At 39.6% G+C, this 72,089-nt stretch overlaps 2 protein-coding genes across 4 annotated transcripts; one reads left to right on the top strand and one right to left on the bottom strand.

Moving 5' to 3' along the window:
• The first annotated feature begins 20,560 nt into the window (after positions 1-20,560).
• Positions 20,561-30,634, top strand: LOC104240544 (katanin p80 WD40 repeat-containing subunit B1 homolog KTN80.4-like). 3 transcript variants are annotated; one of them, XM_009795404.2, is made up of 19 exons: positions 20,561-20,817; positions 20,913-21,023; positions 21,656-21,786; positions 22,195-22,312; positions 22,396-22,622; positions 23,974-24,076; positions 25,209-25,279; positions 25,423-25,497; positions 25,587-25,730; positions 25,828-26,056; positions 26,246-26,770; positions 27,599-27,658; positions 27,733-27,851; positions 28,763-28,888; positions 29,334-29,408; positions 29,496-29,608; positions 29,705-29,821; positions 29,903-29,971; positions 30,062-30,634. In XM_009795404.2, exons 2-19 carry the CDS (start codon positions 20,993-20,995, stop codon positions 30,123-30,125), a joined length of 2,397 nt encoding a protein of 798 aa, XP_009793706.1. In that variant the 5' UTR covers positions 20,561-20,817; positions 20,913-20,992; the 3' UTR covers positions 30,126-30,634. The 3 variants fall into 3 exon arrangements, with proteins under 3 accessions (XP_009793706.1, XP_009793704.1, XP_009793705.1); XM_009795402.2 differs by having other exon boundaries at positions 20,562-20,817; positions 28,724-28,888; XM_009795403.2 differs by having other exon boundaries at positions 20,562-20,817; positions 28,724-28,888; positions 30,065-30,173.
• Positions 30,635-30,973: 339 nt separating this feature from the next.
• Positions 30,974-36,313, bottom strand: LOC104232642 (alpha-galactosidase 1). The gene is made up of 15 exons (XM_070171844.1): positions 35,927-36,313; positions 34,936-34,994; positions 34,753-34,809; positions 34,462-34,496; positions 34,252-34,355; positions 34,086-34,161; positions 33,943-34,001; positions 33,773-33,838; positions 33,599-33,682; positions 33,458-33,522; positions 33,055-33,137; positions 32,863-32,953; positions 32,682-32,731; positions 32,454-32,594; positions 30,974-31,297 (listed from the first exon to the last, which is right to left on the bottom strand). The coding sequence occupies exons 1-15, from the start codon at positions 36,133-36,135 to the stop codon at positions 31,205-31,207; spliced, it is 1,272 nt and encodes a 423-aa protein (XP_070027945.1). The 5' UTR covers positions 36,136-36,313; the 3' UTR covers positions 30,974-31,204.
• Positions 36,314-72,089: the final 35,776 nt, after the last annotated feature.

Below are 72,089 nucleotides of genomic sequence, written 5' to 3'. Positions count from 1 at the left end.
ACTCCACCTTTGGAAAGAACCGTGGCATTAAGAAAACCAAAGGCTTATTGCTCATTGACTTGAAAAATAAGAAGCTACGAACCGAAAAAGAAGCTATTAAATGAAATAAAAAGCTATACTATTAAGGGAAATTGCAAAAGAAGCTATGAAGTAAAATGTAGAAAGTAAACTAAATATGTACAATATGGGGGTTTAGATGAATATACATAAGAGGGAATGAATATATACATGAGAGAGTAACTTTATATACAGACCAAGATCGAAAAATAACAAAAAGTAAAATAAATGGTAAAGTCATATACATACCAAAAGTAAAAAATAAGCATAAAGAAAGAAAATAGTATCATAATTACAAACCAACTACCAACTCATCAAAATAAGGCCACCCCCTCAAATGAAAGCTAGCATTGTCCTCAATGCTAATTAACCAAAAATAAGCTAAAAATAAAGGTAGAGAGTAAAGAAAACTCCCTATGGCCCCTCTATCTGCATGGGCTCCTATGGCAGCATGGGGTCCTGTGGCTGGATGGGGTCTTGTGGCTGGGTGCCTGGTGTCGTGCCCCCTTTTTCTAAAAGCAAAATCGGGTTCATGACATTTGGGAGGACAACTCGTTCCCTCTTGGGAATTTGGCTTTTTGGGTTGAAGAGTCGCCACCTAATGATTAAAATGCATTAGGACACTAAATAAGAGTTCGAGTTGGAAAACCAGAGTTCGGGTAAGGGCTAGAAATTATCTCGAGGGGAAGGTGTTAGGCACCCCCCAAGATCCCCTAGTGTGGTTCCCGACCATGTTATAATTGTGACTTTAAATAACAAGTAAGCAAATAAAGGTCTCAAATAGAAGGGAATTTACACATAATGTTGCAAGTGAATTGAAAGTTTGAAGAAAGATAAAGAAAACAGAAATCTTAAGTAAATAGTCTGGACAGTTAAAAAAGGGATAACAAGTAAAGGGGAAGGGGTCCTAGGTTTACAAACAATATGGATCACATCAATGCAATACCCAGCAATCACTCCTCAGAAGAGGAGTCGCACGTGGTATTCCGGTCATCATGTCCATATCTACCCTTTCCCACCCCGTTAAAGTATTAAACGCAGAATAGTGTCGTTACTTATTGCATGCTATTACCCGTCCCGATCCTATCAGTTCCGGAGGCATTTGGGACTACTAGTCCTAAAGGGAGGGAGGTTGGGGCTTTTCAGAGTTTTATAAGGACAAAATTCTAATGCGACAAACAAAACACATAAGCAAGTAGCGGGAAACAAATAGCAGTTTAAGGGCTCAAACAGGCCTTCTCAGTTAAAGGAGCAAATTATTTAGCATGACTTCAAATACTGGTTATAGTCTGAATTAAATTTAAAGCATTAGGACATGCTGCTTCATCACATATTTCTCAGATGAGGAGTCCGAATTAGGCCTTGTCTGGTTGTAGTTTATTAAAACTGACACAGTTAAACAATTACCTACTGCTTACCTAGGTGGAAGTATACTGATTTTAAAGAAGGGTTACTGATTTTAGAACCAATTAAATTCTGCAGATATTAAACAAACATTACTACTGATTTTAGACTTATAGATAAAATAGACGAATCAGATTCAGACGGCTGCTCCGATAGGCATGATTTCTAAGCGTTATTGATTTTAAAATGATTATGTAAGTGCAGGAGCACTATAGGCATGGTATCTAGAATGAAGTTGATTACTATTAAACCTATGATTGTTTGCCTAACGACAGATGAATATGCAGAAATGCAGAAACAAAACTATAGTCATGATTTCTATATGCAGAAACTTATAGGCAAGGTTTCTAATGCAATAACGAAACAACTTATAGGCAAGATTTCTACGTGTAATGCATAACTTATAGGCAGGATTTCTAAATGCATAAGTGCAGAAACTTATACATGATTTCTATATGCAGAAACTTATAGGCATGGTTTCTAATGTAATAATGAGACGACTTATAGGCAGGAGTACTATATGATATGCATAAATGCAGAATTTGTAAATAGTAATCCCTATGAGCATGTTGTCTATCCATATGCATACATAAATGACCCTCCCCTTTTTCACTAGAACCCCATAGTTATTACAAATTATTACAGACCTGAATGAATAAAAAAACACATCAGAACTTCCAGCTGCAACCAAATAGCCTAATTCAGACTCAAGGTCTAGCAATATGAGATAAACCAACTTCCAGGATCCGTTTTCCAAAAGCCTTTCTTTTATTTTTGATGTGTCAAAGTTCCCAAGAGTCTCAAAGGGACTCAGGGCAGTGCTTACACCCCAAACACATTGCAGAATTAGATTATAGCGCAGTGTGGAAGAGTCAGCCCTTAAATGCCCAAGTTCAGAGGGAACTCAGGGTCCCAAAGCATGGCTCATAAGAGGGGAACAGAACTTAGAATCTAAGAGTAAGTGTATGTGCATAGAGGGGGATTAGGGAAGGCCATGGCAGGCTGGTGGTCATGCCCAGCAATTTAAGAGTGTTGGCATACCCTTGACCAGCCTGTCAGCCAAATTGGGAGTTAGGATCCATTAAGGATCAGGTTTAGACCTGGGCAGTAATTTGGATACTGCCAGGCCATGAACCTTAACTCAAACACATAGAAGGGAATATGGGTAGGAATTCATAACAGAAAATAGATGCAAGGAAAGAACACACATAGTTAACATTAATCGTGAACAACAAAGTAAACAGGATTGTAGAAAACTGTAAATAAACACATAGGGGTGAGGCAGGAAAGCTAAATTAGAACATACCAGTTTCAGGGAAAACAAACAAGTAAAAGTAGTCTTGAAAAAGCCAAGTTGCAAGCAAAAGTTTCAAAAGATCCCAGAAAAGAGCAGAACGTTGTAAGAGTATTGAACTCAAAGCAATAAAGTGTGTAAGTAAGTTGAAAGTATTGATCTAAAAGTTCGAGGTATTGAACTTGAAGTGGTCTCAAAAGTGCAGATGGGTAGTCCCTTTTATAGTGCAGAGAAACAAGTAAGAAAGGCAAGGAAATATCATTGAAATCAATCTCCCTTTGGTTAAGGGATTTTGATTCCAACGGGTAAAATCCAGTTAAGGAAATAAATTTTAATTAAAACCTTTCAAAGTAGCACAAAAGGGGTAAATACATAGAAGTTATTTAAGGAAAACCATCAATGGTACACGGTTTGTGCCAAATATGGCAAGGGAATCAATCAAACAGCCATGAAACCAAAATTACAGGTTCAATTCGAATGAACCAAGTCAAGAAAGGTAAAGGAGGTTCAATCGAAGAAAAATCAGTGACAATTCATCAGCCTTATTAAAAGGATTTCATAATCAATCAATCAGTTGGTAAAAACCTTTTGAAAGAGAAATTTCACATATATAAGCATACCAATCAAACGAAAGGAATTGTCAGGTTCCTCAGAAAAAAGAGTCTAACATTGAAAGCCTTAGAGTCACAAACAAAAGGGAATCGAGTTCAGTTACAGACTCATAGTGAGTTTGAAAGCCTAGGGTCCCAAAGTGGAACCCTAATATTACTTGCCAAAGAAACCCCCAAATCCTAGGGTTTCGAATTGAGTCAGACATAGAGGTGAGAGAGCAGGTCATTGAAAGAGGCTCAGAAGTCTCTTCCAAAGACTTCATGAGAAACAAACATACATGATAGAAAGAACTGATTCAAGGTCATGGGAACATGTTTGAGAAAACTCGGAGAGTTCAGAAGAAAGAGATGATACGAGCTTAAACAAAAGCAAGTGAAATATGCTTATCAAGAACACAAATAGAGCTAAATAAAGTGAACAAAATCAAAGAACTCACAGTAAACACATATAGTAGAAGAGTAAGGAAACATAACACGGATTAACATGTGAGTATAGAAGTAATGTGTATAGTAGAAAAAGGAAGCAGAAGAATAGTACATGTGTAGTAAAGGAAGTCATACGAGCATAACACAGAAAAACACACATAAAGAAAGAACAAAAAGAATCAGAAAGATGCTTTTGAAAAACCTTTTAGAAACCCTAAATCGAAATTAAACGATTTTCAAAAGAGAATTTGGGGAAAACCTTTAAAAAGTTCAATAGAACACAGACATTTTCCAGATCTAAGAAAATAAGCAAGTAAAGAACCTCAGACAGCTTAGGGTTTTAGAGAAAAACCTATAAATGAGAAAGGTCTTGAGGAAAGTCAGATCTTGAGTCGAAAAGGCTCATAGTGCTTGAATATGCCAGAGTAATGGCCGGAGAAGCCATAAATCTACAGATCTGATAAGGATCTGAAGGAGAACCATCGAGGTCAGGTCTCGAAGCTTCGAACAACCATGGTTTACTAATGGAGGGGAGTGAGTACCAACCATCCATGGCCTGAGAAGCCATGGATTCCGGTGGAGTGGTGGTTGAAGAGGGGTAGAAGGAGGCTAGGGTTTCGGAGAGTTTGAGAGATGAGAGGTTTCAAAGGCAGCTGAGAGATGGGAAATGAGGGATCAGGGTAGTCGTTTGGGGTTAAAAAAGGTAAGGGTGGTTTATGGTCGTTGATCAAAATAATCAACGACCTGGATCAATAGTAGGAACTGGGTGGGTCATTTGGAATTGGGTCGTGGGTTGGGTCCAAATGGAATTGGGCTGGTTTAATTGAGTCAAATTAAGGGCTACAACTGAAATGTAATGGGGATGTTATTGAAATAAAACTGGGGCTAAATATTAAATAGCCAATTTCACTTTTTATTTTATAAAAAAAGTGAAAATGATTTTAAAAAGCAAATACTGAAACAATTCATAGTATATAAATATTGATTTAAAAATACTGGACCCAATTTTACAATTATAAAATGCTATTAATCTTAAAGTAGGCTATAATTGCAATTATATGCAATTTAGTCTTTTAAATACCAAATAAATTTGTAAAAATATACAAAAATTACCTTAACTATATTTTAGTATAAATATGGGAATAAAATAAATTATTCACCAAAATTGATGATTTTGGAAGTAATTATTGGTCTTTATACTGCTAAAATAGATAATAAATTGATTTTAAAATCTAAAAAATTAGGGAAAAATACCAAAACTCTTGGGCATGCTTATATATGTATGTACATGCTATTTTGAAAGTATTTTGTATATAAAAATACATAGGGAAAAATTGGGTATCAACACCTGGATCACCTGTCTTGGGGGCCTGTGGTTGGCCAGAAGCAACTCCCTCAGTCTCCGCCAGCTCAATCTCGACATCATCAACCCGGGGCATCCTCCTCTTGGGCTCTATTTCAATCTCCTGCTCCTGAACCTGCGCTGTCTGAGCTGTTGGAGGTTGGTCATGCAATAGTAGCTCTAATGGTAGGTGATCAGTTGCCTTCATCTTCTCCACCTCCCCCCTCAATTCCTTCACAGACTCCTTCGAGGCCCGAGTCTTCTTCAGCTTCTTTGTGTACTTGCTCAGCTCCTAAAGTGTTTTCCCTTGATCCGCAAGAGCATCCATGATAATCCTTTGATTCTCTAGGAGCTTCTTCTGGTTGTCCAGAATCTCCTTGAGAGATTCCTCTACCGAAGCTGGCATTTGTGGATGTGGGGGAATTGATTGGGCTGCCACCGAACTGGATAACATAGACATTTTAGAAGTTGCTACCTCCATCCAGTTGTTGATACTAGATAGTGTTTGGCTCAATCTGTGGGAAGTCAATGGGTATGCTGAGGAGGATGGAATTTCTGAAGGCACGGAAGTAGATGATCTGGAGGCAGGATCTGGTATGGCAGTGGGAGGCTGTGAAAGAGTGACTACCACTACTGGCTCTTCAAACTGGCCAGTAGAAGTAGTAGCTTTGCCCTTGGATCCCTTGGATTTGGGGTTGTCTAGACTCTTGAGGCTGTACCATGAAAAGGGCATCTTGGGTTTTACCTTGACATCAAAGTTTCTTTTCTCCACCTCCTGATCTTCGAAGTACATGGTGAGGAAGTTTGGGAAGGGGTACAATCTATCACCCTCATTGACCACTCTGGTGATCATCCTAGACATGATATTCCCAATATTGATCGGGAATCCCGCCATAATAGCCGCCACTATAATAGCCCGAGAGACCAGTAAAGTGTTTTCATGAGTAGTGGGGTCTAGCCTGTTGTATACAAAAGTCTTCCAACCCTTCGCCTCAAAGTTTAAGATGTTCCTCAAGATAGGAACCCCTGTTGTCAACCATGCTGGGGTAGTGTCCGGGAGATCCAGGTATGATGCCAACCACAGGTGGGATGCCTCATCCATCGCCACCTTCTCCAAGTATAATGTCTCATCTTCATCATTGAAACCCAGATATTCATTGATTGTTTTCCTGTCAAACTTAAATTTCAAGTTCCGCACCTTAGTTACTTTTGTATCCTTCTTGATATAGGAGGCATTGGCGTAGAATTCCTTGACTAGGTGCTCATTGGCCTCTGACACCCTACTAGTGAAGTAATTCTATCCCACTCGCTCATTGAAGTGTTGCTTCATGTTGGGGTTGTGAGGCAGAAGATCTCGCTCTATGAAATAGCACTCATGAATAAGTGACCTTAGAGGACACCACTCCCAGAACTTGTGATATGTCAGCTCATTGACAAACCTCCTTTGCCACACTTCAGGGTTTCTAGTTCTTTCCACTCCCCCGGCTTGGGTCTCACCCCCTCCCTCTTCATTCGGTACCCTAGCATCTACATCCTGTCCAGGTGACGAAGGTGTAGGTAAGGTTGAAGCTGAACCATCACTACTCTCTGTTGAGCCCTTAGATGACTCAGAAGAAATATGAATAGAAGCACATGCAATAAGAGAGACTAGAGGTGTGGGCTCATCTCTCAACCGAAGTCTCCCCGGGAAGTCTGGAACATAAGTGGGTATTGAGTCAGTCTCTGATGCCTCCTGGGAGGGCAAATACTCACTCCTCTCAGAATGGGAAGTAGCTCTAATACTCTTCCTCATTTCCCCAATTGATTTCCGAACTGCTGGGGTCAATTTAATCTGTCCTCGTCCCCTACCCCGGGAGGACTCTGCTTTCCCTTTTTGTTTGTCACCACCTCCTCTAGATTTAACCATTGTCTGCAAGTGAAATTAGTTGAACATTGTTATTTGCTAGAATAAGCAGTGAAGAAAACGGTAGAACAATTTACAGTGCATGGGAAAAAAATTTGCAAACCACAAACCACGGAAAAAGGAGCGCGGCTGCGAAGGCTGCACCGCAGACTGCAGAAAATGCATCGCAGACGCAGAGGTGTGGGGATCAAACTACCCACCCTCTAATTCTAAATCACCACGGATCGCAAAAAGTTGAGTGCGGCCGCGGTGGTTGCACCGCTGTCCGCAAAAAATCAACTACGGTCGCGGACCCTTGTTTAGACCTCTCTGAACTTGAGCACTGCAGACCGCGAAAAGAGCATTGTGGTCGTGGAGAGGCACCACTATCAGCGGAAATTGTCACCAGTGACCGCGGTTAGTAGGACTTACAATCTCAGATAACACAACTGACCACAGACCGTGGTAAATCAACCTCGGCCGCGGAAGTCAAATTAGGGCTCACCAAACCTAGGGTTTCATTTAATCATGCATTTAGCAATCTTTCTACATTTTAAAACTCCACTAGGTAGTCATTAACCAATTCTAACTATTTTAAACCTAATCTAGTTACTACTACGGAACCCTAAGTCAAAATTAAAATAAAAAGGAAGAAGAAGAAGTAAGAACTATCAATTAAAAGTGAATAATTACAAAATTAAAGACTAATGAGGGAAATGGATTACCAGATATGAAATGTGCTAAGGAAATGGACTCTAAATCTTGTGTGTGTGCAGCTTAGGGCGTGGAGTGAACAGGGAAATTGAGTTTGAGAGTGAAATGGGTGAAAAGGGTAAAAGGGACCCTGAGGTTCTATTTATAGGCAAACCTTGGGACCCACACAATCTTACCTACCGCGACCGCGGTAAATCACTGCGGTCCGCAATGGTGTAGAACTGAAGGGCTTCAAGAAACTACCGCTGAGAGCGGAAAAAGCTCCACGACAGCGGTAAGCCACCGCTGACCGCAAAAAATGCACCGCGACGACGGTTGAAACTTAAGAGAACCCCCCATTTTGGACCTTTTAGTACCGCTAACCGCCATCAAATTCCGCCTCTACGGTAAGGCTACCGCAGAACGTGAAAAATGGAGCGCGGTCGCGGTCCAAACTTCAGAGAGTGACAAATGTTTCCAGCTTACCCCTGCACTGCATCAAACATCCCTACACACATCTCACAACCAGTTAGTTCAAAAACAAATCCTACACTAAGAATAAAAATAACAAAAAAGAAGAAAAACACATGGGTTGCCTCCCAAGAAGCGCCTGATTTAACGTTGCGGCACAACGAAGGTTACCATCAATCACTTGAGATGGATCATTGCCACCACGTGGCTATCATCAAATTTGCCAAGATAGTGCTTGAATCTATTTCCATTAACTCTGAAAATTTTACCATTTTTTCTTTTCAAGTCAAGAGCACCAAACGGAGTCACAAGCACCACTTCAAAAGGTCCACTCCATTTTGACTTAAGCTTTCCCGGAAACAGTTATAACCGGGAGTTGAACAAGAGAACCAAATCACCTTCCTTGAATTCCTTGCTACAGGCATATTTGTCATGTAAGTACTTCATCCTGTCTTTATACAAGGATGAGCTGGAATAGGCATGAAACCGGAACTCATCAAGCTCATTAAGTTTCTCCACCCAAAGATTTGCTGCAACATCCCATTCAAGATTTAACTTCCTCAAAGCCCACATGGCCTTGTGCTCTAACTCAACCGGTAGATGGCAAGCTTTCCTAAACACCAACCGGTACGGAGACATACCAGTCAGAGTCTTATAAGCAGTCATGTAAGCCCACAAAGCATCATCCAATTTTTTTGACCAGTCGGTCCTATTTGCATTGATGATCTTCGACAATATGCTCTTAATCTCCCTGTTGGAGACGTCAACTTGACCACTCGCCTAAGGATGGTAAGGCATTGAAACCTTATGATTGACACCATACCTTGCAAGCAAAGTATCAAATGCCTTATTGTAGAAATGAGAACCCTCATCACTGATGATTGTTCTAGGACTGTCAAACCGAGTAAAGATATTCTTCTTGAGAAAAGCCACCACACTCCGTGCCTTGTTGTTGGGTAAAGCCATAGCCTCAACCCACTTGGAAACATAATCAACAATCACTAGAATGTATGTGTTACCACATGAACTTACAAAAGGTCCCATGAAGTCGATGCCCCACATATCAAATATGTCAACCTCAAGAATAGTAGTGAGAGGCATTTCATCCTTCTTTGAAATTCCGCCAGCTCTCTGACACTCATCACATTTCTTCACAACATCACCTACATCCTTGTACAATGTAGGCCAATAAAATCCACAGCTAAGCACCTTTGAAGCTGTCCTCGCCCCACCATGGTGACCACCGTAGGGGGAGGAATGACAAGCATAAAGAATACTCAGTTGCTCCTCTTCCAGAACACATCTTCGGATCACACTATCATTGTAAATTTTGAACAAGTAAGGCTCATCCTAGTAGTAGTCCAAGATATCCCGTTTGAGCTTCTTCCTTTGGTTAGAAGAGAGCTCACACGGAACAATACCAGTCACCAGAAAGTTGGCAACATCTTCAAACCAAGGCATGATATTCACAGATACAGAGAGGAGTTGCTCATCAGGGAATGAATCATTAATTTCGAGGCCATCACAAGGCCTCCCCTCCTCCTCCAAGTTGGACAAGTGGTCCGCCACTTGGTTTTCACTCCCTTTCCGATCAACAATCACAAGGTCAAACTCTTTAAGCAATAAAACCCATCTCATCAACCTCGCTTTGGAATCCTTCTTTGTCATCAAGTAGCGGAGTGCAGCATGGTCTGTATGAACTATCACCTTGGACCCCATGAGATAAGGCCTAAATTTCTCCATTGCAAACACAATTGCTAGCAACTTTTTTTCCGTCACCGTGTAATTCACTTGAGCATCATTCATTGTTTTGCTTGCATAATACACTGGGTAAAACATTTTGTTGACTCTTTGACCCAACCGCTCCTACCGTAACGTCACTTGCATCACACATGAGCTCAAAAGGTAAGCTCTAATTGGGTGCGGTAATAATGGGAGTGGTGGTCAATTTGTACTTGAGAAGATCAAAAGCCTTCATGCATTAATCATTAATCATGACCTTGGCATCCTTTTCCAATAACTTGCACAAAGGATTCACTATCTTAGAAAAGTCTTTGATGAATCTTCGGTAGAACCCTGATGCCCAAGAAAACTTCTAACCCCCTTGACTGAAGTCGGAGGAGGAAGCTTTGAGATCACTTCAATTTTAGCTTTGTCCACCTCTATGCCATGCTTTGAGATCTTATGGTCGGGACAATGCCCTCCTCGACCATAAAGTGGCATTTCTCCCAATTAAGCACTAGATTTGTCTCCTCATATTGGGCCAACACTTTGTCAAGATTCTTCAAACACTCATCAAAGGAGTCACCCACAACACTGAAATCATCAATGAATACCTCCAAAAAGTCCTCCACCATGTCAGTAAATATAGCCATCATACACCGCTGGAAGGTAGCCGGTGCATTACACAAACCAAATGGCATCCTAGAAAATGCAAAGGTGCCATACGAACACGTGAAAGTTATTTTCTCTTGATCTTCTAGAGCAATCAAAATCTAGTTGTAACTTGAGTACCCATCCAAAAAGTAATAGAAGGCACGCCCAACAAGTCTATCCAGCATCTGGTCAAGAAAAGGTAATGGAAAGTGATCCTTGCGGGTCACTTTATTCATCTTGCGATAGTCCATGTACACCCCCCATCCAGTGATAGTCCTGGTGGGAATCAACTCATTTTGCTCATTGGTAACCACAGTCATACCACCCTTCTTCAACACACATTGCACCGGCGAAGTCCAAGAACTATCTGAGATGGGGTACACAACCCTTGCATCTAGCCACTTGATCACCTCTTTTTTGACAACCTCTTGCATAGCCTCGTTCAACCTCCTTTGATGTTCCACAGAGGGCTTGGCATCATCCTCAAGTATAATCTTGTGCATGCAAAAGGCGAGGCTTATTCCCCAAATATCAGCTAGAGTCCATCCTGTTACACCCCACAATATTACGATGATGTTACATCCTGTAGTATTATATTACGATGATGTTACGCCTTGCAGTATTACATTACGATGATGTTACGCTTCACAGTATTAAGTTACGACACTGTTGCACCCTGCAGTATTACATTACGGTGATGTTACACATCGTAGTAGAAAGTTACGATGATGTTGAACCTTGTAGTATTGTGTTGAATTTGTTGTAAGGTAATTGACATCAGTCCAAATAAAAGATTATATAGAGATTATAAGAATTATGCTATTTCATAATGATGAGTAAATTCGTGAAGGTGAAAGGGGAAGCAAGTCAAAGAAAAATGAATTTCCGTCAAAGTTTGGCATTTTGGGATAAAATACGGCCCGAGCTAAAATACCCGGTATTTATGAACTAGTGTTATACAAGGTACTACATGACCATAAGGTGTACAAGGTATGTTAAAAAAGAACAGTATTTTAAGTAAGTTGAGACAATTCTTAATTATGCGGGTAATTGATTGATTACCGGGTACCGAGACATTACCTAATTAATCTAAATATTTGGATAAGTATTAAATCAAAACTTGACAGCAAAAAGAATCATGATATTGTGACACAAAAGTGACTATATTATGTGGCATTCTCAAAAGAAAGTGAGTCATTTCCATTTAATAATGGATAGATACCTAAAGAGTCTTATCCTTTATTAAGGAATATAAGTCACAATCCCATCTATGTGCATTCAAAAGGATCAGAACGTCCATTAGTCTTTGGTAACATTCATATATCATTCTTTCTTAGTTCAAAATATGTTAGGAGCAGAAGCTAAATTCAATTCACAAAAGCTTCCAACGAGAATTTGTTGGAATCGTAGCAACATAAAATTTTGCGGTTCTAAAGGAGTACGGTACAATCTTCTCCATGAATATTATACGGAGTTTTCCCTACTCCAGGTATGTTAAGACTATCCGTTCTTTCTTTTTGGCATGATCTATATGACATGAACGAAACGAGAAAATGCACAACTTCCATAAATGACTCTATTCATAGAAATACTAGAGGTGTCTATATTCTTGATTCCCCATGTGAATTATTATTATATCTTCTATTCATGGGTCTCAGAAAAATACGTATTTGATAAGGTTTATCCGAAAGGCATATGGATTTTTATGGCATTTCGAGAAAATCTTATTAACGTATTTCTTATGCATTTCATGCATTTATACATGTACATTGACCCATGAACAGATGTGTTATATACGCGTATATATGTATATTATATTTATATGGGATATGGGAAAAGGTTACGGCATTATATACGCACCACACCTGATACGTTGATGATTTTGCCCACAATGGCCGACATGATATGATGGGATGCCCTCGGATGCCTGATGATGTTATGAAACATGTACCTATGCACGACATGATATTCATACGCATATGCATTACACTATAATTATTTCACAAATTTCAGAGTTATCCAGATTTACAGGTTGAGTCATTTATTCTATATCTCGTCCATGTCTGTTATGTACTTATTTATGTGCCTTACTCGGTACATTATTCGTACTAACGTCCCTTTTTCCTAGGGACGCTACGTTTCATGCCCGCAGGTCCTGATAGACAGATCGAGAGCCCTCCAAGTAGGCTATTAGCTCAGCGGAAGATGTTAGTGCGCTCCATTTGCTTCGGAGTTGCTCGTTTGGTTAGTATGATTTAGACATGTACTATTTTATGGCGTGACTCTATCCTGACCTTTATGAAAATTATGTATTCTTAGAATTATGTATTCTTAGAGGCTTGTAGACATATGTCATGTACATAAAAAATTGTATGGCCTTGTCGGCCTATGTTTAGTATACAAGTAGATATTTGGTTTTATAAGCCCGTATATCTTACGTATAAATAGGTATTACATGTTGTATTCTACCTATTTTACGGCAGCCTCTCCAACTTAGTTATCTATGATAGTATGATACGAAAAGATACGTTATGTTGGTACTCAGTTGGGTAAGGTACCGGGTGCCTGTCGCGACCCATCAGTTTAGGTCGTGACACATCAAGTTACCTTCTTTATTCTTTGGAGCACCTCCAATGTGGCATCTACCTACACGTTAATAAGACAAGAGGAAAGAATAACAGGTAAAGTTAAGCTAGGGCCTAAGAATTCATACCTGAGGTATGAAGGCAAAGGCTTCAACTCCAAAATGGGAGGTTCCTCAATTGAGGGCTTTGTTGGGGGAGTTTCTCTATTCTCAAGATCCAAGGAGAGCTTTCGAGGCTCATACGAGTAAGAGCCCATTCCATGTAAAGCATTGACACACTCCACCTGACCTTCATCCTCATTTACATCAAGGTTCAACAACATCGCTTCTAGAGGATCCGCCACATTGATCATTGCACTAGTATCATCAACTATCACCTTCGTAACAAGATCCACAAAAGAGCAAACTTCAGTACTGTTCAGCTGCCTCATTGATTTGCACACATGAAAACCACTTTTTCATCACCCACCCGAAAGGTGAGCTCCTCTGCTTCCACATCAACCAAGGTCTTCCCAATATTATCGGAACCTCATAATCAACCTTGCAGTCCAAAATCACAAAGTCAGCAGGTAGAATAAACTTGTCCACACAAACAAGAACATCACCGATAATACCAAGTGGCCTCTTCATTGATCTATCCGCCATTTGCAACCTCATTGAAGTAGCCCTCGGTTGACCAATACCCAAAGTTTTGAATATGGAGTAAGGCATCAAATTGATACTTGCTCCCAAATCGCACAATGCCTTAGCAAAATCCGCACTCCCAATGGTACATGGGATGGTGAAAGTGCCGGGATCTTTAAGCTTTGGAGCCATCGAGTGCACAATTGCACTTACTTGGTGAGTCATTTTGATGGTCTCACAATCCATGGATCTCTTTTTAGTCACCAAGTCTTTCATGAACTTGGTGTAACCCGGCATTTGCTCAAGATCTTCCACCAAAGGAACATTGATTGATAAGCTCTTCATCATGTCAATAAATTTCCTAAATTGGTTCTCATTCTTTTGCTTCGCAAGCCTTTGAGGGTAAGGTGGAGGAGGCCTTGGCAAGGGATTCTTAGCCTTGGGCACTACCATTTCTGGTATGTCTATTACGTGTTCCCTAGACGGGTTCACATCATTTTGAGTCTCCACCTCATTATCATGAATATCAATCCTCACTTCGGCATTCAAATTCTCTTCACTCACTTGCTCATCAACTATAGGAACATCATCATCTTGTACTTCAACCTCATCACTCACAATTTCCTTTTACTTGGAAGTGTTCACTTCACCACCTCGATGACTTCTAGTAATCACCGCCATTGCATGCCCAATATTGTGTTCCCTCCCTTTGGGTTTACTACTGTATCACTAGGTAGAGCCCCCTTAGGGCGAGTATTCAAAGATTGTGAAATCTGTCCAAGTTGAACCTCCAAGTATGGGATGCTAACTGAGCATCAGAGTCGGCATTCTTTTTCATCATTTGTTCAAACATCATCTCGATCCTTCCCATCTCATTATTTGACGAGCTAGGACCTTGGGGCGGAAATGGAGGCGGGTTGTTTAGTTGTTGATACATCAAAGGTCTTTGAAGGCCTTTCCCCCGATTTCCTTGATTGTCATTATTCCAACCCCCTTGGTTGTTGTTTCCTCCCTAATTGTTGTTGTTGCCACTCCAGTTGCCCTGGTTGTTCTAATTGCCCTAATTCTGATTGTTATTCCCCCAGTTGCTATTTCCTTGTTGGTTTTGATTCCCCCAATTGCCTTGGGATCTCCACTGTTATTGTTGGTTAGGAGCATTTCCCCTTTATCCTTGGTAATTTTTCACGTACTTGACTTCTTCACTTTGCTCATCATACCCATCATCTTGATTGAAACCACCACTACCTTGCTCATATTGATCCGGACTACCTTGACCTTGTTGACCTCTTTGTCTCCTCTTGTTGACCAACATGTTGACACCTTCCATAGTATTTACTTGTCTCGGCTCTTGAACTTGTTGCAATTGAGCTTTAGCCAACTGGTTCATTGTTGTGGTCAACTCTGCTATTGCCTGGCCATGGTCATGGAGCTCTTTGTGCAAATGAATGACAGTGGGGTCACCCTGTAGCACATTAGCTCGACTTTGCCAAGCTGAAGAAGTATCAGCCATCTCATCAAGAATATCACAGGCCTCAACATAAGGCAACTTCATGAAATTACCCCCTACTAACTGGTTCACCACACATTGATTGGTCATGTTTATACCCCGATAAAATGTCTGTTGAATCATTGCTTCAGTTATATCATTGTTGGGGCATTCCTTGACCATAGTTCTATATCGATCCCAGATTTCATGAAGGGGCTCATTTGGTTCCTGTTAGGGGTGTTCATAAAAATTCGAAAACCCGAACCAAACCAAAAACCAAACCAAACCGACCAAAAAAATCGATACTTTTTGGTTTGGTTTTGAAATTTAAAAACAAATCAAATTTGGTTTGATTTTGGTTTTAATTAAAAAAAATGAACCAAACCGAATATAGGAGTAGCTATTTTAAATTTATTATTACACCTATATATATGTATACTTTTATACAAAGTTTTAAATTTTTTATAATAAATATTAATTGTTTGCACTTTTAGTACAGTTCTTTACCTTTACATTCTAGTTTAGTTGGTAGTTTTCTTTTGTTAAGTGTAAGAATCTATTTCATGTTAAAAATAATATATTTTTAATTGAGTCCTTAAATTATTCATCACTATTTAATTCAATTATCATCAATATATCTTGGTAAATAATAGATTTCTCAAAGGGCAATTGATTTGATAGTGTTACGTTGAAAATGTGGTCGCCGAAATGTGTGTTTAGTAGTGTATGTCTTATATTTAAGAAAAATCTGACAAATAACCGAAAAAACCAAAAAACCGACATAAACCGAATCGAGAAAAAACCAACTTAATTGGTTTGGTTTGGTTCTAATATTTGAAAAACCGATTTACTTGGTTTGGTTTCTTTTTAGGGAAAAATCGATCCAAACTGAACCATGAACACCCCTAGTTCCTGTTTGAATGCTAAGATTTCATCCCTAAATACCTCCATATGTCCCGGTGAGAAAAACTTGGCTATGAACTTATCGGCCAACTCATCCCAAGTAGTGATAGAATGGTTGGGGAGTCTCTCGAGCCAGTCCAAAGCTTTCCCTTTAAGTGAGAAAGAGAATAATCTCAATCTCAATACATCATCTGACACATTAGTTTGTTTGCTTCCCCAGCAGGTTTCCACAAAGCCCTTGAGATGTTTATATGAATTCTGATGGGGAGCACCTGTGAAGTACCATCGCTACTCCAATAAAGTCAGCATTACATTTGTAATTTGAAAATTGCCCGCCCGGATCCGGGGTGGGACAATTGCACTTGCATATCCTTCGTTTGGAAGCACCCGAGGAGCGACTCTTGGAGGAGGCGGGGGAGGGTCTGGAACATTATCATTGGTCTGTCGGCCTCTCCTTTGAGCTTGAGGCACTATAGGTACCTCATCATCAATATTATCATCTACCTCCTCCCCTAGAATAACATTTCCAATATTATCGTTGTTCGCCATTTTGTACCTGGATTGATGATTCACACAAGCTAGTAACACAGAAGGAAAGAAAAACAAAACACAAAACTAGTCAGATAGATAGCCAAAACCGTTTAGCTCCCCGGCAACGGTGCCAAAAAGTGATCGGATCCAACCCTACACCACTGTATAGTGGCAAGAGTGGTCGATGCAGCTTTTACCCGAGAAGGTCGGGATCGAATCCACAGGGAGCTAAGATATATTTGGAGTTGGATTCCTATCTAATCTAGCAGTGTGTAGTGCTCTTGATTGCACTTCCAATCATTCTTTTGTTTGTTTGCTACTTCTAATTCTATACTAATGATGCACGAAATTAAACTAAGTAGATATTTTTGTAGAGTTTTCTAAATTGGTAAAGAGACACTAGGGAAGTAACTTACTCATAGGTGAGTATCTAACGGGATCTAGAACTTAGGGCAATAATGTTATAGTTGGGATCATGATATAGCCAATGCACGAAGCTACTCACTCTATACCTCTCGGTAGTTTGAGTGACTTTGCCCTAATTGGCTTTCTCGAGCCCAATTGGGTGTTCAATTTGTGCAAGAAAAATTGGCTCAAGTCGGGTATTACTATATCTAAGTTTAACCCTTTAATTGGGGCTATCAATCTCTTGAATACACCTCAGTTCCTTGTTGACCTGATTTTCCTAGACTTAAGCTCTCTTTCTCAAGAAGAGCCTAAGTCAAAAAGGCACAAATTAGTGTTTGCAACCACTAATTCAACATAAAAAGCACAATCAGGCCAAATATCAATCATCCATATACATCCAAGCCCTAAAATGGAAGATCTATTAAATACCCACACTAGGGTTGAGCCACAACCCTAGCTAATCGGTCTAGCTACTCATAATAACTGAAAAAATCAAAGATTGAGATGAAGAATAACCCATAAAATTAATTACAAGATAAAAGTCTAAGATTAATTGTTAAACAAGCTCTAAAATTACTCAAAAAGGGAAAATCGGCTGGTTCACGTGCTCAGCTGAGATAAGATGACCTAAAAATCTGAAAAAGAAGTATTTATACACAGCTAAATTTTCCGAACAAAAATGCCCCTGGCGGAGCTACCGCTGACAGCAGAAAATGGACCGCTGCAGCGGTGAGTCTACCGCGGATGCATAAAATCAAGTGCGAACCGCGGTCTTCAACATTCAGCTCAACTGTAGACTCTTTGAACCTCTCCTTCGCTGACCGCGATAAAACGAACGCTATCGCGGTAGAGGCACCGCTGCCGCATAAAATCACCGCGGTCAGCGGTGACTTGAAATCCCAAAAATGACAAATCTCTCAACCTTGCCACCGCGGACCGCGATAAAAGGACCGCCTCAGCGGTAAGGCCACCGCGTCCGCGGTTGATTTTCCGTTGTAGCTCTTAGTTGACTCAGCTTTTGACTTGTGCAGGTTTCACTCCTTTTTTGAGCTGGTTTTGACTTTTTTGTTTCTTTTTGACCAAACATTGCAAACAAACACAATGAGTTAGCTTATGGGAATACTTGTACACACTTTTAATCAAAACTCAAGCAAAAGGGAGCAAAAAATAGACTAGAATCCCTAGTTATCAATACTCGATCAAATTTTGCTTCAGCTACTTCGAAGCTATCGAACTTTGTTCATTTAGCCCCTGAGTAAAGGCTTGTACGGCCCAGTCATCGAAGACCGGTGGTAACTCCAAAAACGGGATACAAACTCCCTCAGCATCTCGTTCTCCCTTTGCTTTATTTTGAATACACCGGACTTCCTTATTGCAACTTTTATGACACCGACATGTGCCTTTACAAATGAGTCTGCCAACATGGCAAACGAATCGATAGAGTTCGGGGGTAAGTTATGGTACAAAATCATGGCACCTTTAGACAGAGTTTCCCCAAACGTTTTTAGCAAAACAGACTCAATCTCATCGTCTTCCAAATCATTTCCTTTTATGCCACAAGTATATGTGGTGATGTGTTCATTGGGATAAGTGGTTCCGTTGTATTTTGGGATATCTGACATCCGAAACTTCTTCGGGATGGGCTTCGGAGCCGCACATTGTGGGAATAGTTTTTGCACGAACTTCTTCGAGTCCAGTCCTTTCAAAATCGGAGGTGCTCCCTGTATCTGGTCGACCCTTGAGTTGTATGTCTCTACCTTTTTGTAATTTTCTTCAATCTTCTTTTCTCTGATCTCGATCCTTTTGGCGAGCTCTTCGAGCATTCTCATAATCGTGGGGTCAGTCCCTAAGCCACTTTCAACGGGCCTTTCAAGCGCTCGTTTAGCACGCCGAGTGTTCACTAGTTCGGTTGTGTTTGGAGTTCTATTCTGACTCTGAAGTTGAGCGATGGCGACTTGCTGGGCTTGCAGCATTTTGAATATCACCTAGAGGCTAACTCCTCCTTCTTCCATTCCTCGTGTTCTTTGGCCATCGGGGCGGGCTTCCCTGTGCGCATTCCCTACGGGGTCTGCACCCGAATCCGCGTTTAGAGCGTTATGCAAGCTGATATCAACAGGCTCCATATTTGGCACTTCCTCAGGGTTTATGAGTGGTGCACCGACCCATATACCGCTGTTTTCTCCAAGACCTTCGTCGTCGTGAATAGGTGCATTTTGTGTGCTAGACATGTTTTAGCCTGAAATCAAATAATCTTTGACAAGAAGAAGTGTGAAGAATAGCGTGTGTTATCAGAAAACTAGCACTAAAATAATCACTATTATCTTTAGCCCCACGGTGGGCGCCAAACTGTTTACTTCGAAAAATGTGATTAACAATTAAAGATAATTTGTGGTTTTAAAGATATGTGATTTATTCCAATACTAGTAAATATACGAGCAATATTAGGTTTAAGTAAGAAAAATTGAGTGTTGCTGGAGCAGCGGAGACCTCGAGCTCCATAATCTCGGGGGCCTCGAGGTGAGCTAAGAACCAATAAAGTATGAACAATAAAGTAAAAATGATAAAGCTGAAGAACAATTGTTGAGCACGGTAAACGAGAAAAGCAGAATAGAATATTCTATTGCAGTGAATGAGATATCTTTAAAAATGATTGGGATCCCCCTTATATAGGGGGAGAAAACCCCAATACAGTACATTCCTAATTGTGGCAAAGAATGTACGGACCTGTACCAACTCGTACAAATCTTATCTTTTAATTCATGCCTTGATCCACGTGTCCTTGAGAAATTCCCGCTCTTTCTTGAGTGTCCTCGAAATTGTATTGCCCTCGATGTAGGTCGTGTCAGGCCTTCGATTTGCTCCCTCGAGGTGTGTCTACTTCAGCTGGGTCTGACCCCCACTTCGAGTCGCCCGGACTCGGACTTATAGCCCAATTTAAGATTTCGAAATCGGGCTCCTTGATCTTGACCGTATACATAGATTTTAGCTAATATTAGGATAAATTTTATAGCAAAGTTTCAGTATTGACTATTTCATATTGGATATGAGATTACAATTGCAGAATTATAATATTCTAAATCAAACGGCCCCTTATAGAATGCTCTTAAATAGCTATTTTTTGAAAATATTCTCAAGATTTTTCTTTTGAGTTGTCTTCCCTCCAAATTGCTTTTACTCTTTCTTTATTCCTTTGTCTTCCCTCTCTAACTTCAAATTATAAAGTGTTGATAAACCACAAATTTTAATTTGGAACAAAATAACCATACGAGTTAAATATAAGATAATTACACTTTAATCATTACTACACACAACTCCCTTTCTAAATATGAGAAAGAAAGAAAGTAGAAGCCTTAAATAATTAAACTTCACCTTTTCCTTTCTATAAAGTAAAATAAAAAAAATGATTACATAAAACCCCTACTTTGTTCAAAATTTTAAAAAGTCATTTTACAAAAATAGTTCAGATCTCAGCCGTTGGATGAGGTCTCGTCCAGTGATTAACGGCTGAGATAGGCTGCACTTCCATTTTTTCTGAATCATTTTGAAATTAAAAATTGATTTACTAATTTTGTCATCTCGAAAGCGCCATTTCTCCTTCTTCTTTTCACCTTCTCAAATTTTCTTTTTCTCCTTCTGCATTTCGCCATTGTTAACATTTCTATGCCATTTTAGTTTTCAATTTATCCTCCATAAAATAATCCCCAAATTCTCAGCCTTTATACATTGTAAGCTTTCTACCGAACCTACTCATTTCTCCTATAATATATAAAATATATTTAATGCATTTTACTTCGAATCCACTGACTCTAAATTCTATCAGAAAGGACAAAAATCAAGGGGTTTATTGAATGCGGTATGCTCTGTGAATCGACAAGTTGATGCCTTGTTTTGAATTTCTCAATGACAACCACTAAACGTGCTTATAAGCTACGTATCCTTGTTTTTATTTTAAAATTTCAATTTATTTGCTTAATTTTGCTATTTGGCTTGCAATTGAGCATATAGGGACACAATTTCTTCATAATTATTGAAAAATGTAGACGAATATAGAAGATTGATATGGGTGGTAGGTAGACCAATAGGTTTGATTAGGCTCTTAATGATTTTTGTTTATTGTATAGTAAAGGGGGAGTATTAGTATAAGATTTTAAGTTATATATAGTGTAGAGTTTTTTTCATCATGAGTGCAATTTAATGTGTTAAAGCATTACTTACCCTTTATTACATGTTACTAATTAGTGCTTATTAAATGAAATTAGCTACTATTACCTTTTAATGACCTTATGGTGTGAAAAAAAAAAGTACATAGCAATGCATAAATCTTAAACTCTTTGCATAATCTTGGCATGGGATGAGTTTAAATGGAGTAACGTGTTCAGTGAGGATTCGTATAGTCAACCTTTATTCTCAAAAAAAAAAAAGGATTAGTATAGTCGACCCTGGCTTGTTTGGTACTGAGGCTTAGTTGTTGTTATTGTGGAAACAGGGGGGTGGAGGGGAATGAATGGTACATTTGAGAACTGAAGCTATAATTTGCAGACCTTGACAATGCTTTGTAATTAGAGGAATTTGTAGCACATTCTTTAAGCGTGAATAGCTTAAAGATAGGGAGGAAATCATCCAGGGTTCTTGTAACCGGGGGAGAAGATCACAAGGTTAACCTCTGGTCCATTGGCAAGCCTGATGCCATATTGGTTAGTACCTACTGGAGTATTTTTTTCTCTCTTTTAGCTGTACTTTCAATTCCTTTGTTATGTATATAATTGCATTGAGATCAAAATGTGTTTTATCTTTAACTAAAAAGGAAGCTATATGAGTACAAGTGGTGAATACTTAATCATAAAATATAATTTACACTCTGAAGCAGCAAAATCTGTTATGTTTAAATCTTTTTCTGGCAACTAAAAGAGGGAAAATGACTTTTTGAGTGAGTATTGGAGAGCAGGAGAAAATTTCTTTCTGGAAAATGTTTTCCTTGATTGAGGCTGTTGTTTGGGGCTTAACCTTTACGTTATAACTTTCTTTGTTTGTTAAGATGCAAAACTTTTAGCGGCAATATCCTTTGTTTTTACACATGGTCCTGTATCTGTATTCTTGTGTAGAGTTTGTCAGGTCATTCAAGCGGAATTGATTCAGTTAGCTTTGATTCTTCAGAAGTTCTGGTAGCTGCAGGAGCAGCAAGTGGTACTATCAAGCTTTGGGATTTAGAGGAGGCCAAGAGTATGCTTGTTATAATCTTTTTTCTTTTCATTTTGTTTGTTGTTTACTGTGAAATTTATAAATTCACTCTCTGTCTATCTCAGTTCTTCGGACTCTCACTGGACATAGATCCAATTGTATATCATTGGACTTCCATCCCTTTGGTGAGTTCTTTGCATCTGGGTCTCTGGACACAAATCTAAAGATATGGGATATTAGACGCAAAGGGTGCACTCACACATACAAAGGGCACAGTAGAGGTGTCAACACCATCAGGTTCACGCCAGATGGCCGCTGGGTTGTATCTGGTGGAGAAGACAGTACCGTAAAGGTCAGACTTCTCCCTTTCATGTTTTTCCTTGTTCAGTAATATATTTGCGAACTTACACATTGATGTGCCTTCTTATGGTTGGGTGGAGCCATTTCATATGTTCTTAGTACTGTTTTGGATGATGTCTAAACCACAAAACTCAAAAAGGTAAAAAAGAAAAAAAGGACATATGATTATTGCCATTCACCAACTTATGAAACATTCACTTATGTTGATGACTTCAAACTTGCTGCATCTTACAGAAGCTACTTGTTTTGGATTTACTTCGTTATAGGTTAGTCCATTGCTAGCTTAAACATGGTCATGGGATGATTGAATGATGGATGTACTTAACACATTTTTATGACCATGATGAAAACCACTGTTACTAAAAAGTGGCGCTTCACGACTTAAAGTGACAGTGATGCAAAGCGAGGGGTTATCAGTTCTTATGGGTGAAGTGATGCAACTTGCAAGAAGTGTGTGGTTGCAGCGATGAAGTGCATAGCATTCTAAGTGAGAAGGAATTTCTTTGAATCTGTCTTTAAAGGATTATAAAATGATAGTTCGACACTCATTCTTCTAATCGTTGCCATCATCTTCTTCTTTTCCAGTTTGGGTCGACTCTTTGCCACTAATCTTATTTCTCCGCTTCTCTTGATTTGCTCTTTATTCCCTTCTTCTTTCTTCATGAAGATCCTTTCTTCTTCTTTTGGTGTGCGGTTCCTTTTCTTTGCTACTTCGTATATGGGCTTCCTACCTGCATCTTTCTTCTAGTCTCTTGTTATCAAAGTTCTTATTTTGTTCTCTTATCTGTTCTCTTATTTGTTTTGTATTGTTTCAATTCTTGATTTATAGGCTGATTGTTAGAAAACAAAAAACATGCAATCAGAGTAACAATTAATACAGTTTACTTAGGCAATTAAATATGAAATTAAATTATGCAAACTTATATTTTTGTCAGATCAATTGAAGAACAAAAGAGATCATATTTTGATTGAAGTGGCTTGTCTGAGATTACATCTTGACATATTGAATTTGAATTCAGATTCATACTGTTATTATTGTATATTGGACGTTAAAATTAGTAATGTTAAGTGCAAATTTGATGTTGCAACTACTAAGTTCATTTATATGAAGTAATTTTTGTTATTTTTTAAGCGCGCGATTCAGTTTTCGCAAAAATCCCCAGGAGCCTTGTCGAATTTTTGTTGCACTTTTTGTGTTTAAAATCTATTCTTTCAAGTGGTCTCCTTGTTCCGCGTGGCTCTCTTTCTAGGACATTATTGGTTTGCTTGATATCAAGTAGGTGTAACAGCTTTTAAGCTCCTTAAGTATGATTATCCTGATAATAGATTTGGTGTTGTGGCAGATATGGGATTTAACTGCAGGAAAGCTTTTACATGATTTCAAATGTCATGAAGGACAAATTCGGTCAATAGACTTTCATCCTCATGAATTTTTACTGGCAACAGGTTAGACAAAGCTTTGACATTGTGCTACATTGTTCTTTTCCCAGAAACCTGGAGTTTAAGTGAAGGTTATACTTCTTGTTGTCTTGTACATCCTCCTGCAACTTTTGTTATATTCCTGAAATGAGTTCGCTGATGTATGCCATGATCTATGTAGAATTTGATTCTAGTGGCAACCTAAACTTTTCCTGTGGTGATATTCTGAGGAAAAAATAACCAGACATTTTGAAAAGGAAATGACAAATTGAGAAGAGTATACTCATTTATCTGGACTTATGACCAGATTTGATAAGTTCTGCGTACTGATTCTTCATGCTCTAAATAAGTTTATCCACTGTGATTAGTTTCATTCTTGTTTCTTATTTTTTTGTTCTTCCAGTATCCAATATCTCCAGTTTAGTCCTTTCCTCTCCAATCAGATCTGTTGGTTTCCACCTTGGGGTACTATCTATAGAACTGATTTGTCTACTTATATATAAGAAATCTGTTTTCTTATGTAAGTATTTACGTAAGAAGTATATAGAAATGCTTTGTCTCATTTTGGTGCATATATGTAGGGGAGTTGATACCCAGCAATATATTTTTCATATAAACGTTGCTTGCCCCATGAAACAATACTCTCTTCTTTCCTCGTTGTTGAGTTTTCCTTCTTCAACCAAAATAAAAGGAAATCTGAACAATAGCGCTCTTTTCCCCAGTAGTGATTAGTTTCAATTTAGCTTTGAGGTTCTCCTGAGGCATTTCTGCTGAAAATATACCAGGAACCCCATTTTAAAAGTGATGTCTATATTTTTGTGTCGAATTATTGGAGATTAAGTTTTACCAGTTGGTTCTTTTTTCGTGATTAAATTGGCAGTTGAGAAAGAGGGAGGGGGAACCGAGACATGAAAATACTGTATTAAGTTTTGAGAAATTTTAAGGTGTTCACTTAATTGAAGCGTGCATCTTCAGTTGCAGGCTATTAGTGCTGTTAACCTAACCAAATTCAGGACGGGGTAGGGGTAGGTGTGTGTGAGGATTGGAGAAAGGGCTCAAATTAATTAAAAAAGGTCACCTTGAGAGTTGTGCTGCATCATCTCTTATCATCAAAGTTGTCGGATGCCTTGTAATTTGTTCTTGGTTTTTGGCTTACCAGGTTCTGCTGACAAAACAGTTAAATTCTGGGACCTTGAAACTTTTGAACTCATAGGTTCTGCTGGACCTGAGGTTTGTTGTAGTCATCTTTGTTTGGGTCTTCTCTTTGATCTCCTTTTGTCATTACAGTATAACTGCTAAATGTTTCTCATGTGTCTTGGCGACTGCTTGAATTTTCATTATAATAAACATTACTGTTTTTATCTCAAATCTAGACAACAGGAGTGCGTTGCATGGCCTTTAATACCGATGGAAGAACCCTTCTTTGTGGTTTACATGAGAATTTGAAGGTAGGCATGCATTTGCTGTTCTTTGAGAAACAGCTCGTTAATACAATGTGGCATTTAGTCCCCCTAAAGAAAGTAGTCTTTTTTTGTAGGTTTTCTCGTGGGAACCAATTAGGTATCATGATACAGTAGATGTTGGCTGGTCTACATTGTCTGATCTTAGTATTCATGAAGGAAAACTTCTTGGATGTTCTTACAATCAAAGTTGTGTTGGAGTGTGGGTTGTCGATATTTCAGTAAGTGTTACCTTTTTCCATTGGAATTGTTTTTGATGTTTTGCTTCTTCTGAGAAATTGAAGTAATGTCTAACTTTGTCATGTTTGTCTTTTGCAGTGTCTTGAACCATATACAGTGGATAGTACTACACGATTAAATGGTCACTCAGTAGTGAAATCCAATTTGAGAGCGAATTTATCCACTCCGGCTGAGGATGCCACAGATGCAAGTTTCGGGAGACTATTAAGTTCACAAAACTCTGATCCTGTGAAAGAATCCAAGTATTTTGGAAGACTTTCTTTGTCACACAACAAGGATCTTCAGAAGGATTCTACTACTCTTACTAGTATGCTACTCTTCCTTTTTAATATGTTTGCCTAACAGTATTAGCTTGACACCTTATCTTAAGTTTTTACTCTGCATCTTTAATTCCCCGTTTGTGACTTATTTTCGAGCTACTAGCCTTTGATTATCTTCTTTTATCTAAGTTTGGCTGCCACAATATATTTGACTCTCACTTATCTTTTGAATGAAGCTATCACGGATACTCCTGACACTTCACAAAAAATCAATCTCAGTACTGGTCCAAGAGCACCTCCAATCAGCTCAAGAACAGTTCCTAATACGACTGGTGTAAAGAGGAATTCGTCAAAAGGCCAGTCAACAGAAAATGCTTCTATTGTCAATAAATCAGAGATAATACCTGTTCTTGTCCCAAGAAATAATGAAAGAATGGAGCTGGCATCCGAACGCAGGAAAGGAGGAGTTGCAGGAAGGGAAATGCCACAAAGATTGCAGCCAAAAGTATCTGATTGGAAGTCTCCTACCCCCAACGAAAACCTTGGGAGGCCGACTGCTGCAGCACAGTCTGAAGTTGAAGTACCTAAGGCTATTGAAAGTAGCAGTCCTGCAGATAGGAACATTTTCCCTTTTGTTAAATGCTCAATATTTGGAAATGCTGCTACTGACAGAAACGTGAATGATGACAAGAATTTAGTTTCCACAAAACATGAAATGGATACAGCATCGGAATCGCTTTCCAGACACCAAATTGAAGATTGTGCGTTTTCTTGACCTTTTTCGTCTGCTATGTTTTTGTGTGCTGTGATTTTTTTTGAAATGTTGTTAGGTATGGTTTCCCATTCAGTATAACTTTTGTACGCGCCCTCTATTAGATCTAGAAATTTAGCACCATTCTTTAGTGGTAAGTTGCGTAGATATACTACTAACTGGATGCTATTTTTATCAACAGAAAAAAAGGAAAAGAAAAAGAAAAAGAAAAAAGAAAGCTGGATGCTTTATGAGGAATGTTTGGGTGTAGAAAGCCCAGTGTTTGTCCTCCTGTTTGGTTCTCAGCGGTTAAGTGAATGTATACCAGTAAAATTCTTTTACTTGTGGAACCAAAGGGATGTCATAATGGACACAGAGGAAATTAAATATCTTTAATATGTGTGTATGTATCCGTATCTACTTCATATATGTAAGCGTGTGCGTCTTGCCTTTCATGTCACATTTTTCTTATCTTGATTTTATTCATATTTTAATTAGTTATATTTTGATAAAATACTTAATTAATTGTGTTTCCCTTGCCAACATTTCAGTAATCTTCTTTGAGCAAACAAGGTTCCTTGTTTGTGTTTCTTATTTTCTGACTATTTCAACTGACCATCACCATAATTTCTATGGAAGGGAAAAGGCTTTTTTGTTTAATCCTTTGCTTTATTCATTTCTGTAGTTTTTCCCCATAATTTTTTACTTTCTTCTACTCAGTACAATTTCTTAAAAGATGTGTTCAGTTTTGTGTTTGCCAACAAATGTATTTTTCTTTTTCCTTTTCTTTGGAATAATTTGAACTAACTATACTGGTTAAACTTACCATTTGTTGCAGATGAAGCCCGTGGAAATATTCTAAATAGGAATCCTTATTCCATGCAAGGTCAACTAAGAGGTAGACCATTCTTTATTGCCATTAGTGCACTTCTCAGTTAAGGTCGTCTCACTGTGTTGAATTTGGAAAATTAGGAAGGACACAGTCTACTGTTGCAAATTTGGAAAAGAGAGACAGAGTTCCTAATTATGAGGGTCTTGCTTCCTGCATTGCCCGGGCGGTACCTGATCCGGATGTGGTTCCAACCAATATGGTATGAGTCAAATCTGAGATGTTCTGAATTTTTATTATTCCAAATGTTTTTTCATCTTGAGATTTTGCTCTTCTATTAATATTAACCATTTGTTGCTTAATTTAATGATGATTATACAAAGGATGTGGGAGCATTTCAGTGATTTGCTTCCACGTACACCTTGTGGAATTATTTTTTGTTATATTAGGTCCTTCACAATCATGGAAAAGGATAGTACAGGAACATGGAGACTGGTGTTTCAGTTGATAGTTAGGAGTGAACTTAAGCCGAGCTGAGTCAAAACTCTGCCAGGCTTGGGAAGATAATGCTTGGCCCAACATAAAACTTGAAGGCTCTCAGTGTTAAAATAACAAAATCAGCAAGGGTGCAAAATCACCAACCTAACAACAATCATCAGAAACCCGATTCCTGATTTATCCAACCGAAAGAAAAAGGTAGAACCCAAGACATGTTAATTCAAACAGGAATCACAAGGGCGGTGCTCGCAGTGGGGCAGTTAGCATGCCACTATTGAGGGAAAAGGAAAACTAAATTCATCATTGGAACTTCCTTTTCCCAAATTTTGTTTGATCTCTATCATTTTGGTTGGTAGCTCTACTGCTGACAAAGTTCCTTATTATTAGAGAAGAATATTGGACGGCAACTGCAATTTCATTTAGTAGTGTAGTAGTTGTGGAGATCTCATAGATAGACAAGCATTTCTATGGCTACATAGACAATACGTTAGGACACGTGATCGCTGGAACATACAACTGTTAATACCTGAAAAAGTTTTCCACGTAATGTTCATGATTTAGTTGTTTCTTCCATGAATGTCATAGGATTAAAGTCATTTATGTGAAAATAGTAAATTTCTGTCTTTCCTGACACAGAATTTAACTCATCGTAATTCAATAATCATACATGAAAAGAGAGAAGACCCCCTTTCAGCTGTAAGTGAGGTGGTTGTTGCTGCCGATGAGGATACCATTGCGGTGTTGATGGAACAGCACAACCAATTTGTTGGCTCGCTGCAATCTCGTTTGGCTAAATTACAGGTAGCAATTTGGAAAACTCACTAGTGGTTATTTGATGCTGAAATTTGTGTCTGGCTATTATAAAGCTTTTTCAGTCCCTTGTAACTAATTTATGTGTTCAAGTCCCTTATAAGCGATTTGCATTATCATGAGATGATGACCTGCATGCAATGTTTAGCCTACTCATTTGCAGGTTCTCTTGCTAATCGCCCTCGGTAAGACGTGCAGATGGGGGGGGGGGGTTCATTTTTTTTTTAAACCCCTCCCAAATTAGGAGGATCTATAGTGTTTCCACACTTCCCCTCCATGGTGACTCGAACCCAAGACCTAACGGTCGTAGGTGGAGGTGCTTTTACCAACTGAGCAAGCCTCACTTGTCGGGGGGGGTTCATTCAGTTGATCTCTACCATGTTATATTGGTCTTCAAGAGTCTGCTTAATCAGATATAGATTTTGACCTTTTGTAGGTTGTGTACCAGTACTGGCAAAGACATGATATTAAAGGGGCAGTAAGTGCACTGGAGAAGATGGCAGATAATGCTGTAAGTCTATTGCTTTTGTGCCCTACTTTTTTCTTAATACTTACCTTTTTAACACCATAGGGTTACCATTTACTGACGCTTATACAGGTGCTTGCTGATTTGGTGAGCTTCTTGACTGAGAAAATTGACATTATCACATTAGAGATTTGCACATGCCTATTACCACTTCTCACGGGGCTGCTTCAGAGCAAGTTGGATAGGTAGAACTAATTGAGCTTTATTTTCGTTTTCTTCGGCTAACATTGTTCGAAAGCTTCCATGATTGACATGTTTACTTCTTGGTGGACTTCCTTTAGGCATCAAGATATTTCATTAAACATGCTGCTCAAACTTGTTAGAGTATTTGGTCCACTGATTTATACTTCGTTGTCTACTCCAACATCAGTTGGTGTTGATATTGAGGCGGAGAAAAGGTATTATTACATGTTTTGTTATACTTATCATGTTCTTTCTAGATCTAATTTGAACTGTTTTATTGCTTATTGACAACAAAGGATGGAGCGCTGCAATCTCTGCTTTATTGAGCTTGAAAAAGTCAAGAATCATCTGCCTGCTCTTTCTAGGTATGTCAAAGCATCTTAACCAACCTTGTGTGGTCCGTGGAAAGGTTACATCGCTTACATATCTCTATTTCTGTACCTTTTTTCATCTAGAAGAGGAGGATCCATTGCCAAATCTGCTCAGGAGCTGAGTCTTGCACTTCAAGAAGTTTCATGAGTTTACTGTTATCTCAAGGAATAGCGATCCAATATTTTGGTAAAGTAATGATGATGGTGCTGAACTTGAGCTACCATTGTAGATCCGAAGCTACCTGCACTGCATGCTTTTGTATCTTGCCGTGCTAGAGTCCTGTGTATTACATTCCTGCCAGGATTGAACACTGACTCTACTAATTCCTTACATTTTCACTGATCATTGAAAAACCTGTTCTACACTGCTGCTGATTTAATGTTGCTGCTAATGAACCTGCTTGTTGGAGAAGGATCCATCGTACTTGCTCTCATCTAACCCGACTACATATTATTCTTTGTAATTGTAGGTTTCTTGAGTGAAATCATGTATCAGTTGTGATAATTAGTATATTATGCAAGGGTGTCTAAACAATAGCCCACTCAACTTTTTTGAGATTGAGGCAGAGTTGATTGATATATGTAACGGTATCTAAACCTTGTGGTATCTTGACATTCTTGTACCTATCTTATCATATAGCTTTACTAACCACTAAACTGCACCATGGCGGAATTTGATATATATAACAAAAATAAACTGCACCATGGTACACTGTCAATTCTACGTTTCCACTGCCTTATGGTTAGGGAGGTCATACAGAATGCAAATTTGGTTTCATACAATAATTTTATTCAAGGAAAAAAAAGGCCTAAATCACTCGAACAATTCATATACCTAAAAGAAATGAAGGTAACTGGCTTCATATAAAAGAAATACAGGTTACTAGTGCTTTGCTTTGACATATACTAACATTAGGCTTATGTCTTCCTGCTTGAAAATATATTTTACGCAAAATGCATTGCAGGCAGAATCATCTACTGAAATACAGGTCAAACTCAAGAAAAGATTCTGGTCAAATATATCCATTAATAGGATGTGGTACTGAAGTTGACAACCAAAATGAGAAAGGTAACTCATACATTATGACAGGATTTTGCATCCCTTCATATTAGTGATGTTTAATCCTTTGTATATGTTCGACGAATGACTAGTTTAATTTTGTAATAAAACATAACAAATTGAGACGAAGAGACTGAGAAGTCTGGTGCCAACCATTCTCTGAGTCCTCAAGCAATAGGCTTTAATACATACATCTTGCATGCATGAGAGTTCACTGTAGCTGTCAAATTCCCTTCAAATCTTGTATTCAATGTCTTGTGCTGCATATCAAAATTGTGCCCATGTTATTTTTTTTGATTTGCACCGGGTGTCCGATTCTCTTCGAGCCCCGACTATTTCCGGGGGTGCACAGGCCCTCGGCAAGGAGTTTCCCGCAAGTGCACCACGGTTAATTCAGGTTTTACCCAAGTCCGATGGCCCTCAGAAATTGTTTGCACCCAGTGGGTTTCGAACTTGAGACCTTGAAAGGGAGCAAACCTCAAGGCTCAAGTCAATTGCCACCAGGCCAACCCCCGAGGGTTAAATTGTGCCCATGTTATTTGCAGCAAGAATATGCCACATTAAATCCATAATGCGTAAAAGGGCTAGCAATCAGCGAGTGAATAATTGTAAACATTTTTTCCCCCTTAACTTCCGAAAATGGTGAACGATAGACATTGGCGGAGTAAGGATCTTCACTAAGGGGAGTGAAATATAAATAAATACACACACAAATAAGCTAAGGGGTTCAACAACAACAACAACAACAACCGCGCAGTATAATCTCACAAGTGGGGCTTGGGGAGGGTAGTGTGTACACAGACCTTACCCCTACCCTGGGGTAGAGAGGTTGTTTCCGATAGACCCTCGGCACAAGAAGATGAAATGCGACAATATAATAGTAATAACAACAAAACCAGAAAGAAAGTACCAGCGAGCTAAGAATCAGAAAATATGCCTGGAAAAGCAATATCAATAATCAGTGCAGTGACAAGGTCCATATATATATGTATATATATATATATATATATATATATATATATATATATATATATATAAGGACCTTGTCAATATAATTTCTGACGAAGGGGTGTCAATTGACTCTCCTAACATAAGGGTAGCTCCGCCCCTGATGATAGACTACTTTATTGATCTGGCTGAGAAAATAGATTATTCTATGGATCCGGCTAAGTATTATGTAGAGGTATGTAAAATTCACAAGTATGTTCAAGTTATTTAATGTTTTTCCAGAGCATTCTAAAGGATCACTATGGTCTATGAAGTACTTGTATCCATGTCATATTTACCCTTTTTACATTGGTGAGTCTAATCTAGGCATACAGAGTATTTGGTCACATAGTTGATCAAATAAACAAGATCAACAAGAAAGTATCAATTTATAGCAAAGACAGATTAGGAAATGTAACAAAGACATACCTCCCAAAGATCTCTTGCCTCTACGACGCTGTTAGGAGGGATTCCAATGTCATCCCAGTGTGCTGTTATTTCATATTTCTGAGGACCACGGTTGAGAAGCACTAAAGCTACTCTATAGCCTGATAAAGGCCCTGCCCAGACCTGGTCGTAATAGAATGTGAAAAGATTAGTGTCTGCAATATGCGAAATCGCCATGGAAAAAAGTTAAATTATATATAGATTATTTACCTCAATATCGCCTTCCATTCTGACCTTTTTGCCCTGGACGCCTAATTCATCTGTTTAAAGCAAATGATTGAGTTGCTAATACCTTTGAAAACAACGGAACGGATCTAGCTCCTATCTTTGTTATCGTGTGTGAATTATAACAAATGACTAGTTGCAGTTAACATATTATGCAGTTTAGTACCTTGGTTTACAGCAATGACCTCCTTGTTGTCAAGTATTTCTTTGGTATCATTTGATAAGTTTCTCACATCACAACCGATGATAAGGGGAGCCTGGAATTAGCAAGGATGTACAAAATGGTTCATACATTCTGTCCTGAGAAGCACAAATAGTCCTAATAAAAAGTGAAATATAAATTTGCCTGTTCTTTTACCTTTGAAATCACCCAGAGACTAAAGTGGACAATGTATTCATCCTTTGTCATACCTCCATTTCCCACCTCAAGCATGTCGGGATCTGATTGGAAACAATTGCAAGTGCGGAACATAATATAATTAAGTAATTAAAAATGTGTTCGCTTGAACAGCTAAACTTTTAAAATGTAATGATCACACATTAACATGGTATCGGAGTATGCAAAAAGTCATAGGTTTAAGTCTCATGGCCACTCAAACGCAGAAAGAATATTTCCACATGTTTGGTCAATGAAAAAGAATCGACCCACCCGAGAGAGGGCGTGTTGAGACATAATATAATTAAGTAATTAACAGTATGCTCTCTCTAACAGCTAAACTATAGAGATTTAAGAAAAAACTAAAAAGTATCCAAAAACTAACCATTCCAGCCACCAGGCCTTGCAAGTTCTGCATAAACTTCATTCTGGTCTGCTCTAGAAATCATGCTGTCAAAGAAATAAAGATGAATACTAGATCAAGTCATGAAATCTGCCGATTCAAAGACCTATTTTTAACCATTACCTTTCCCATGTATCAGTGATATCGTTTGTGTTTCTCCAGCTATTACCTACTTTGCCACCCCACAATGCCGGATGCAAGTCGCCCCTATTTGAAATAAATAGGCACATAAGTTCACTACAATAATGTCAAAATGAGAGCAGGAAACCATGGGCTCATTTAGGAAGAAGTTGTCACCATTCACAAAGACTAAAGAAGATAGGTCGTCCAGCACTCATTAGAGCTCTTGTCATTACAGGATATCTACACAAGACAGGATCCCCGGTTAAGAAAAGAACACACGGTAGACGACTAGTGGAATCTGTCACACATGATTTCGCGAGTTGAACAGAAAACCAAATATTTACCGCACAGTTGGCTTTGTTCCATCATGGTTGCAATTATCATACTTCAAATAATCAATACCCTGAATGAAGATGTTGTTATTCACAACTATGTTCGAATTGTTTTATGGTTAATTGTCAAGATTAATCAGGAACGTTGTACTTACCCATGCTGCAAAAGTTTTTGCATCTTGTTCCTCATGACCAAGTGAACCAGGCATTTTCTTGCTGCAAGTAAAATACCTGCAGAATATAATAAAATCTCCTTAAATGGTGAATATCGAGATCAAGTATATCTTTTTAAGATGAATTTCATGTGCAACTTCAAGTTACCCTGCGTCTGAGTAGATTCCTAGCTTAAGACCTTTACTGTGAACATAGTCAGCTAGAGCTTTCATTCCAGAAGGAAATGTGGACTTTTTAGGTGCAAAATTTCCCTGGAATTTTAGATTTTATAAGCAAAGAAAATTAGTAAGGAAGATAGTACATAAAATAAGCTGAATTGCAGTACTAAACACAGTTTTCAGTTGAAACAAAGAATACCTGATCATCACGTTGAGATTCCGCCCAGCAGTCATCTATAAGGAAAGGGGTTCATACACAAGTTTTTAGGCTTTTATCAATGTCGATAACTAAGGGAAGGTAGCTGTAGACAGCAGAATCAAATACAAAGATGGATCTAGCATATAACCTGTGGGTGCTCGTGTACGTACTGTCTTATATACATATTTAAAAGATTTAACATAAAATCTTGAAAAATTTATATACTAGTATATGTTAAGAGATTCAAACACTGCCTCTAAATTCTAGATCAACGTTTAGTCAGAGACATACCGATATTGACATATTTATATCCCAGCTTATCAAGACCAGTTGAAACCAAGGCATCAGCTGTCAACCAAAAACAAGTGCAACATTATAGATGAATATGAATTTGTTTGATTATAACATCAGGGACTAAATTAGGTAATGCAGACAAAAACAGATAAACCACTTAGTGCAGTACTTAAAACTTACCAGTTTCTCTTATGACTTTCTCATCAATGTTGCAGCCAAAATGATTCCAACTACTCCACCTAAAATTAATTTTTTGTTTTTGTTAGTTAAAATTGCTAAAGCCTAAAGAGATTATTTGACTGTGCTTAACTGATTGCAAGAAAAAGTCAAGATCCATGATTTTACAGAAAATGGTGTAGAGGATCATGCAACCACTACTTTTTTGTGGCAATATGTACAAACATAGCATAAACTCAAACACACACACACGCACATATATATACACATAATGTGTACAAATCAATTGGAGGAACACATAACAAACACAGAGACGGAGTCAAGGATTTTCTGCAAATATATGCAGAGCTCTACCATGCCAACTACTACTTTGTGCAAGAGGCGGATAAATAGAGCCGGAGCCACGATTTGAAGCTTATGAGTTCGGAATCTACATTAATAATTTGTACATATTCGATGAATTTTTATAAGACAAATACATAGTTTGGACCAAAGCTACTGGGTTCGGCCTGTAAGGCGTATGCTAGCTCCACCTCTGGCTGCAAACGTAGTATATATAAATAACGAGTTCAACAAAACCAAATATTTTAGACACAGAGCATAGACACGTGAAAAAAAAATTAAAATTTCAAAAAAATTAAACTTTGATCCATAATTTCAAAAGTGTTATTCATTCAATGGTGAACTAAAAATTTAACTTTTGAATCTGTCTCTGAGTATACACAGAGGCGAAATCCAGTAGCTTTGGCTGAGACTCTATATTTGTGTTAAGAAATCTATTAAATATGTACAAATATTTAATTTCAGAACCGATAAAGTTCAAATCTATGAGTATACATATTTAAACTAAGAACAGTAATGCTACAAGATCATACATGGAAAAAGATGAAAATCAAACAGTAAAACATAAGAAAGAACATTCTGAATAATCAAATTGAATTTAGTAATGGAATTTTTAGTAGCGATATTATTGGAAGAGATCAATAGGATTTACCCCATAGGAGGAGTCAAGCCGAGTCCATTGGAGAGCAAATTACGTCGAGTACTGTCAACTGAATCCACTTTCTCATTTTGCTGCTGCCTTCGGTTCAAAACTTGCCACCGCATATCCGCCGTCAGACGGTGGCAGTAACCACCAATCACGGCGGATATCAATAAGCATAATGCAAGTAATAGTAACTTTGTCCCTACTCTTATCTCCATCACTTTATTACTTTACTTTTTCACAAATTAAACTTCACTACACTATTTTCTCGTTTATGGGATTCTTACAGCGTACGAGGTTATATAAGAGCTGTTGAATGCTGACGCAGTACTAACGTTATCCGTTGAATAAGAGATAATGATTGACAAGATTAACGTTTCTCGAACACTCCTCTCATTATTATGCTAGAACTAGAAAGTTACTATATTTAATTAAGGAAGTACTTTAATTAGATTCATTCGTGTGGTCGTATTCAGGTTTGTGGTAGGACCTACGTATGATTTGATCATATTGCTCTTAGATTGGATGATCTAATTTTTTTTTATATGAGTATCTTTTTCTTACCTATTTAAAGCCTTGTCAAACTCAACTTATTTCAAATTACGAAAAAAATAAATTATCACCTATTAATTAGTTAGCAAGGAAACTCCATACAGAGTTTTAATGTGAACTGATTGCAGTTTAAATTTGTATGGGTCAAAATCCGATCGAGGAAATTCGACACGAAGAGGTGACCAAGCGTGAGAATTGTAACTCGTCATGGGCAGTTTGACCTAGGTCGATAAGTGGTTAACGAGAATGAGCTGTCGAGTGACTCATTAAGGCCGAGGTCGAGTAGCAGGGACAGAAATAACGACTAGCATAACTTTGAAACTTTCAAAGGGAATATTCCATTGGATATTCCTTCTGTTGTACTTTTTAGGGTTCTTTGGGAATATCCCATATAAATAGTAGGAGAGATAAGACAAAATGCATGTAATATTTTATTTGATAAGAACATTTTTGAAAAGTTTGCTCTCTAGAGAAATACAAAGAACAACTTTCTGAGAGAGATTCGATTCTTACATTAAATCCATTGTCATTTCCACCAGATCCGAGAAAGTGTATAATATTCTCTCATATTTTTGTCATTCATCATTGTCAAAGAAGGAATCATTCACCTCTTCTATTATTGGGTGAATATTCTTTCTTATTTACATTTAGTGTCATTTATTGTTACTTATTACTCGCCCTCATCACATTAAAAGCAGCAACATTTATTATGTATCGCATTAAATTTACTTCCATGTGGTCACACATTATCCATATGAACTAATTTTAGATCTAGGGATATTATCTTTAACTAGGATTAATCCCTTATCCCATTACTTAGTTTAACAAAGAGTTTCATACTTTTTGGTCAAATAATTTGACGCCGTCTGTGGAGATTTTCTTGTTAAAATTTTAGTTTCTTCTAGATCTAAAAAAAAGGAGACGCAAAAACCCTATACTTCCTTATGTGCACGAATCTAACATGGCAGGCCACAGAGAGGAAAAGAGGAAAGCAATAACCGACCTCACCACTAATCTTCTCCACACCATCAATGAAGCCGATGAAACGGAGGGTGAAGATGTAACACCAAATACCTCTCTCAGGCGAAACAACTCGCCCCTCCACACGACAGCGTCACAGCCTCAAGCGGTAAAGAGGCCTCTATGTCCGCAACGGAAGAGGCGCCACCGATAATGAAAAAGCTTCTCGAGGCGTGGTTGATGAACACGCTGACCAACATTCTTGACAAGCCCACCTAAAGGTCGAACAGAGAAGGTACAAAAGTCTGCATTGCGCCAGAAACAGACGAACAACATGCCCCTCCCGTAACAAATATTACTCATAATGTTAGTGATGCAGGTAACGACACCCTCATAACCATTCTGAAGAAAATGGAGGACATGGAGAACGAGAACAAAATCCTCTGCGACCAAATGAAACAGCATCAAGAAAGGGTGTACAAAATACCAGGCGCCCCAAAACTCCTACCAAAAAGGGATGCCGGTCGGTTTGTCGAGCAGCCATATAGCAACGAAGCTACACCATATGCAATACCCAAGACCTTCATAATGCCTCCATACCCAAAAATATACGGCGGCACAACGGATCCTGAAGATCATGTGACTCACTACGTCACTGCAATGAAGGGAAATGACCTCGCCAAAGAGCAAGTATCCTCCATCTTGTTGAAGAAGTTCAGAGAAACCTTCACCGGGGGTGCGTTGACTTGGTATTCGCAGCTGCCCGCATGCTCGATTGAAACATTCGAGGAGATAGCCTACAAGTTCGTAACAACCCATGCCATAGCAAAAAAGGTTGTGATGACCCGGCCGATCGTCTCATGAGTTACCACTCTATTTCCTCCGTTTCTGCTTCTTATTGCTGTGTTTATCGGTATTATGTATTATCGGGTTGGTTGGCTCGGGTTCGGAAAGGTTTTGGTGAGGTTTGAGACACTTAGTCTCTTTTGACTGAGCTTAAGTTGGAAAAGTTAACCGGATGTTGACTTATGTGAAATAGGGTTCGGATGTGAATTCCGATGGTTTGGATAGTTTTGAGATATGATTTGGGACTTAGGAACGTGATCGGAATGTGTTTTGGATGTCTGGAGTAGATTTAGGCTTGAATTGGTGAAAATGGAATTTTGGCATTTTCTGGTTGGTAGGTGAGATTTTGATATAGGGGTCAGAATGGAATTCCGAGAGTTGCAATAGGTCCGTAGTGTCAGTTGAGATGTCTGTGTAAAATTTCAGGTCATTCGAACGTGGTTTGGTAGACGTTTGATCAAAAGCGGAATTTGGAAGATTTTGGAACCTTAAGCTTGAATTTGATGTGATTTGGTTGATTCGATGTTGTTTGAGGTGTTTTAAAGATTTGTATAAGTTTGGATATTGGTATGTGGCTTGTTTGTGCTTTTGATTGAGGTACCGGGGGCCTCGGGGTGATTTCGGATGGTTGGCGGAAAGTTTGGAATTTGGAAATTGCAGCTGAAGCTAAGTCTGCTATCATAACCGCACCTACGGCTAGGGGACCGTAGGTGGAGGCTCGTAGAAGCGGAGATGGAGCCGCAGATGCGGCCAAAGAGGGGATCAACTAGAACCACAGAAGCGGCTAAAGGAGCGCACCTGCGGTAACGCAAGTGCGAGAATGTGATCGCAGATGCAGAAATGGACCTTTAAGTGGAAACCGCAGATGTGGTTGGTTGGACCGTAGAAGAGGAAGTAGGATCGCAGGTACGGAATCCCTGGGTCAGATGGTATATATTTCATCCTTCGCAATTTTTGAGCTATTTTTCACCATTTTCATGCGGGTTTGAGCTTGAGGGAGCTATTTGAAGAGGGATTTCAAGGAGATTTCATAGAGGTAAGGTTTTTGGACCCTAAACTAGTTCCTATGGTGTTATTCCACTGATTTGACTTGAAATTAATGGAAATTAAGGGTTAAAAATTGGGAATTAGGGCTTGGTGTTGGAGACCTTTGAGTGAGGGTTTGAGGGGCCATTTGTTGCCGGATTTTGGTACTTTTGATATGAATGAACTCGTAGAGTGATAAGGATTTCATTGATGTAAATTTTATCGTATTCCGAGACGTGGGTCCGGGGGTCGGGTTTGGTCAATTTCGGGATTTTTGGTATAATTTGATTATTTTTGCATGGGCTTCGTTCCCTTAGCATATTCTAATGTTATGATTCTGATTTTGGGAAGATTCGATGCGAGTTGAGACCGAGGTGAGAGGCAAAGGCGTCACGGAGTAGTATTTCATCCGGTTTAAGGTATGTAACCATTGTAAATCTGGAACTGAGGGTACAAACCCCGGTATTTCGTATTGTTTTTGATAAATGAGGTGACGTACATGCTAGGTGACGAGCTTGTGGGCATGCACCGATAGGGATTGTGACTTGGTCCGTCCCGTAATGACTATTAAGCCGCATATTTGATTTTCAAATCTTATGATATCACTTATTTTAGAGATTGATACTATATTATGGGTTGTATGCCATGTTTGGGGCGTTGTGCCGACCCGTTGAGACCCTTAGGGGAATTTTTACTGTATTCTCACTCTATTTGTTTGAAAGCATATCCTCAGTCATGTTTTACATGTTTACTATTTAAACCTGGTTTTTATCACTCTATTTCTTAAAATGTGAAACCTGTTTGGGCTGAATTTCCCTGATTTCCACTGTTATGCCCGAGTGGCTGTGAGGTTAATGACCGCTCGCCACAGTGATACTTATATGGATCGGGCTGTACGCCACAACGATATATATATATATTGGATCGGGCTACGCGCTGCAGCGATATGACGCTTAGGCTGTAGGAGCCCCTCTGGAGTCTGTACACCCCCACTGAGCATAGTCGACTATAAACTATGGATCGGGCTACACGCTGCAACAGTATTATGATTATTACTATTATGAGATATTATCGAGCCTGAGTGCTGAGTGTGAGTACTGAGTGACGAGAGCTAAGTCACGAGTGACTGAGAAGCTTGCCCGAGAGGCTATATTTTTGAGTGATATCTTTCCCAAGGAGCCCATTTATGATATCTTTGCTGTTTTCACTCTTCTTTTATAGTGAGCCTCTGTTGAAAGCTAAGTAAATGATTTCAAGGTATTTCAATTGAAACTGAAGTTTTTACGAAGTAACTGACTTTTAAACTATTGAGTTTGATTTGATACCCTGTTGTGTACTCTTATATATGATTTTTAACTGCTCGTCACTACACTCAGACCTTATTTACTTTAGTTACTTACTGAGTTGGCGTACTCACGTTACTCCCTGCACCTTGTGTACAGATCCAGGTGCCCGAGCGGCAGAGTGAGGGTCCTCAGCATTATCGGAGTTTGCTGGAGACTGCAAGGTAGCTGTATGACGTCCGCAACCCTGCTTTCCTCCTCCCTATCCTTGTTTTTTTTTTTGCATTTTTAGACTTGTTGTGTAATAGACAGTCAGACTAGTTGTATTTGGAGGCTCTAGAATCGTGACACCAGATTGTTGGGATGTGTTGGTTTAATGTTATACTATTTTCCGCACATTTCAATGGTTTAAATATTTCTTATGAAAAATTGAGACTTAATTAATGTTAGAAAAATGTTTTTATTAAAAGAAATTTATTAAGGATACTTGATTGGGTTGGCTTGCCTAGTATTGTGATAGGCACCATCACGACCGGGTATTTGGGGTCATGACAAAGGCGTGAGGTGAGAGTAAATGACATATTTGCCATCAAACAATCACCTGGAAAGGGACTAAGGGACTTCCTCGCTCGATTTAACTGAGTAAGGATGACCTTACCAAACATATCAGAAGGAATGGCTGTGGTAGCCTTCCAAAACGGGCTGAACAGAGCGGTTCGACGGCGACCAAAAAGCTACTGAGCCGCCTCATGAAATATCCCCTGACCACTTGGGATGAGATACACAATGCTTATTGCGCCGAGGTTCGAGCCGACGAAGATGATCTAAATGGGCCGACCTAATGGTTAACTTCGGTACAAGCCGAGTCCAGGAAAGACTAGAGAAATGACAACAAGAGAGATCTAACGAGACCCCAACCTAATCGGGAAAGACATTAGCCTTACGTCAGAGGCACCCTCATGCTGCCTTCACGTCACAACGAGGGCCCATCGAGGCCACGAATAGGAACTCACCGAAGTGAGAGAGGTATGCCCCTTTTATTATCTGCTCAATATTTCTATGTTTCCCCTTAGAAATAGTTTATGCATTAGAGAAGCTCGGTTCAAAAGTGAAGTGGCCATAGAAGATGAGGTCCGACCAGAGCACCAAAAAGTCAAATGCCCTCTACGAATTCCACCAGGAACGAGGTCAAAAAATTGAGGACTGTATCGCCCTAAGACAAGAGGTTGTGAACATGCTTCACCAAGGGCACTTGAAAGAGCTCATGAGTGACCGAGGGAGAGCCAACTTCGCCCGAGGACGTGAACAACATCAGGGACCGTCCAAACCACATTCCCCAACTCGAACCATTCATATGATCATCGGAGGGGGCGACAACGGCTCAATCAACAGCGTGAAGTTCACCACCACCCACAAACTCAAACGGTCAATCACTCATGAATGGTATGATGAACTCGAAGAAAATATCATCTTCGATAAGTCTGATACCCACAATTTGGTTTTTCCTCACTATGACGTCCTTGTCATTACTTTACACATCTTAAATACTGATATAAAACGTATTATGGTTGATGATGGGAGTGGCACGTGTATCATCCACCCTCGAGTTCTCGCACAAATGAAGCTCGAGGATTGGATAGTGTCACGCTGCATCACACTAATAGGTTTTAACAATACAGTTGAGCAAACATCTAGAGAAATCACGCTGTCCGTCCTAGACGGCAGTGTCTGTTGATACCCAATTTTTCCTCATATGTTTTAACATATATATATATATATATATATATATATATATATATATATATATATATACATACATACATACATACATACATACATATAAGGCAATATATATTACATAACAGTTATAAGCATGCATAAGTTTTTTTTTTTATAATTTTTCTATAATTTTTAAAAGCTCCAAATTGATTTATTTCTTCCCTTTTTATTTATAAAATTTTCAATAATTATCCTTCAAATGATTTTTGTGGTGATTTAGTCATCTAAATTCTTTATTTATTCCAAATTATTGTTTAAATATTTTAGTCCATTTTTAATTGCATTTACATTTTTAGGCTAAATTGCATATCTTTGCAATAATAGCCCTACTAATGTATAATTACATTATTGATGCATAAAATGATCTTTTATATTTTTAAAATTTTAAACAACTATTTTAAATCATTTTAGTACACGAAAATATTTTTGGAAATCATTTATTATTTTTTATAAATTATATAACTATTAAAAGTGGCTATTTAAAATCTAGCCTATTTTTATTTTCAATTCATCCCCAACCTAACCCAATTACCAGCCCAATTTCAATTAAATTACCCAGCCCAAACCCCAGCTACCCGATCCGGGCCCCAGAACCTTTTAATCTCAGCCGTTGATCATAAAGATCAACGTCCACAAATGACCATTCCTAAAATAAACCCAAAAGGCCCCCCAAACCCTATCATTTCATTCTACCCGCCGCCCTGAAACCCATCTCTGCTCTCAAACGCTCTCAAAATCTAACCCTAATAATCTCACTGACCCTCGTCTATGGCCATCTCCGATGATTTCTCACCACCTCTCAGGCCTCCAATGGCCTCCCTCACGTTAAGCTTGCCATCTCCAAGGCCCTCAAGGGACTAGGGCTAGTTGTCTTGCATCTATGGTTCCTCTCTCACCTGTTTCAGGCCATTCCAGTGTGATTTTGAGTAAGATCGTTCTATATTGACTACGATCTATGGTTTTCTAAGTAGGTTTCGTCACCTCTGTATGGTTCTCTTCGAAACCCTAATTTCTTTTCTAAACCTCTTAGATCTGTACAGATCTAAGATGATTTGGGTTTGTTTCATGTGAGTTTTACAATAACTTTAAAATTCTTTACAAGAATCGTATGATTTTCAAGCGATCTTCATTTTTTCCTAATCTAGGGTTTTCGGAATTTCTTTTTACAAATTGTTTGATGACCTTTTGTGTTTAATATTCTGCTTCTCATATATTTTGACCGATTTTGTAAGTCTGCTACAACCTTAGCATGTTTGTACTGAAAGCCTTAATTTTTTTTTGATGTTCTTCGTCTGGTTTCTGAGTACTAGTATATCGACTGGTTCTTACTTGGGGTTCTTGTAATTTCTCATGACTTTATTAACCTAATAAGCTTCAACTGAATTTCTTAGTTTGACCTTTCACTGATTCTATATGCTTGTGTTTGTCCTGACTATTCATGTTAAGACCTGTAACATTCTCCTTGAATCAGTGCCGTTCTAACTATTTGTTTTGTTAAAGTTATATGGAATCCTGACTATTCATGTTCTACCTTATTTTATATGTTAAACATGCAGACTCTTTCATGACTTTCTCCTTGATTATTCTGAATTCCTTATTTCTTGGTTTGATTTGAATACTTTCCCTTAAACTTTCGATTCTTACCTCTCTACTCGATTTGATTGAATTGCTTGCCTTAATTAATTTTCCTTTGCCTTGTTTGTATTTTGCTGATTCTTACTAATTTGTTTCCTTAATTAAAACTTCTGTTCATTTACCCCTAATTACCTACTCTATACTAAACCTTACTTGATTCTTTTCCTTAAATACTTAGCATGCTTTTACGGTTGATTTAAATTGTCCCTTGATTAAGGGAAAGACTTGCTGATTTACATGTGACTTCCCTAATTTTGTACTTAATTGATCTCTTACCTTATTTGTTAAGCTTTGTTTACTATATAAACCCCCTTTTATTTTAATTTCTGAACAACGAACACTAGTTCATCTACACTATTATACTCTCAAAAGCTCTCTACTCTCTCCTATTCCTTGCAATTCTTATTAGTCCAGGCGGCTTTAAGCCAAGGCTGGCTACTGACATCATCTTTACTTTGTATTCTCTATACTCTCCTTAACTGGTATGTTCTGATTCATTTCACATTCCAAACTATGTGTTTCCTTTGTTGCAGCAGTTCATCAATTTGTGGTTTCCAGTTTTATGTGCTATTCTACTTAATATGTAATCAGTATGCCTAGATTACTGTATCACAAAACATGTTTAAGCTCATAACTATTATACTGTTTGGCATGCCAATCCTGCTTTAAATAATTGGTTCACTAGCATGTCCCAAGCTGCATTGTGTGCTTACGATTTCACCCAGCATGACCAAATCCTGCCTGTTCTGTATATGATTAGTATTTCTAAAACCTTGAATGTTTCATGAAGTGTTTGTCTAGTTCAGTTTGTTCTATTTCACTAATGAGATCCTATTTGTGTCTTAAAACTATGTCTAAAATCTCAACTTAACTTTGCAACTACAATCTATGTATTTGATTGCCATCACTAAGGTACATTGTAGGTGTCCCCCCTACATCTTTCCCTTGTGTGAGGTCTGTTCTGAAACAGTGTGTTCTCTGACTTTCTTTTTGATTGTTGTAAAAATGCTCTTCATGTTTTCTCAAACTATTTCTACCCTAACTATGTTCTGATTTTCATAAAATTCTTTCTATTACTAAGACCTTCTTTCTCTATTTACCAAACTTTTTCAAAGTCATTATGCACTCTCACATTACTCTTAGAATACTAGGTTCTTCCTCTCTGATATGTGTACTGCCTTGAGACCCTTTTGAGGTCTCTCTGAACTCTGGCATGTCAGAGCTGGCCTTTTCACACTGCACCTAAATCAGTTATTGTTTGAAAAAAGGTCTAGGTGTGAGCACTGCCCGAGATCCTTGAGGTCCTTAGGGAACTTTGACACACCTAGACATGATATTGTCTATGGAACTTTGGCATTTGAGGCTATTGGAGGCTTGGAAGTCATTTGGGCCTACTACAGGCTCCCTATAGACTAACTACTGTTTATTTATGTATTTTTATTTATTGGTTTGTAATAATTATTGTAAACAACATTGGGGTGATTAGTGAAAAAAGGGTGGGTAGTCATATATATGTTGGGTAGCTTGGGTAGATACCATGCCTATAGGGTTGTGTTAATTCAAATGTGTTTAAAATGTTTGCTTTACTCCCACAATATTAGAAACCATGCCTATAGGATCTAAATGGCTTTAATAATAGAGATCATGCCTATAAGTTCAAGAGTCAGCTTTAATAACTAGATACCATGCCTATAGGGATTAAAATCAGCTCTAATAGAAATCATGCCTATAGAACTTAAAACAAGTTTAGTTAAATAAATCAGCTTAATTCATGTTTGGTCATTCTGAATTGGTTCAATTAATCTGTCCGCTTCTCCAAATAAGTTTCCAAATAATTCCTTAAATTAGTACCACTAGAAAGCATGTCTATAGGATCTCAAGTTGTCCGTTTAAAATTGATCACTATTTTACTGCATTCCTAATAGATATCATGCTTTTAGAACGTCACTGTTATGCGCTTAGGCAAGCCTATAGGGCGATTAAAATTCTGCAACTATAAAATTGTGCTTTGTTAGTTGAGACTGCTCTTTAACAGGTGTAAAATCAATAGGCAAACTAATAGGTCTTTGCAACTTTGTCCTAATTCAATACTATATAATCCCTGCTCACCTAGATATTATGTTATAGGATTTTCTTTTAAATACCTGACTATTGTTTGAAGACGTGCATTTACTTGTTATATTTATGGAGGTGACTGTGAGCCTGTAATTTGTTCTCTTTAAATGCAGTCCTAATTGTTCTTGATTGACGCCTAGACTTTTATCCTTTAAAACCTTAGGAAGTTCTAGAAATACCCTAATTAGAGGTCCTAAATACCTCCAGGGCCACAAGGAAGGGACGAGTAGTGCACGCATAGGACATTTTCAAGGTTACTAGAACACTTTAGGCTACGACCGATGGGAGGAAATTGGGTAGTAAGGATATGATGACTACGCGGTAATGTCACGTGTAGCCCCTCATTGAGGAGTATTTACCGGGCATTGTGTGGGGTGATCCTATAAGTTAATCAACCTAGGACCCCTCTTTCCCAATTCCCGATGTCTAAGCTTTACTTTTTTTCTATATATGCAATTTGTTTTCTCCTTTTATCTCATTACTTGAGTCATATAATGTCCAAAACATGCCTTTATTTTCAAGTATGTGTTTAAATTATTTATTTGTTAAAAGGACTAATTCATATAAGTTCGGCTGGGACCCACCGTTGTGGACTGCGAGGGATGCCTAACACCTTCCCCTCAAAGTTATATCGAGCGCTTACCCTAAATCTCTGGTCATGCAAACTAGTCTAAGAGTTAATCGCTCTAGGGGGTCTAACGCACCATAATCCGTTAGGTGACGAATCTTTAAACTCCAAATTCCCAAAAGGAAATGAGTTATTACCCCTATGAATGTCGGAACCCGAACTTCTCTCTTTCCGCGGAGGGAAAAAAGGGGGCGTGACAGCATGGCGGCTCTGCTGGGGATATTTTAGGCACTTACCATAACGAACTTATCTTTTGTGAATTAGTCCAAGCATGCCTTATCCCGTACCCTTTCCCCTTATTTGAATTTAACTGTCTATTTTCAAGCATTTATGATTTCTTTATTCCTGAAACTGACTTGTCTCCTTGTTTTCTTTTTCTGTAACTATCTTTCAATTATTTAAATACTGCATTTATTATTTTTCTTACGTGAAAATACTTGACTACATGCTATTTATTGCTGCATAAATCATGCTCCACATCATATTCCACTCATGCTTATTAAATCCTATAGCAACGCTTGATGAGTGGTTGCACTATTCTTATTTATTACCGTTAAATTCGGAAAGGCTTATTTGCGGTAAAATTAGTCGATCAACGGTGCAGTCGATGGTTCCGTGTCTTTCCCCTCAAGTTGTCCGCTTGAGGGTACCAGTCTAAACCCCCATAGTAACCTTACTCTGATTGAAATTATGCATGCATCATGGTCAAACCTTGTCGGATTAATATGTTGTATACATAATAATCCTTTAAGACGAGCCTTATCCAAAAAAAGTCCACCGGGGTTTCCATAATCCCAACGGACACAACCACGTGCTATGCATTAATTTGAAGAACTAAATACCAATATGCTAATCATGAATGTATAAATAGTCGATTCTGGTAGGGAGAAGGGCCTAACCCTTTTGTTTTATAGAAAATGAGGCACGAGGTCCCCAAATTCGGTATGGTTAGCAACATCCCACCATTGCTGCTAGATTGGTGGGAGGACCTTTCCTCAAGTGACAAGAAACACGTAAGAAAGAACCTGGGTAATTTGCCTTCTCTACTAGACATTGAGCCAAACAAAAATTGATCGAGGCTGCCACTTTATTCTGGGATAGTGAAAGGGTTGTGTTCCATTTCAGCAACATAGAAATAATACCACTTCTAGAAGAAATTGGAGGGCTTGCTGGATTTACTTGGGATAGACCCAGGTTATTGGTGCCGGAGAACCGTACTGGTAAAGGGTTTTAAAGATGATGGGGTTGAAGAAAAATACTGACTTGGTATGACTGAAGGAATCTTACATACCCTTCGAATATCTATATGAGAGGTATAGCCATAGCAATTCTTACCATACCTACCATGATGAGCTATCTCTCACTTCTTTGGGCCACATCCACTGCAGAGTGTTTGTGTTCATTGTATGCTTCTTGGGCTTGATAGTGTTCCCAATGAAAAAGAAAAGAATCCACACTAGGTTGGCCATGGTCGCCAAGACTTTGATGGAAGGGATTAATAGACAGACATACACCATAGTCCCCATGATCATAGCCGACATCTACAGGGCTCTGGAGCGCTGTCAAAGAGGGGTCCAACATTTCAAGGGTTGTAACCTGTTGCTGCAGTTGTGGTTATTAGAACATCTTCAAAAGGGCCAGTATCGCCAAGAATTTCCGCGAAGGGCTTGGAATGATCATATTGCCTTCCATAACCCGAAGCGAATGACCTACATTCCGGACATGTTTGCTCAGCCGGAAAGTGCCAAAGAGTGGGTGGAGTTCTTCGACAATCTGACCGAGGAGCAAGTGCAATGGATGTTTGAATGGTTCCCAACAGACGAATTCATCATCAGATCCAGAGATGCCCCACACCTGGTGCTGATCAGGTTGAGAGGGATATACCTTTATGTCCCTATCCGAGTTATGAGGCAAGCAGGCAGGAAATAGGTTATACCAAGGGTTTCCAAGATGAGTCATTTCAGAGCAGACTTTAAAGATGACGACGTCCCTTACAAGTGCTAAGCTCAGCACATGTGGCACTGCAAGATCATTGTTGAAAAGAACACCATCGAGCCCGACAGGTATCATGCAGGGTGCGCACCCCTCTACCCGGCATGGTTAGAAGACAATTTGAAGGGAATGGTGATGACAAGAGCCGGTCGAGGGAATAGAATCATAGACGAAGAGGCTGAAGATCAAGTCAAATACAATAGGCTAGCAAAATGGTCCAAGACTCTGAGAATGACCACCAGGAAATACATGAGAGGAATGTGAGGTTGATCGAAGAATGGAAGGAAATGGCAGTCACTTCCAACTGGAAGTTGGAATATCTGGAGCGAGGAATAGTGGAGCTGGAAGGTAAAGTCATAAAGAGGATTGAGGATTGCCAAAACACTGAAGGAGCTGAAGGAGGATATCTGGCCAGAGCCTACTTGCTGCTGGGTCTGGGCGAGCTGGGGGACCTGTATGATGGAGTTAGGAAGATTGAATCTGGGGAAGGTCCTTCTGGGATCAAAAAGGCTAGATTTATTTGCTTTCTTGAAATGTAATAAGGCCAAGTGCCAGTAGTGACTTATTTTTCTATTATCTTAGTGTCGTTTGGGATTCGTCTATTTTTCATGTTATGAAATGAAGCATTTATTGTCATCTAAAGTTCTCCAAATCTATTTGTCACTAGGCCTACCTCGGGCACAACGAGGCTCCCAAATTAAGACACAAATTTACATTTCCGCAATATGTGTTTAAATACTGCAAATATTTCAAAATTCTCACTGACTTGTTACCTTTTGTTTTTCCTTATTTTGATTATTCCCATCCCCTTAGGTTGGTTCACTCATACTGGCATCATCAGCGTATCATACCAGATCTAGAGGCCCTCTACCACCTCCTCCTCCAAGCAATACAAAAGGCATAGGAAAAGCAAAAATGGATGATTTAAGTGGTATCTGAAAGTAGAATGTTGAGAACGCAGAAACTTCAGATGGACAGAGTACTTCGGCACCAAATGACCTAGTCTTGAGATTGGAACAAAAGATACTGGAACTGCAAGGAGAACTTGAGCAGGTTCGCAACTTGACAAATTTGTCACTCACCCTGAATGTCCCTGACATCAACCAACAGAACACAAAGAACCCATCACCTCCCCAAAACACACAAAACCAACATCCACAAAATCCTCCCGCACCAAATCAATATGCAACTCCACCCCAAAATCTCAATCCATTACCAATACCAACTCCACCACAACATCACCACCAACAAATTCAATACCCACCAACCACCACTTACCACACTCCCCAAAACACACCACAACCCATTCCGATCCTCAAAACTCCACCAATAACCATCATTACAACCAAGTCCCTAGCACCCATCAAAGTAATCCTATATATGTAGAAATTGTGCCTCACTCTATCCAACCAATCTCCTATACACCGAAATCCTCCGAGAAGGTTCTTCTCATTAAGAACATGGCTGAAGAACTCAAGAAGTTGACGAGCCGAGTTCAGGGTGTTGAAGGCAACAAAGGAATAAAAGGTTTGAACTATGAAGACCTATGTATATAGCCAGATGTAGAACTGCTAGATGGGTACAAACCGCCCAAGTTCGAGATGTTCGATAGTACAAGTGATCCTAGGGTTCATCTGAGGACCTACTGTGAAAAGCTTGTCGGGGTCGGGAAAGACAAAAAGATTCGAATGAAACTCTTTATGAGGAGTCTTACCGGGGATGCCTTGTCTTGGTACATCAACCAAGATCCCAAGAAATGGTCCAATTAGGTGAGTATGCCGTCGGATTTCATGGACCTATACATGTTCAATACAGAGAACGCAACAGATGTTTTCTACATTCAGAATCTTAAGAAGAAACCTACTGAGACTTTTTGCTAGTATGCTACTCGTTGGAGGTCGGAAGCGGCCAAGGTCAGGCCATCTTTGGACGAGGAACAAATAAACAAGTTCTTCGTCAGAGCACAGAATCGACAATATTATGAAAGGTTATGGTTATCAAAAATCATAAATTCTCTGATATCATCAAACTTGGAGAAAGAATCGAAGAAGGAATCAAGAGCGGTATGGTAACAAATTTTGAGGCACTACAGGCCATAAATAAGGCATTACAATCTGGTGGCATATCGAGGAAGAGATATGTTGGGGTAGTAATGGTGGCTCAGGGCCTGAAATCTCCACTTACATATCAACAACCTCCACCCACGTATCAAACACCTCCACCCATATATCAAACACCTCAACCCACATACCAAGCACCGCCACCCACATATCAACCCTCATCTCCCAGATATTCTCAACCAGCCGCTATCTATCACGCCTATAACTCTCAACAGTCTCATTTCCAATCACCCCTAACTTGTCAAAATCATCCAAGACCATGACCAAACTTCGACCTCAAGCCACCCAGACAATATACTGCCATTGATGAGCCCATTGACCAGTTGTATGAAAGGCTGAAAGCCATGAGTTACGTCACTCCTATTCTCGTTGTGGCATTAGAAAATCCATCCCAATGGGTCAGTCCAAACAAAACTTGTGCGTACCATTCCGGTATGAAGGGGCACACCACTGATGAGTGCCGAACATTGAAGGATAAGATCCAGATGCTAATCTCTAACAAGGTCATAAGGCCAAGGAAGCTACACCTAATGTCCGCAACAACCCCCTCCCTGATCATAGAGGTGGTGGAGTACATGTGATATAGACGAACGAAGAATAGGATCCTGAGGGGTTGATTGGGTTTATTCGAGAAGGTGATGACTTTAAAGTTACAGTCACACTTACTCCTATTGTGGTACAGACTCAGTCACCAATCGAGGTTTAAGTAGCTGCACCAGTTCCATTTGAGGTAGAGGTGGCTCCACCTGCAGCCATCCCTGCTCCATTTGAAGTAGAAGTGGTCACACTTTTCACTATGACAGTATCAACCACACCTCCATTCGACTCAAAAGCAATACCCTGGGATTACGTTGCCGAGGCTCGGCGAAAAGGGAAGGCCAAGGTAGAAGAATCTGATGCTACACAAGGAATGACTAGGACTGGAAGAGTCTATACACCTAAACACTCGGGAGGATCGAGTAAGGATGACACTACCAGGCAGCCTGTCATTGAGACAGGGCCAGATGACCTATGGAGGAAAGTACAAGCAAAAGAGTATTCTGTCATTGATCATTTGAACAAAACCCCTCCTCAAATATCTATTCGATCACTGTTGCAAAACTTAGAGGCACATAAGAACACTTTAATGAAGGTCTTGAGCGAGGCTTATGTACCTAATAACATCACTGGTGGAGAAATGACCAATATGGTGGGACAAGTACTGGAAAGTTATAAGATCATCTTCCATGAATATGAGCTGCCACCTGAGGAGTTGAATCACAATCGAGCATTACATATTACAGTGCAATTTGAAGATAAATTCATTGATAGGGTCTTGGTTGACGGAGGTTCAAGACTCAATATTTGTCCGTTGGACGCTCTGAAAAGGTTGGACAAAGGTTTTCATGAAATATAGGTAGGAAGCATGAAAGTGAAAGCTTTCGATGGGTCCCAAAGGGCCATAATCGGGGAAATCAACCTTTGCTTGCAGATGGGGCCAACTTGGTTCGACGTTGAGTTTCAGGTGCTTGACATACCAGCCTCATATAATCTTCTGTTGGGCCGACCATGGATCCATGCTGTTGGAGCCGTGCCTTCCACACTACATCAAGCCGTGAAATTCGAATGGAATTATTAGGAGGTGATCATTCATGGAGATAGGAGTAACCCCATTTACACTAGTCAAACCATCCCGGATATTGGACATAGAAAAAGGCTAGGAGGGGAAACCTATCATCACATTGAATGAGTCAATGCTGTTGAGAAGGATAAATGGTGGAGTAGTAAAATATAAAAGATATTGGCCTGGTCTGGATATGAACCTGGCAAAGGGTTGGGAAGAATCTCTAAGGTATCACTAAACCGATACGACCGAAAGGTCATGGTACCACCTTTAGGCTCGAATATCAGTACACATGGCAAGAAAACAATGATTGGTCTCCTCCATGGTGCGGACCGTATTACCCTCTCGAGAAGCCAGTGCCATGCTTAGAACAAGCTTTCTGATATGATGTGTGGGACTGCAGAAGAGGAAGCATTAGCTGGGTTGAAGAATTTGTTCTTGGAGGATAAAGACATGGACTGCAATGCCATAATTGAGGAAGAGGAGGAGGAAGAAGGCCTGACTATTCAGACCGTAAAAAAGGGAGCTATTCTCAGGAACTGGACCGCCACATCATCCCGAGCCCGCCGAGTCCCTGGGTAGCTTGGCAGATTTTTACTTTTATAGCCATCCTAGGCATTTAAGATTTCCAGTAATTTTATTTTAAGATTTACTTGTTTCAAAATAAATGTTCGATTCATCGAGCCGTACTTGTCTGGATGATTTTTCGGTTTTAATAACATGCATTTGCTCTTTATTATTCATTACTATTTCTTACACTTTTTCTTTCTACAACATTATTATTACTTTTCCTGATGAACTGGTGATTGGGACATGTAATGAGGCAACACAACATAAAAATAGCGATTCAGATGAAGAGGATGAAATACCCGAGGAAATTGTCAGGGAGGTTGAAAACTTTGAGAATAAGCCTAAGTCCAATTTGGACAAAACCGAAGCAATAAATTTGGGGGACGCCGAGACTGTCAAGAAGACTCACATCACCATTCACTTGTCACCAACAGAGAAGGAAGAGTACATCTGTTTTCTAAAGGACTATGTGGACATTTTTGCATGGTCATGTGATGACATGACCGGCTTAAGCACGTCTATAGTGGCTCACAAATTGCCTACTAATCCCTTGTGTCTGCTAGTAAAGCAGAAAAACTGAAAGTTCAAACCAGATATGAGCATGAAAATCAAGGAGGAAGTTACCAAGTAGATCAAAGCCAAAGTTCTTAGGGTGGTTGAGTACCCAACTTGGTTATCTAACATCATGCCGGTTCCGAAGAAGGATGGGAAAGTCAGAGTATGTATTGGCTATCGGGATTTAAACAAAGCAAGTCCCAAGGACGACTTCCCACTACCAAATATACACATCCTGATCGATAATTGCGCCAAGCATGAACTCTAATCCTTTGTAGATTGCTTCGCGTATTATCACCAGATCTAGATGGATGAAGAAGATACAGAGAAAACAGCTTTCATTACACCTTGGGGGGTATATTGCTACAAGACGATGCCATTTGGTCTAAAGAATGCTGGGGCTACTTACATAAGAGCCATGACAACCATCTTCAATGATATAATACACAAGGAGATAGAGGTGTATGTAGACGACGTCATTATTAAATACAAGAGGGCCGCAGATTACATAACGGACTTAAGAAAGTTCTTTGACAGGCTAAGGAGGTCCAACTTGAAGCTGAACCCCACAAAATGTGCATTCAGGATTCCCGCAGGAAAGTTAATGTGATTCATTGTCATTTGTCGAGAGATCGAACTGGATCCATCCAAAGTCAAGGCTATTCAGGAGTTACCGCCACCTAGGAGCAAAAAGGATGTGATGAGCTTTCTAAGGCGTCTCAACTATATTAGTTGCTTCATAGCATAGTCCACAGTCATATGTGAACCCATCTTCAAGATGCTAAGGAAAAATGCCGAAACAAGCTGGACAGAGGATTGTTAGAGGGTATTCAACAAAATCAAAGAGTACTTGTCCACACCACCAGTTCTGGTCCCGCCAGAACCAGGATAGCCTTTGTTACTCTATCTATCTATTTTGGACGAAGCCTTCAGATGTGTTTTGGGGCAATATGACGAGACAGGGAAGAAGGAGCAAGCCATATATTACTTGAGTAAGAAGTTCACACCTTATGAAACACGGTACTCTCTGCTAGAATGCACTTGTTGTGCTTTGATCTGGACAACTCAGAAATTTAGGCATTACTTCTGTGCCTACACTACATACCTCATATCCAGGATGGATCCTCTGAAGTACATATTTCAGAAACCCATGCCGACTGGAAAATTAGCCAAGTGGTAGATATTGTTGAGTGAGTTTGACATCGTCTATATAACACAAAAGGCGGTCAAAGGACAAGCATTGTCAGATCATCTTGCTGAAAATCCGGTGGGAGGAGAATACAAACCCTTGAAAACATATTTTCCTGACGAAGAAGTATCATTTGTAGGAGAAGACACTACCGAAGCATACAATGGTTGGAGAATGTTCTTTGACGGAGCTGCAAATTTCAAAGGAGTGGGCATTGGAGCATTTTTGGTGTTAGAAACGGGTCAACATTATCTGATATCTGCTAAACTCAGATTTTCCTGCACCAACAACATGGCAGAGTATGAAGCCTGCGTGCTAGGGCTCAATATGGCAATCGACATGAATATTCAGGAGCTGCTGGTGATCAGTGATTCAGATTTGCTTGTGCACCAGGTGCAAGGAGAGTGGGCCACCAAGAATTCCAAGATATTGCCATATCTGCACCATGTGCAGGAATTAAGAAAGAGGTTCACGAAGATAAAATTCCGACATGTGCGCAGAATTCAGAATGAGTTTGCCGATGCCTTGGCTACCTTGTCATCTATGATACAACATCCAAATAAGAATTATATTGATCCCATTCCGGTGAAGATCCATAATCAGCCGGCATATTGTGCTCATGTTGAAGAAAAAACAGATGGAAAGCCTTGGTTCCATGACATCAAGGAGTATTTGTCGATGAGAGAATATCCGGAGCATTCAAATCACACTCAGAAACGCACACTCTGGAGATTGTCTAATCACTTTTTCTATAGTGGAGGAAATGTTTATAGAAAAACTCCCGATTTGGGATTGCTAAGATGTGTTGACGCAAAAGAAGCTTCTAAACTGCTTGAGGATGTGCATGCCGGAACTTGTGGCCCATACATGAATAGTTTTGTCTTGGCTAAGAAGATACTCAGGGCCGGCTATTTTTGGATGACCATGGAGACAGACTGCATCCAGTATGTCCGCAAATACTTTCAATTCCAGGTGCATGCCGATATGATAAAAGTGCCTCCAAACGAGCTCAATGCAACAAGCTAACCTTGGCCATTCACCGCTTAGGTAATGGATGTTATTGGTCCAATTGAGCCCACTACTTGAAATGGACATAGGTTTATTCTAGTAGCCATTGATTACTTCACAAAATGGGTAGAGGCTGCATCTTACAAAGCTGTAACCAAGAAAGTCATCGCAGATTTTTTCAAAGATCGTATTGTTTGCCGGTTCGGAGTTCCCGAGTCCATTGTTACTGATAATGCTGCCAATCTCAATAGTGATTTGATGAAAGCCATGTGTGAAACTTTCAAAATCAAGCACAAAAATTCCACAACCTATATAACTCAGATGAATGGAGCCGTAGAAGCCGCCAACAAAAACATCAAGAAAATACTAAGGAAGATGGTAGATAACCACTAACAATGGCACGAGAAGCTACATTTTGCTTTATTAGGATGCTGCACTACGGTTTGCACATCAATCGGGGCAACTCCCTACATGTTGGTTTATGGTACCGAGGCTGTCATCTCAGCCGAGGTAGAGATTCCTTCTCTAAGAATCATACAGGAACCTAAACTCAGCGATGCAGAATGGATAAGGAGTCGCTATGAACAATTGGCCCTTATCGATGGAAAGAGGATGAACGCAGTGTGTCACGGTCAACTTTATCAGAACAGAATGTCCAGAGCTTTCAATAAAAGGGTCAAACCAAGGCAATTTGCACCAGGATAGTTAGTGCTGAAGAAGATCTTCCCATACCAAGATGAAGCCAAAGGGAAATTCTCTCCCAACTAGCAAGGTCCTTACATGGTTCACAGGGTGTTAACAGGAGGAGAACTCATACTTGCAGAAATGGACGGAGAAATTTGGCCAAAACGAATCAATTCAGACGCAGTCAAGAGATACTATGCTTAGACAATTTACATTTCCTCATCTGATGTAATTGAACTACGCTTGACCTGATTCCCATTTAAGAAGGGATACATAGGCAGCCTAATGGGTTCGGTCATATCATAATAAAATTCCATTTCCCCCCAAGATCAGAAACTGTGGTAGAATTTTGAGGAGGACCCTCAAAATTTCGGAGCAAGTCTAGCCAAGCCAACATGTGTCAGACAATCATAAATTAGTTAAGAAGCTGGGGCAGAATTTTGAGAAGGATTCTCAAAATTCCGAAGAAGGTGCAACAAGGCCTATTATCCGCAAGCGGTCAAAAGATCATCTACCAAACCGGGGCAGAATTTTGAGGAGGACCCTCAAAATTCTTACACAAGAAAGCTGCAATGTCTCTAAAATATGTTACAGCCACTAGTTCATCTAAAAATCACTTGATATATCAAAATATTTCTAAAATGACTCTATTTTTATCAATAATTGCATATTTTTGAAAACTCTATTTCTGTGACAGTCAGGTGTTACCCAGGGAAACTCGAAAAGACCTCCAGAATGGAGCAAAGTAAGGCCAGCAGACGAAGGCATGAACTAACCTCCCCTCACAAAACTTACACTTTTTCTTTGAACGCAGGCACATCTGACATAGCGATAACATCCACAAATATATACATGTAACAAATTCGCTATCAATCAGGACATCAGACACCGAATATATCTCCAGCTAAGATATATAATACTCTTATTTGCTACTTGTTCTCTGCATGAGGCTAATTCTTGCCTCCACATTTGCATGAGGCTAATCCTTGCCTCCATATTTACATAAGGCTAATCCTTGCCTCCATATTTGCATGAGGCTAATTCTTGACTCCGTATTTGCATGAGGCTAATCCTTGTCTCCATATTTGCATGAGGCTAATCCTTGCCTCCCTATTTGCATGCGGCTAATCCCTGCCTCCATATCTGCATGAGGCTAATCCTTGCCTCCATATCTGCATGAGGCTAATCCCTACCTCCATATTTGCATGAGGCTAATCCCTGCCTCCCTATTTGCATGAGGCTAATCCCTACCTCCATATCTACATGAGGCTAATCTCTGCCTCCATATCTGCATGAGGTTAATCCTTGCCTCCCTATTTGCATGAGGCTAATCCTTGCCTCAATATTTGCATGAGGCTAATCCCTGCCTCCATACCTGCATGAGGCTAATCCTTGCCTCACTATTTGCATGAGGTTAATACTTGCCTCCCCATCTGCATGAGGCTAATCCTTGCCTCCATATTTGCGTGAAGCTAATCCCTGCCACCATACCTACATGAGGCTAATCCTTGCCTCCATACCTACATGAGGCTAATCCTTGCCTCCCTATTTGTATGAGGCTAATCCTTGCCTCCCCATCTGCATGGGACTAAGTACTGTCCCTTTTTGCACAAATATTTCTCTATTTCTAGTACTATCTATTTGCTTTTTAATCGGGCTAAGCTCTGCCCTCCATTTCACAAGACTAAGCCTTGTCTTGTTAATATCATATTATTGCATATCATGGACTGAAATATCACCAACCTATCCAAAGGCATCATAGTCTAAAGGGCATCACCCTCATAGCCGGAAGACACCATGCCATGGCCTGAGGATCCCTCAAATTTGTATATCATTATTCAAAGGCATCATGGTTCGGAGGCACCATCTGCATGGCCCGAGAACAACATTTCATGGCCTGCAAATCCCTCACTAAACAATTCATGGCCCAGGACATCATGGTCCAAGGACGTCATCCTTAATCGTCCGAAGACAACCTTCATGGTCCAAAGGAAATCCGCATCATGTTTAAATTATTGCGCAAATACATGTCAGCAACATCTTTTCATCTGCAGGTGACCAGAAAGCAACCGCTATCATAACAGGAGTGACCTCACTCCAGTTCCTTCAACTGTCTCAAACCTTAACCGCTCACCATAGCCGCTTTTGCATCCCGTGTCCGTTGACTTCATCGGTATATTTTGTCAATGAATCCAGGACTACACATGGCCTGATTCCTGTAAGACCAGGGATATGTAGGCAACTCAAGGCCAGAGTCTGGACTCTGTCTTTCAAAACATCCCGTCCGGTCAAAATTGGCTATCATTTCTTTACCCGAAAACTCTTTCATCCTTCCCGGGTAAAGATGGGCAGCTGTTGATACCCAATTATTTCTCATATGTTTTAACATATATATATATATATATATATATATATATATATATATATATATATATATACTTTCAAAATAGCACATATGCAGTTATAAGCATGCATACGCATTTTTATAATTTTTCTATAATTTTTAAATGCTCCAAATTGATTTATTTCTTCCCTTTTTAATTATAAAATTTTCAATAATTATCCTTCAAATGATTTTTGTGGTGATTTAGTCATCTAAATTCTTTATTTATTCCAAATTATTGTTTAAATATTTTAGTGCATTTTTTTAATTGCATTTACATTTTTAGGCTAAATTGCATATATTTGCAATAATAGCCCTACTAATGCATAATTATATTATTGATGCATAAAATGATCTTTTATATTTTTATAATTTTAAACAACTATTTTAAATCATTTTAGTACATGAAAATATTTTTGGAAATCATTTATTATTTTTTATAAATTATATCTATTAAAATTGGCTATTTAAAATCTAGCCCATTTTTATTTTCAATTTCAGCCCCAACCTAACCCAATTATCAACCCAATTTTAATTAAATTACCCAGCCCAAACCCCAGCTATCCTATCCGGGCCCCAAAACCTTTCAATCTCAGCCGTTGATCATAAAGATTAACTGCCACAAACGACCACTCCTAAAATAAACCCAAGAGACCCCCCAAACCCTATCATTTCATACTACCCGCTGCCCTGAAACCCCTCTCTGCTCTCAAACGCTCTCAAAATCTAACCTTAATAATCTCACTGAGCCTCATCCATGGCCTTCTCCGATGATTTCTCACCACATCTCAGGCCTCCAATGGCCTCCCTCACGTTAATCTTGCCATCTCCAAGGCCCTCAAAGGACTAGGGCTAGTTGGCTTGCATCTATGGTTTCTCTCTCGCCTGTTTCAAGCCATTCTAGTGCAATTCTGAGTAAGATCATCCTATATTGACTATGATCTATGATTTTCTAAGCAGGCTTCTTCACCTCTGTATGGTTCTCTTCGAAACCCTAATTTCTTTTCTAAACATCTAAGATCTGTACAGATCTAAGATGATTTGGGTTTATTTCATGTGAGATTTACAAAAACCTTAAGATTCTTTACAAGAATCGTATGACTTTCAAGAGATCTTCATTTTTTCCTAAACTAGGGTTTCCGAAATTTCTTTTTACAAATTGTTTGATGATGTTTTGTGTTTAATCTTTTGCTTCTCATATATTTTGACTGATTTTGTAAGTCTGCTACAACCTTATCCCGTTTGTACTGATAGCCCTAATTCTTTTTGATGTTCTTCGTCTGGTTTCTGAGTACTGGTATATCGACTGGTTCTTACTTTGGGTTCTTATGAATTCTTGTGACTTTCTTGCCCTAATATGCTTCTACTGAATTTTTTTGTTTGACCTTTCACTGATTCTATGTGCTTGTGTTCGTCCTGACTATTCATGTTACACCCGTAACATTCTCCTTGAATCAGTGTTGTTCTAACTATTTGTTTTGTTAAAGTTATCTGGAATCCTGACTCTTCATGTTCTACCTTATTTTATATGTTAAACATGCTGACTCTTTCATGACTTTCTCCTTGATTATTCTGAATTCCTTATTTCTTGGTTTGATTTGAATACTTTTCCTTAAACTTTCGATTCTTACCTCTCTACTCGATTTGATTGAATTGCTTGCCTTAATTAATTTTCCTTTGCCTTGTTTGTATTTTGTTGATTCTTACTAATTTGTTTCCTTAATTAAAACTTCTGTTCATTTACCCCTAATTATATACTCTATACTAAACCTTACTTGATTCTTTTCCTTAAATACTTAACATGCTTTTACCATTGATTTAAATTGTCCATGGGAAAGGCTTGCTGATTTACATGTGACTTCCCTGATTTGCTACTTAATTGATCTCTTAACTTATTTTTTAAGCTTTTGATTACTATATAAACTCCCTCTTATTTTAATTTTTGAACAACAAACACTAGTTCATCTACACTCTTATACTCTCAAAAGCTCTATACTCTCTCCTGTTCCTTGCAGTTCTTATTAGTCCAGGCGGCTGTAAGCCAAGGCTGGCTACTGGCATCATCTCTACTCTGTATTTTGTATACGCTCCTTAAGTGGTATGTTCTGATTCAATTCATATTCCAAACTATGTGTTTCCTTTGTTGCTGCAGTTCATCAATTTGTGATTTCCAGTTCTATGTGCTATTCTACTTAATATGCAATCAACATGCCTAGATTATTGTATCACAAAACATGTTTAAGCTCATAGCTATTATACTGTTTGGCATGCCAATCCTGCTTTAAATAATTGGTTCACTAGCATGTCCCAAGCTGCATTGTGTGCTTACGATTTCACCCAGTATGACCAAATCCTGCCTGTTCTGTATATGATTAGTATTTCTAAAACATTGAATATTTCATGAAGTGTTTGTCTAGTCTAGGTTGTTCTATTTCACTAATGGGATCCTACTTGTGTCTTAAACCTATGTGTTCTCAACTTAACTTTGCAACTACAATCTGTGTATTTGATTGCCATCACTAAGGTGCATTGTAGGTGTTCCCCTACCTCTTTCCCTTGTGTGAGGTCTGTTCTGAAACTGTGTGTTCTCTGACTTGCTGTCTGATTGTTGTAAAAATGCTCTTCATGTTTTCTCAAACTATTCCTACCCTAACTATTTTTGATTTTCATAAAATTCTTTCTATTACTAAGACCTTCTTTCTCTATTTACCAAACTCTTTCAAAGTCATTATGCACTCTCACATTACTCTTAGAATACTAGGTTCTTCCCCTCTGATATGTGTACTGCCTTGAGACCCTTTTGAGGTCTCTCTGAACTTTGGCATGTCAGAGCTGGCTTTTCCACATAGCACCTAAATCAGTTATTGTTTGAGAAAAGGTCTAGGTGTAAGCACTGCCCGGGATACTTGAGGTCCTTAGGGAACTCTCACACACCTAGACATGATATTGTCTATGGAACTTTGGCATTTGAGGCTATTGGAGGCTTGGAAGTCATTTGGGCCTACTGAAGGCTCCCTATAGATTAACTACTGTTTATTTATGTATTTTTATTCATTGGTCTGTAATAATTATTGTAAACAACATTAGGGTGATTAGTGAAAAAAGGGTGGGTAGTTATATATATGTTGGGTAGCTTGGGTAGATACCATGCCTATAGGGTTGTGTTAATTCAAATGTGTTTACTATGTTTGCTTTACTCCCACAATATTAGAAACCATGCCTATAGGATCTAAATGGCTTTAATAATAGAGATCATGCCTATAAGTTCAAGAGTCAGCTTTAATAACTAGATACCATGCCTATAGGGATTAAAATCAGCTCTAATAGAAATCATGCCTATAGAACTTAAAACCAGTTTAGTTAAATAAATTAGCTTAATTCGTGTTTGGTCATTCTGAATTGGTTCAATTAATCTGTCCGCTTCTCCAAATAAGTTTCCAAATAATTCCTTAAATTAGTACCGCTAGAAAGCATGTCTATAAGATCTCGAAGTTGTCCGTTTAAAATTGATCATTGTTTTACTGCATTCCTAATAGATATCATGCTTTTAGGACGTCATTGTTATGAGCTTAGGCAAGCCTATAGGGTGATTAAAATTCTGCAACTATAAAACTGTACTTTGTTATTTGAGACTGCTTAGATTTAACAGGTCTAAAATTTGTAGGCAAACTAATAGGTCTTTGCAACTTTGTCCTAATTCAATACTGTATAATCCCTGCTTACCTAGATATCATGTTCTAGGATTTTCTTTTAAATACCTGACTGTTGTTTGAAGATGTGCATTTACTTGTTATATTTGTGGAGGTGACTGTGAGCCTGTAATTTGTTCTCTTTAAATGCAGTCCTAATTGTTCTTGATTGACGCCTAGGCTTTTATCCTTTAAAACCTTAGGAAGTTCTAGAACTACCCTAATTAGAGGTCCTAAATACCTCTAGGGCCACAAGGAAAGGACGGTTATTGCACGCATATGACATTTTCAAGGTTACTAGAATGCTTTAGGCTACGACCAAGGGAGGGAATTGGGTAGCAAGGATATGATGACTATGTGCTAATGTCACGTGTAGCCCCTCATTGAGGAGTGTTTATCGGGCATTGTGTGGGGTGATCCTATAGGCAAATCAACCTAGGACCCCTCTTTCCCAATTCCTGATGTCTAAGCTTTACTTTTTCTCTATATATGCAACTTGTTTTCTCCTTTTGTCTCATTACTTGAGTCATACAATGTCCAAAACATGCCTTTATTTGCAAGTATGTGTTTAAACTATTTATTCGTTAAAAGGACTAATTTATATAAGTTTGGCCGGGACCCACCGTTGTGGACCGCGAGAGATGCCTAACACCTTCTCCTCAATGTTATTTCGAGCCCTTACCCTAAATCTCTGGTCATGCAAACTAGTCCAAGAGTTAATCGCTCTAAGTGCCCTAACGCACCATAATCCGTTAGATGGCGACTCTTCAAAACCCAAATTCCCAAAAGGAAATGAGTTGTTACCCCCATGAAGTCAGAACTCGGACTTCTCTCTCTCCCCGAAGGGAAAAAAAGGGGCGCTATAGAATCACTTTGGAAACCACGTTCCATATCATTGACCAGGATACAACGTACAATGCCATCATAGGTCGACCTTGGATACACGCCATGAAAGCCATCCCCTCCAGCTTATATCAGGTCATCAAATTTCCCACCCTCTGGGGGTATTCAACAATCGAGGAGAGCAACGCACCGCCTGAGAATCCTACCGCATCGCCCAAGACTGTACATACACCTAATAACTGAAGGGTAAAGACGATGAGGCATAGCAATTAACGAGGTAGGGGTCAGGTGGTGGTGAAGGGAAAAACATTATCAGAGACTCCGAAATCATAGAAGCCACAAGGTCTACCGTAGAGGATCTCGACCCCGTCCAACTCAATAATAACGAACAGAGCAAGAAAGCTTTCATCGGCCACAAGCTCCAAGAACCAGATAAATTTCGTTAACTCTTAAAAAATAATGTAGAACTATTTGCTATTTCCCATCCAGATATGCCGGGTATCCCAAAGGAGATAGTAACACATAAGTTGAACGTTGACCCATTCTACCCCTCAGTGAGACAAATCAGGCGGAAATTAAATACCGCTATAAACCACGCAGTTCGCGAAGAGGTAGAGAAGTTTTTGGAAAATGGCTTCATCAGAGAGTCAAAATATCCTCAATGGGTCGCCAATGTGGTCATAGTGAAAAAGAAGAACGAGAAGTGGCGGATGTGCGTGGATTTCACGGACCTAAACAAAGCCTGCCCAAGAGATTCATTCCCATTTCCTCATATCAACCAACTCATTGATGCGATGGCCAGGCACGAGCTGCTCAGCTTCCTAGACTCATACTCAGGCTATAATCAGATCCTCATGGAAGAAGAAGACCAGGAGAAGACCACCTTCATCACTCATCATGTAATGTATTGCTATAGAGTGATGCCTTTCAGACTGAAAAACGCGGGGGTGACATACCAGAGGTTGGTGACAAAAATATTCAAAGACCAGCTCAGTAAAACCATGGAAGTCTACATCAATGACATGTTGGTCAAATAAAAAAGGTAGGAGGATCACATCAACTACTTACAAGAGGCTTTCGATACACTCAGATGATATGGTATGAAATTGAACCTCGAGAAGTGTGCCTTTGGAGTAACCTCAGGAAAGTTCCTCGGCTTCTTAGTATCACAATGAGGCATCAAGGTCAATCTGACCAAATCAAAGCTATAGAAGAAATATCGGAGAACCTGACTAGTAAGAAACAATTATAAAAGTTGACCAGCCGCATAGCCGCCCTGTCGAGGTTCATCTCAAAATCCTCCGATAGGTGTCATAAATTTTTCAGCGTACTCAAGAAAGACAACAGACTCCAATAGAATTCCGAGTGCATCGAGGCCTTGAGGGAATTAAAGGCGTACCTATCTTCACCCCTACTACTCGCCAAGGCAGAACTTGGAGAATGCCTCCTCGTATACTTGGGCGTGTCTGATGTGGCCATAAGTGCGGTCCTGGTCCGAGAGAAGAAAGGTACCGCAATCCCCCATTTATTATATTAGCAAAACTCTGGTTAACGCCAAAACAAGGTACTCACACCTCGAGAAGCTAGCCCTGGCATTGGTCGTAGCTTCACGGAAGCTTAGACCCTATTTCTAGTGCCACCCCATCTCGGTGGTCATGACTTTTTCCCTAAGAACTATTTTGCACAAACCCAAACTGTTGGACAGATTGGCCAAATGAGCCATAGAATTAAGCGAACACAATATAACCTATCAAATGCGAATAGGGATAAAGTCGTAAGTGCTCGCCGACTTCGTCACTGACTTCAACACAAAAATAATGCCTGAATTCAAAAATGAAGCCGCCAGTACATCCCCCAAAATACACTACCTATGGTTGTTGTATACTGACGGTGCCTCTAACGCATCGGGGTCAGGACTGGAACTCGTGCTCGAGGTCCCGACTGGCGAAGTAATTTGCCAGTCCATAAAATTCCCAAACATGACTAACAATGAGCCCGGGTATGATGCCATGATTGCAGGACTAAAGTTAGCACTCAAGTACGGATCAAAGCGAGTCGTCCTATGCTGCGACTCTCAGCTCGTCGTCAATCAAGTCACAGGGACTTTCCAAATCAAGGAACAAAGACTGCAAAAATATCAGGCCGGGATCTACAAACTGTTACCTGGGTTCGATGAATTCCAGCTCGACCAGATCCATCGAGCCCAAAATATCAAAACAGACGGACTTGCCAAATTAGAAGCAACCACTAAAAGCATAACCAGAGGAAGGAACGTGGTCACTCTCCTTCACTCTTTGATCGATCAAATCGAGGTACGAACTATAAACCTAACTTGGGATTGGCGCAACCGTATTATCACATATTGTAGGATGGCATACTTCTAGATGATAAAAGAGAAGCGAAAAATCTTTGAATGCAGGCGGCTAGGTACAACGTCATCAACAACGACTTGTACAGGAGAACCTTTGGCCCCCCTAGAGAAATGCTTAGGCCCAAAATAGACACGGTGTGTTCTGGAAGAGGTCCACGAGGGTCACTACGGAACCCATACCGGCAATCGAGCCCTAGTAAGATGACTCATATGAGCAGGCTACTACTGGCCCATAATGAAGAAAGAGGCCACCGACTTCATGAAAAAATATGAACAATGCCAAAGATATGCCCCCATTATCCATCAAGCAGGCGAGCACCTCCACTCAGTCACCTCGCCTTGGCCTTCATCAAATGCAGGATGGACATCGTCGGCCCTCTCCCTATAGGAAAAGGTAATGTACGATTTCTTTTAGTTTTAACTAACTATTTTTCAAAGTGGCTGGAAGTAGGTGTATTCTCCCAAATACGCAAGCAAGAAGTGATCACCTTCATATGGAGGAATATCGTATGCCTCCTTGGCATACCCAAAGAAATCAGCTATGACAACAGACCCAAATTCACTGGAAAAAAAATCACCGAATTTTTCGAAAAATGGCACATCAAAAGAATACTCTCCATGCCATATCATCCTGTGGGCAATGGACATGCAGAGTCCTCCAACAAGTCAATATCGAATATCATGAAGAAAAAACTCGAGAACGCCAAGGGACTGTGGCCAGAATTGCTGTCGGAAGTGATATGGGCATACCGTACAATGCCAAAAGCAAGCATAGGAGAAACACCATACTCTCTAGTCTATGGGACTGATGTAGTAATATCGGTTGAGGTCGGAGATCCAAGTCTGAGGTACTCACACAAGAGAAGATCGACTAACGATGAGAGTAGAAGACAAGACCTTGATGAGGTCATAGAATGAAGAGACATGGCTTACATAAGGATGATCGCTCAGAAACAACAGGCAGAGCGATACTACAACAAAAAAAGCAAAGGTCAGACCGATCAAAGTCGGGGACTATGTACTCAAAGCCAAAACACAGGCGAGCAAAGACCCACGAGAAAGAAAGCTAGGGACTAATTGGGACATCCCATACAAAATTACGGCGCAACAACCAAAGGGTCGTTCTTATTGGAAACAATGGAAGGAAAACTAATGCCAAATAACTGGAACATCGCTCACCTTAAGTACTTTAACTTCTTAGGGAAAATGTTCTCCGAGCTGTACTCTTTTTCCCTTACCTGAGTTTTGTTCCAATTGGGTTTTCTCAGGAAGGTGTTTAACGAGGCGACAAGGAGAACATTTAAAGTTATAATATGTTGAAGGTGTAGACCGATATATTCATTCCTGACCTCTCATTACTTCTTCAGGTCGCCCAATGAAGGAACTAGATAGACTAGGACTGGAATGCCTTTCTGAAAAGCATGTAAATTTCTCCAAGATTATAGAAGCAAAACAAGCGTACAATGAAATCCTCTTACGTTCACTAAAACAACAATACAACTCACACTCGACCTTGTTCGAATTAATTAAGAGTCAACATTCGACCTCGATCGAATCGACTCACATTCGACATAGTTCAAATTAACTAAGAGTAACATTCAACCTCGCTCGAATCAACTCACATTCGACCTCACTCGAATTAATTAAGACGCCCACATTTGACTTAGTTCGAATTATTTGAGTGACATTTGACCTCACTTGAATTCAACTTACAGACGGCCTAACTCGAACATAATTCACATAATAACCTCGTTCGAGTTAATTACGACAATATTCAACTTCGTGCGAAGTAATCAAAGACACTTGCTCACATTCAGCTAACGCCTACCAACACAATTCTTTTAATCAAGGAAATCAATTGAGGAAAATATTCGAGGAAAAAAAAGGAGAATCAGAAATAAACAACAAAAGTATCATTCCAAAAGGTATCTTACAAGGGCCAAACAGACGCCCACAAAAATAAAATAAAAAAAACATACACAAGATTACAAAAAAAATATACTACTCGGCAACATCACCCTCGCCATCGTCTCCACCATCATTCTCGCCATCGGGGTATTCGTCATCATACCAAGCGCCTGGCTCGAGCCCGCCCAAGTCATCTTCACCATCACCTGTAACCACAAACGACCTGAGCTACACGCGCCTTAGCATGAGCATCCTCAAACTCTACCTTAGAAATATTCCCTGCCGTTATCAAGCCCCTGAATATGTGTATTAGAGCCTCGACATGAATCCATTTCTCATACAAATCTCGTGGAACATCAGGATAAGTGGAAACACGGGATGAAGACGATTGAGCCAGTAGCTGCGCCTTTTCGGCCTTAAGGATGATGACATGCTCATTTAGGTCTGAAACCTCTTTCTCAAGACCACCAATCCGTTCGTCGAGTCTCGCCTCCCTGAGCTCAAGCATCTCCGCATCAATCGCCCGCTCAGATCTGAGGACACGGATGGAATCCTCTAATGTCGACACTTTCGCCAAAGTTGCTGTCCTGGCCTCCTTGACTCTATCCGACTCTGCCACTTTTTCGACCAACTCATCACTTAGGCTGTTGGCTCTGATCAAGCTCTGCTCAAGCTCGGCCTGCAGGGATGCCACCTGAGCTTGAAGGTCAACACACTCAACCACAACTTCTTTGCTCACCTCGAGCTCGTCCTCCTTGACTCTCAGTGCTCCCTCGAGATCACTACATCTACCGATGACTGTTATGAGTTCATCATCCTTCTGATTCAGCTCATCCCTGAGAGATTTGAATTTACCATCCGTGCCAAGTAGGCAACACAAATCGCTATGTTTGGTACGATAGTCTTTATACTTGGACTCCATCCTTTTGAAGAGAGCCCTCTTCTTCTCTTCTCGACGGGCATACTCAATCTCCAGAAAGAGGGTCTGATGAACAGGGAGAAAGCAGGAAGTAGTCAGTAATGACAAACAATGAAAAGAAAAGAAGAAAAAGGTACGAAAACACAAAAGGTCAAAACTTACCCTCAGAGCCATTCCAGAGATGCCTAACGATAGATTGGCATCCTTAAACGTCTGTGAGGTCCTATTCTCAGCGTCAGTGCAAAGAGGAACCAAAGAAAGGGACCATGCTCTCTGTGTTCGTTAGCAAGTTGTAGTCCAAGGGAATGACAATATTTTGAGTAGACCCCTCTGGTCTCACCTCTACCCGAGTAAACCCCTCATCTAACATCCGTACCTCTTTAGGGTCGATGTCAGAACCAGACTCGTCATTGCCCATGGCCACATTTCCCCCCTCTCTTCGGCAGATGAAGATACGCCGTCCCTCTCTAACGACGATGGATCACTCTCTGGAAGGACCTATGCTACCTCTGATCGCCCTCCTCCTTCCATGATGATCTCTAGCATGGGAGCAATCTCCATGACTGAAGGGGGCGCAAACTCTATGCCCAAAACTTCGCGCCCTCGGGTGCGTCTGTGGCCGGGATTGCCCCCCGTTGGCTCTTCGTTCTCTGTTGCCATAATGCTAACCTCCACTCTGCCTTTTCAGCGAAACCACTTCCTCCTCGCCAACGGCAACTCATCCACTAAATGCAATATTGTAGAAGTCGGTGTCTCTACTGATACGGCAGCCACACGATAGCTAAGCCTACGTGGGGCCGGGGTCTGAGAAAAAGTAGCAGTCTGTACGGACTTGTCTACAGTCGCAGCGAGCAGAGACCCGATCGAGGCACCCGATTGATGAAAAGCGAGAGTAGGAGCCTTCGCTCTCCTCGGAGCCCTCCGACCTAACAACAAAGGAAAACTACATAAGTGAAAAAGAAGACGATATTAAGATCGAAGTAACTAAAGATTAGAACTTGACTTACCGGTCGAATAAGGCTTGCATCCAAACTTCTTATTGAACGATGACCATTCACGGATTCCCACCGCGTGGGGCAAAATTTGGGCCACCCAGTCGCGAATATCGACGACCAACGTAGGAGAATGCTTCTCGGCTACACAAAAAGAAAGAAGAACGATCAAGTCACCAAAGAAAGAGTGTACATATAATTAGCAAAAACACTTAAGAGCAAAGTTCCACTCCTCATGAATCCACTAGGGTTCGCCACCACGTGCTCAGTTTTGATGAAAAACGTTGACCCAAAATCAACGATTCGTCTTATCGTCCATTTTTATCACTAGTCCCTTAGTCCTACGGTGGTGAAGATGTATCATCGTACCCCTATGGAAGCTTTGGGCAAAAAGATACAACAGATGGCGGATGGAAATCCCACGGCCGACCAGCTCTGCGAACTTTATCAACATGAGGAAGAGTTTGTAAATATAAGGGGAGAGATGGGTCGGACAGATGCCGTAGTAGCGGCAGAACTCCTCCGCCAACGGGGGAAGATGGATAGAATAGCCCACTTGGAACGAGTACGCATAAAATACGTAATACCCAGGACGATGAATCTAGATCACATCGTTCCCAGCTTGGACCAGATCGATGTGAGCGAGAATGTTGTACTTGGTCCTAAGCACGGAAAGATGGGCAGCTTCCAACTCGGATTTTACAGGCTCGGATTCATCCGCAGGTGACTTCGAAAAGTCTGACCCGAAAAAATTACGAGGAATAATTTCCTCCACAATAGGGAAGCTTTCATCCTCCACAACAATGGCTTCCTTTTCATTAGAGGGCATGACCACTGATAATGGAACTGGGTCTGAGGTCACCTTAGGGTTAGAAGATGCACTAGCCATCTTTTGTTGTGTATACGATGGAACTGAAGGTATATAAGAAGCGACAATGGTGGGAGTTGCTGAAAGTAGAAACATAGGAAGAATAAGGAGAGAAAAGGTGTAGGTTCAAAAGATAAGAAAATGTAAAGGTTTCTCCAAAGGCTTCCCTCCCTTTTACTTATAGAGAACAACGACGCTCGGATCGATACGAATAATCGTCAAAAGCAATAGAATCGAAATGATAGGGACACATGGAACGATGGAACGTATCAGGAAGATGCGTAATGATGACGCATGAGGCTGTGACGTTATTCTGAACCAGAGCCATTGAGTGCATCTCTCAAAGCGCCACATCACCATCTCGGCCACGACATCCTTACTTGACCTCCCCATCCAAATTTCTCAAAACTGCAACTAATGAAGTCCTCTCATTAAGATCAACTAAAAGACGACCTCGATAAGCGGAGGGACTAATTGTATGAGTCAAAATTCGACCGAGGAAATTTGGCACGAAAAGGTAACCAAGCGTGAGAATGTAACTCGTCATGGGCAGTTTGGCCGAGGTCGATCAGTAGCAGGGACAAAAATAATGGCTAGTATAGCTTTGGAACTTTCAAAGGGAATATTCCATTGGATATTCCTTCTAATGTACTTTTTAGAGTTCTTTGGGAATATCCCATATAAATAGTAGGAGAGATAAGACAAAAGACATATAATATTCTATTTGATAAGAACACTTTTGAAAAGTTTGCTCTCTAGATAAATACAAAGAACAACTTTCTGAGAGAGATTCGATTCTTATATTCAATCCATTGTCTTTTCACCAGATCCGAGAAAGTGTATAATATTTTCTCATATTCTTGTCATTCATCATTGTCAGAAGAAGAAATCATTCACCTCTTCCATTATTGGGTGAATATTCTTCCTTATTTACATTTAGTGCCATTATTATTACTTATTACTCGCCTCTTATCATATTAAAAGTAGTAACATTTACTATGTATCACATTAAATTTACTTCAATATGGTCACACATTATCCATATGAATTAATTTTAGATCTAGGGATATTATCTTTAACTAGGATCAATCCCTTATCCCCTTACTTAGTTAGTTTAATAAAGAGTTTTATACTTTTTGGTCAAACAAAATTGTCACGAGTAATTCTTCCTTTTGTTCTTTTCCTACTTATAGCTTGTTTGGACAAACTTCTAAATCAACTTATTTTGTGGAGCGCTTTTAAAAAAAAATACATTTGTGGTTGACTCATTAATTTGAGAGCAACAATTAACGTTTGGTTTTCCCAAAATTGCTTTTTAAAATATGCTTTTAGGAGAAGGTGCGTGTGGCTCCCATTGATGACAAGATGCGGGAAGCGAGACTCAGATGGTTCGGGCATGTTCAGAGAGCAATTGGTTGTGGAGGGAACGAGAAGAGGTAGAGGGCGGTCTAAGAAGTATTGGGGAGAGGTGATCAGGCAGGATATGGCGAGACTTCAGATTTTCGAGGGCATGATACTGGATAGGGAGTTGTGGAGGTCGAGTATTAGGGTTGTAGGTTAGGAGGTAATTTGAGTCTTTCCTTACTTTGTACCATTGCGAGACCAGTTTGGTAAGGTTTTTGTCTAAGATAGTTAGTGGCAATGTTGTGTCTTA

This window comes from Nicotiana sylvestris, chromosome 4 (assembly GCF_000393655.2).
Source record: "Nicotiana sylvestris chromosome 4, ASM39365v2, whole genome shotgun sequence".
NCBI lineage: Eukaryota > Viridiplantae > Streptophyta > Magnoliopsida > Solanales > Solanaceae > Nicotiana > Nicotiana sylvestris.
Note: the sequence above shows the minus strand (reverse complement) of the source record. Positions and strands in the feature narration are given on the sequence as shown.

Bases quoted from the DNA above. Each gene is read 5' to 3' on its own strand.
- LOC104240544 (XM_009795402.2), top strand. From the start codon at position 20,993: ATGACAACCACTAAACGTGCTTATAAGCTAC. The intron at 22,623-23,973 runs GTCAGACTTCTC...GTGTTGTGGCAG, and splicing joins GAGAAGACAGTACCGTAAAG to ATATGGGATTTAACTGCAGG. The intron at 29,409-29,495 runs GTAAGTCTATTG...ACGCTTATACAG, and splicing joins AGAAGATGGCAGATAATGCT to GTGCTTGCTGATTTGGTGAG.
- LOC104232642 (XM_070171844.1), bottom strand. From the start codon at position 36,135: ATGGAGATAAGAGTAGGGACAAAGTTACTATTACTTGCATTATGCTTA. The intron at 34,995-35,926 runs GTAAATCCTATT...AATTAATTTTAG, and splicing joins GGCTTGACTCCTCCTATGGG to GTGGAGTAGTTGGAATCATT. The intron at 32,954-33,054 runs GTAAAAGAACAG...TGCTAATTCCAG, and splicing joins GTCTCTGGGTGATTTCAAAG to GCTCCCCTTATCATCGGTTG.